At 45.4% G+C, this 72,089-nt stretch overlaps 1 protein-coding gene across 1 annotated transcript; it reads right to left on the bottom strand.

The window, feature by feature from the left end:
- Window positions 1-27,382: 27,382 nt before the first annotated feature.
- Window positions 27,383-57,817, bottom strand: ETS1 (ETS proto-oncogene 1, transcription factor). The gene is made up of 7 exons (XM_028500964.2): window positions 57,697-57,817; window positions 55,673-55,873; window positions 52,861-52,938; window positions 51,682-51,930; window positions 47,115-47,375; window positions 29,402-29,520; window positions 27,383-28,188 (listed from the first exon to the last, which is right to left on the bottom strand). Exons 1-7 carry the CDS (start codon window positions 57,812-57,814, stop codon window positions 27,973-27,975), a joined length of 1,242 nt encoding a protein of 413 aa, XP_028356765.1. The 5' UTR covers window positions 57,815-57,817; the 3' UTR covers window positions 27,383-27,972.
- Between the last annotated feature and the right edge of the window lie 14,272 nt (window positions 57,818-72,089).

The raw sequence follows: 72,089 nt of genomic DNA, 5'->3' as shown, positions 1-72,089 counted from the left end.
CTATAAATAGAATCAGGTAGGTCCCTCTTATGGGACTTTGCACTTTTGTTTGTAGTAGGGGGTGGGGTTTTCTGTTCTGTTCAGTTCAGACACTCGAACTCTCTCTCCATTGCCCTCAGGCTCTGATATGAGTCATGCACCTCTTAGTATGAATTCCACCAGACTATTGCCCCTCCCTCATGGTAGAAGCATTGAAAAAATTATTCTAGGGGTTAAATGGAAGTCTGTAGCAAACGTTGTAGAAAGCCAGAGGTTCTTCCTTGGAATCCTAAAAAATAAATTGGAAAGGCTCTGTGCAATGGGAACTTTTAGACCTAGGTTGACAGGAATGGTCTCAATGTCAAATCATCTTATCTGTTATTCTCATAAACCAGCCACATTTTTCTGGAAACTACATTTCCCAGGCTTTTTCTCACACTTGGATATGGTGCAGAAATCCTTTTTTATGCTTGTGAGGCTCAAATTTAGTCTGTTAAAGTGGGCCGAGTCATTCATGGGAAGAACCCTAGACAGAGAATCAGTTCTGCTGTCACTCTAGGCCTTTGATGGGCTGGCAAGTGGAGGAGACCACAGATAATACCAAACAAAGCACTGTACCACAAAGGCCCATTCCAGATCGTTTCAAGGTCTTCAGAAGGCTTGAAGTTCCAGTAAAACGACCCCCCATGAATGATGACGTTCATAATAGAGAACTATTATTAACACCATCCCTTGAGAATCTCAAAGCAAAATCTGGTTATTCCTAACACAGCATCACCTGAATTCTCCATGCTGATGAAACAAAGACCTGGAGGCTAAATGATCTATACAAAGTTTCCGTGTCTATGGGAGAGCTCAGACCGGAACCTGATAGTCCTAACAGGTTCATCTGATTTTCTTAGCCTGTGGAACCTTGTGCCCTAACCTGGCTCTCACCAAACGTGGATGTGAAACAGCTTAATTGTAGAAAGCAGCTTAAATTTTAAAGGCAACACTGTGATAGAGAAACGAAGTTTTACCGCCAGCCCTAAAGAGATTCCAGAAGAGGGCATTTCCTACTACTTACTTTTTATGGGCTCACAGTCTCCCCTCCCTCAGTCTGTTCCCATTTCACTACTACCACGTCATCTGGGCATGGTCTCCCTGCCCCCGTTTACTTTCCTGTGAAGTCTGTGGGCGGCAAGTGAAGAGCAGGAGCTTTGGCTCAGACCCAGGCTCTGCAGAGACTTTCTCATGGAAGGACACCCTTGTCCTTATCTGGATGGGGCCGGGAAGTGTAGACACGACTGCCAAGGTTCAACCACTTATTAGAGGCTTTGCCTACCGAGAACGGCAAGGAAGGGTCTGAACCATCCATGGATCTGCACGCTGCGCGCGTGCGCACACACACAGACACACACACACACGCACACGCACACACACACACCACAGTCTGCCCACTCACTCCCTACTCCCTGCTTGTGCAGAGAAGCAACAGGACCTGGAGATATCCCAGGCCACCTTTCTTTACCAGCCTTTGCCACCCTCCCCTGAATTTGGCTCTTTCTAGTGGAAAATGAGCCCCAAAGCCCTGGAGGCTTCTCGGTGATTTACCGAGAACTTTACCTCCACAAGGGCTTTCCGGCTGCAGCCAACTCCAAGAGTCAGAGGGAGAAAATCATAAATGGATAGTAAGATGAGAAACAGATGTTCGGAGCCTTCACTGGCCGGGAATTCTCCACCTCGACCCCTTCTCTTCATGGGATTAGAGGGGCTTAGTCCCTGAGAGCAGACTCTTACTCTTACCTGCATTTCACCTCCCACCCTCTGCCCCCCAGCAACTCCTACTCCAGCTCTCAAGGTTCATCCTGATGCCCTGCCACATGGGTACCTACCTTGTTGGATCATTTCTTCCTGATTTTACCCCAAATAAACAAATGCTAGGTGATCAGACCACAGACAGGTATAAACATGATCCTTTGCCATCAAGGAGCTCAAAAGGTAGAAAAGGAGACAGACAAATGAATAGGCGGTTCCGAGTGGGTAGTGTCTGTCCTGGGACAGAGGTCAGCGCTGGACACTGTGGAAGCAAACAGGAGGGGCTCTGAACCTTGGGCTCAGGTGAGTGGAGGAATGTCAGAGGATATGTGCGCTGAGTTTGGAAGATATTATTCAATTAAAGGTGGATGGAAGTTGCTTTGGAGGTATTAACTGAGCCTGTGTCAATAGTATTTATTCAATGTAACGCAGTGGTGAAGAGCAGCATCTCTGAAGCCTGAGCTCGAAACCCAGACGGACAATTTATTATCCCATCAGGCAAGTTAGTAAATCTCTCTGTGCCTCAGTTTCTTAATCTGTACAGTAAGGATAATAATACTTACCCTGGAGGGACTGTTACAAGGAGTATGTGAAATAATATTTGTAAAGCATTTAGAGTAGTACCTGGCACATAGGAAGCACTATATGTTTTTTTTTTTTTTTAATGAAAAATTCAGAAGTATTTTGAGCCCACTATAGAGCAGGCAATGTGCAAGGCTTTCTGGATACTTAAATAAAAGTCGTAGTCTCTCTTTTTCAGGAGATCACAAACTAGTGCGGCTGAATTATCAATGAATTATGAGGCAGTATTTTAGGTGGTCAGATAGAGGTATTGATTGGAGGCATCTCATATGCTCAAACCTGAAATCTAGTAGCCAGCATAGACCCTTATCTGTCACGTTCAACCACCATGTCCTACAGAGTCCACTTCTTTATGATCTGTTGAATCCCTCATCTTTGCTCCTTTCCCACTGTCATTGCTTACTCTGGTCCCTCATCACCTGTCACACGGACTCGTGCAAAGCCAGTGTCCATACCTCCGACCACCTCCTTACATCCACCAAGTCAGTTTCTTTTTTGTTTATTACAGTTGTATTGAGGTATGATTGATTCACAAAAAAACTGCACATATTTAATGCATACAATTTGATGAATTTGGAGACATGCATACACTCGTGACACCATCACCACAGTCAAGGTAAATAAGCATATGCATTACCTCCAAAAGTTGGTCTCTTTGCTTCTTTTTTCTTTTTGTAGTAAGAATGCAACATGAGATCTTCCCTAAGCTCACAACATCACATCGTTAACTATGGCACTGTGTGGTAAGCAGATCTCTAGAGCTTATTCCTCTTGTATAAATATAACTTCATACTCACCAACAGTAACGCCCCATTTCCCCCTCCCCCATCCCCTGGCAACCACCATCCTATTTTTGCCTTCTGTAAGTTCAGCTATTTCAGATGCGTCACATAAGTGGAATCATGCAGTATGTGTTCTCCTGGAAATGACTTATTTTACCTAGTATAATGTCTTCCAGATCCATCCACTTTGTCACAAATGGTAGGATTTCCTTATTTTTTAAGACTAATATTCCATCATATGTATATACCATATTTTTTAAAATCTATTTGCCCGTCAATGGACATTTGGGTTGTTTTCACATCTTGGTGTTGTAAACAATGCTACAATGAACATGAGATTGCAGATATCTCTTTGAGATACTGATTTCAATTCTTTTGAATACATACCTAGGAGTGAGATTGCTGGATCATATGATAGTTCTAATTTTAAGTTCTGAGGAACCTCCATACTGTTTTGCATAGTGCTTGCACCATTATAGAGTCCCACCAACAGTGCAGCAGGGTTCCAACTTCTTCGCATCCTCACCAACACTTGTTATCTTTTGGTTTATGGATAACAGCCATACTAACAGGCATGACGTGATATGTCATTGTGGTTTTGGTTTGCATTTCCCTGATGATTAGTGATATTGAGTACCTTTTCAAATTCCTGTTGGTCATTTGTATATCTTCTTTGGAGAAATGTCTATCCAAGTCCTTTGCCCATTTTTTAAATCATGTTATTTGGGTTATTTGCTATGGAGTTTTGGGAGTTCTTTCCATGTTTTGGAAATTAACCCCTTATCAGATATATGGTTTGCAAATATATTTCCCATTATGTGGGTTGACTTTTCGCTCTGTTGTTTCCCTTGCTGTGCAGAAGCTTTGTAGTTTGATGTTGTCCCACTTGTCTGTTTTTGCTTTTGTTACCTCTGCTCTTGTTGTCATATCCATGAAATCGTTGCCAAATCCAATGTCATGATGCTTTTCCCTTGTGTTTTCTTCTAGGGGTATTACAGTTTCAGATCTTGCTTTTAAATCTTTGATCCATTTTCCATTCATTTTTGTGCATGGGGTGAGATAGGGGGCTAGTTTCATCCTTTTGCATGTGGATATCCCATTTTCCCAACGCCATTTTTGAAGAGACTATCTCTTTCCCATTGCACATTCTTGGCACCCTATTTGAAGATCCATTGACCATAAATGCATGGGTTAATTTCTGGGCTCTCTATTTCATTCAGTTGGTCTACATTGTCTGTCTTAAGCCAATACCATACTGGTTTAATAACCAACCCTGCTTCTTACCGCTGCTAGAGTCATATTTTTGGCACCCAAATTCCCTAATACCATTCCTCAATTCAAAATTTCTTAATGGATCCTTCACTGTTATAGGAAAATAACCAGATTTCTTAACATAACAGAGCCTTTTGTGATATGATTCTTATTTTCCTATCGAGTCACATCTCTGGAAACTCTCAGCCCTTCAACTCAGATGACACATTCTTCTATGAAATCACTGTGCTAATTCTGTGGACATGTTGCCCAACGTATTAGGAATAGTTTCTCTGTCCTGTCCACCCAGCACACTCCTACTACTTTACTAGAGAGTTCAAGCATCACCTGCTCTGTAACAACTTACCTGATTCCTCTTTGAGGGATCAGAACATAGAACCCCTTTTTCCTATCTGAGCTCTGAAATAAAATTTTTAAAAGATCAAAAAAAAGAAAGCAGATGGAACAGGATACCAGAATATTACCTTTATTACTGATAAAGCTGACTTAATAGTGTGGAGCTTATACCTATGGGCAAGTGGACAAAGGAGCTTCCTAAAGACCCAGAATTTAGCTAACTTACCCTCTGAGGCACAGGCTCAGATGGACGGGGTCAGACTTCCCCACTGGAAGATTTATGGGATGGTCTAACAGAAGAGAATATGAGTCCGCTATGAGCAGGACTAATTTCTTCTTTCAAAATTTGCCAATCAGGGCTTCCCTGGTGGCGCAGTGGTTGGGAGTCCGCCTGCCGATGCAGGGGACACGGGTTCGTGCCCCTGTCCGGGAAGATCTCACATGCCGCGGAGCGGCTGGGCCCGTGAGCCGTGGCCGCTGAGCCTGCGCGTCCGGAGCCTGTGCTCCGCAACGGGAGGGGCCACAGCAGTGAGAGGCCCGCGTACCGCAAAAAAAAAAAAAAAAAAAAAAAAAAAAAAATTCGCCAATCAAACGCATCACTCCTTGGAGCAGAGACAGTGAGGGTCAGAGAAAGGCTCAGAGTGTTAGGCTAATGGACCTCCTTCCACATTTAAGGCAGCACCAAGAGCAGCACCAGGAACGGAGAAGATGATTGCCTATCCCTTGCCCTATACACACGTCATAACTCTCAATCATGTTATATGGTGTTTTTCTTTTTTGTCTCTCCATGAGATTAAATGATACTTGTAGTCAAGAAACATGCCTTTTCATCCTATATTTTCAATCTATACAAGTCAAAGACTCATACTTGGCACCAGATAGGTGTTCAACCTATTTGTTAAATGCTGCTGAAGAGAGAGGAGCCAGCGTATAGCAGGTTCACTGAAGAAGGAACAGCTACATCAGCAGAAGTGGAGGAGAAGGAAAAATGGGGGGTGGGGGAAGACTTCAAAGAACAGGAGATATTTGAGCTGGACTTTGGCAAACAAGTAAACTTTACCTACACAGAAAAGCCAAAGGTGACAGTTGCATAAACCCAGAGGCATGAGATGGTATAGCCAATCCCTGGATGAAAAAAAAAAATCGTTCATGAATGTAGTACAGAACGTGGGAGGTGAGGCCGTTCTCCACCCGGGAACACTTAATAGATATGCCTAAATACTGAACAGCCAAAAGGGTGACTCTCTCCTTGAGTTTATTCTTTTTTTCTTTGAGTTGAATTGTGGTGATTAGAGCAGTAGGGACAAGATTTTAAGCTGGAGGGAAGTGTCCTCTTCCTGTCTGCTTACACTTTCTTAGCTGAAAACAACACGACGTATTAAGGGTACTAAGAGTCTCTGGGCTCACAGCTGGGAAAACCCAGAATGCTGATGTCACCCCTGTGGCGTGGAGCAGCAGGGATTTGGAAGCCACAAACCTTGACATCAGGGGAATTACATACTGCATGTCTAGATGATGAAAAATGAGGGTCTGAAAAGGCCCCTGATGACTGGTGCTGTGATTTTTCTACTTAAATGAAAGCCAGGACGATGCCTTTCTTTGCACTTTTCAGGGTTTTTTTTTTTCATGAAATAGTTATATGAAAATTTCCAGCCTAATATTAAGCTTTATTTACTTAGGGAACCCATATTTGAAGCTGAAGTTCATCAGCAGTATGTAGACTATATCCCAAATTCTGACTTCAGACAACGCTTAAAGCCCTTTCCATGATGTTTCAATGACTCGTGTAAAGGCCAACTATAGAGTTTTCCTCCCAGACCCTCTTTTTGGGGAAAAACACTCCCCACCCACAGGGCTGATAACCTCTCATATTTCTGCTGCATGACCCTGACCCCCCGCTGCATGTAATTTGTTCAGAAATAGGAACGTGACCCACTCAGAGACTTTGGAATTGGGACTGAAAGATATAGTCTGTCTTCGTATGCGCCTTAAATCGTAAAATCTAAACTTGGGGGCTGAGGGTCTGCCATTCGTTGCCTTCACGTGGATTGAATAACAGAGATAGATGGTGGACAGATCAGAAAAAAAGATGCTTATGCATACGGCCAAAACCTTCGCAAAAGACTGGATACAGCGAAGGAGGGAAATGCAGAAGTCCAGGTTGATGTCTCAGTTCCTGGCCATAAATATTATAAGACTTCTGGTTCTAAGGATAGAATAGAAGAGCAGTTAGGAAGGGGCTGTAGATATTGAAGATCATTATTACAAAAGTACTAAATGACATCATGAAAGTTGGTGAGCTCCCTGAGAGGAGGCACGCCCAGAACGCTGAGCCCAGATCCTTGAGACCCCCCAGAATCAGGGGCAGAAGAAAAGGAGTCTCCAGTAAAGGAGTGCAGAAATGAGTTGAAGACACAGGAGACATGCTCCACGGTAGGTAAAAAGCATAACATGAGATTCTGTCTCTCCAATATTTCATTTACCTAAGCTGAACGTTACATTTGCAAAGCTTGGATGTAGTGGAACAGACAAGAGAGTTGTTCATTTATTTATTAACTTACTTTTATGGCCCACATTTAAAGATTTTATTTCATCGGAGTAGAGTTGTTTTACAATGTTGTGTTAGTTTCAGGCATACAGCAAAGTGATTCAGTTATATGTATGCATACAACCATTCTTCTTCAGATTCTTCACCCACACAGGTTATTACAGGATATTGAGTAGAGTTCCCTGTGCTATACACTAGGTCCTTGTTGGTTATCTATCTTATATATAATAGTGTGTGTATGTTCATCCCTAAGCTACTAATGTACCCCTCCCCTGCCCCATGTTTCCCCTTTGGTAACCATAAGTTTGTTTTTGAAATCTGTGAGTCTGTTTCTGTTTTATAAATAAGCTCATTTGTATCATTTTTTAAATTAGATTCCACATATGAGTGATATCATATGATATTCCTCTTTCTCTGACTGACTTACTTCTCTTAGCATGACAATCTCCAGGTCCATCCACGTTGCTGCAAATGGCATTATTTCGTTCTGTTAATTTGATTTAGAAAGTGTTGCACTTATATACCATTTGTGGAAATGTAGGCCATTTGAAGGAATTAAAATTGTCACATACATAAACTTTGACCCAGGAGAGTGGAAACACTGAGATGCCTGCCCAGACACTGCTCTCTGGACCCCCACTCACCCTACCGCAAGTGGAGCTCCCAGCAAGAGGGTGTCTTTCCCCACAGCCGGAGCTAATGGTCAGGGGTAAGCATGTGACCCATGAATCAGAGCCCTTTTCCTGGGATTTTTAAATTGTGACAGAGGAAGAGAGATTTGACCTCTTGCTGTGTGGCAGGGTCTATGCCACCTAAGCTCTGGAACTTTCCCAAAGTCGTGTTTCCGGTCAGGAGGAGAGAGAATGCTACAGAAGAAATACAGAGGGGAAAAGAAGAGATGGATAGGAGGTCGTGATGACTTTTCAGTCCCTGGTTCTGGAAACTTCACAGTTCCAGCTATCTTCCTGATGGTCACAGAGGCCCTTCACTGAGTCCATGAAATAGATGTTTTCCTTCAGAGAGCTCAAGATGCCTCCTGTTACTTGCAAATTAAATGAGTCTCAAAAGTAGTTCCACTTCTAAGAGTTTGGCCTTAAGGAATTAGGAAATAGTTGCAAAGTTATATAGGTTAAGATAAATATCAGTGTTGCATGTAACTGTGATAAAATGGTCAACAATTCCAATAACTATCAAGTCGATCGGGTAAAATAACACCTAGTAGTAGCAGTAGTAGATCAATATTATTAATTAATACTTAGTCACTTACTTAACATTCATTTTGTACCAGGAGTTGAATTTTGTTATTTGTTCGTTTGTTTGTTTTTTAAAGAACTGGTCACAGCGTTTTTTGTTTTGTTTTGTTTTGTTTTGTTGGCCTTGGCGCGTGACTTGTGGGATCATAGTTCCCGGACCAGGGGAACAGTGAAAGCGCCGAGTCCTAACCACTGGACCTTCGGGGAATTCCCTGTTTTTTACATATAGCATCTATTTTAATCTTCAGAGCAACCCTAGAAGATGGGTACTATTATTTTAAAATAAGCATGCAAAGTATTTAGCACATTGCTTTGCCTACAGCCAGAGTTTCTTCAAAATACTAACTACTACTATTCTGATTTTCTGGGGAAATAAGAGCTAAGTTTTATGACCCAAAATTCCAAAGATATTATTCAAATTAATGTAGTGTGGAAAATGGTATAATAGTTGGGAATGTGAGAAGGGTGGAACACTCAACAGGTACCCCTCCCTAACTATTGATCTTGACAGTGAGCTTCCGATAGGACCAACTTTGTCAAGTGGTAAGAGCTAGTACTTTTGTTCGTGATGTGTAAAAGCTAACTAAAAGAATTAGTTACCAAAAAAGTTACACTCAAGTTATGGAATTAACTACACAGAGACACAAAAACACCTTTCCAAATGACAACAGAGCCACAGATTGTTTTGTCAATTGTTAGCCAACTTTGCTTCCTGTCAAAGGGAAACCTCAGTTCCCTAACTCTGTTTCCCTTTTTTCACTGCCACTGAGCTGCTCTGTGTCCCATGATAATCATTACTAGTGAACGTCAGGATGGTCATTTCTTTGAATAAGTCCTTACTAACTGCAAAAGGTCTTTGGTAAGTGCCCCGAGGTACGGCTGACTATTTCTATATTTACAAGGTACCTCACAAATATGAGAAAATGCTGGAAATGTAACTCTTCTCTAGTAACTACAAGTATGCCTGCTGTGACTGCTTGTTTATGATATTTGCACTGCGACTCAGAGCTGGAAGTTTACAGTTTTGGGTGAATTTTCTAGACTAAGTTGGATCTTAAGATCTTCCTCATTACACAAGATGTTATCACTCAGTGGTTATTTCCCATTGCATGTTATGGAAACCTACACTGCCATCAGAAGCTGGATTTTTTTTTTTTTTTTTTTTTTTTTTTTTTGTGGTTTGCGGGCCTTCCTCTGCTGTGGCCTCTCCCGTTGCAGAGCACAGGCTCCGGACGTGCAGGCCCAGCGGCCATGGCTCACGGGCCCAGCCGCTCCGCGGCACGTGGGATCCTCCCAGACCGGGGCGCGAGCCCGGTTCCCCTGCATCGGCAGGCGGACGCGCAACCACTGCGCCACCAGGGAAGCCCAGAAGCTGGATTTTTAAAACACCAAACTTGTGACTTCCCTGGGATTTTTTTGTTTACTGTGTTTTGTTCACTTATGTGGAAGATACAAAAGTACCTTCAAATTCATAAAATAGCATGGAAATTATATCACATGCTATACACTCCATTACTATATTCTTGGCATACAGATGATATTTCTCCATCATGACATTAAATCTATTTCTAGGTATGAGAGATTAATTTGTATCACTGATTTGACTTATTTGATGGTATAGTGAATAAAAGTCCGGGGATGAAGGGATTTCAAAATATTAGTGAGAGCCCATCTCGCTCTTGATTATGCAAACTACATCCCAGAATCATCAATGACCCTAAATATTGCAATAAGGCAACAAAAAAAGAGGAAATAAAAGACATACTTATTGGAAAAGAAGTAAAACTATCCTTGTTTGCAAATGATATGATTTTTTTAATGAAAATAAAATCTGAGGGGATCTACAGAACAACTATTAGAACTAATAAATGGATTTAGCATGGTTATAAGATACAAAATTAACATATAAAATTCAATGTTATTCTTACACACTAGCAACATAAAATGGAAAATAAAAATGTATAAGTTCCGTTTGTAGTTTTGCCTCCAAATATAAAATACTTAATACTAAATCTAATAAAAGAGGCCCAGGACTTTACACTGAAAGAATAAAATATTCCTGAGAGATACTAAAGAAGACCAAATAAATGGTTAGGTATACCATGCGTATAAGTAGGAAGACTAAATATTGTAAAGATAGTAGCTCTTCCCAAATTGATCTATATATTCAATGCACTAGCAACCAAAATTCTATCAGGCTCTGTTGTAGAAATTGACAAGGTGATTCTAAAGTTTATATGGAAATACAAAGGATCAAAGTAACTTTTATTTTTTTAAAAAAACCCCAAAGTTGGAGGTCTTAGCTGTTTATTGGTACTTTCAAAGTTTATGATAAAACTACAAAAATCAAGATAGTTTGGTTTTGGTAGATAAAATAGACATATAGATCAATGGAATAGAATGGAGGGTTCATAAATAGGCCCATATGTATTTATTCAATTCATTTTTGACAAATATACTGGAATTGTTTGGATAAATCTTTTCAACAAATGTTAGTGGTAGTACAACAATTGCTTATGTGCCTGCTTGTTTGAACTATGTTCGACCATACACAGAAATTAACCCAGAGGAATCATAGACCTGAACAGAAAAGCTAACATAATAAATTTTGTAATAGCCAAAACTTGTAAACAACCTAATTATACATCAACAAATGAGTGGATAAGGAAGTTGTGGTACATCTATACAATGGAATACCACTCAGCAATGGAAAGGAATGAATTGCAACAGTGTAAGTGAATCTCAAAATTATTATACTGCTAGAAAGGAGCCAGACCCCCCCCCAACATATTACATAGTATGAGATTCCACTTATACAAAATTCTAGAAAATGTAAAGTAATCTACAGTGATGGAAAACAGATCAGTGGGTGCCTGAGGACAGGAGATGGGGTGAAGGATTGTGTAGGAGGAAGGTATTACATAGGGCTTGAGGAAACTTTGGGGTGATGGACATATTCATTAGCTTTAATGTGGTGATGGTTTCACAAACTGTCAAACTCTGTAAAATTGTACATTTTAATTTGTACAGTTTATTACATGCCAATTATACCTCCATGAATCTACTTACATTTTATTTTAAAAAATGAAAGAGGAGAACAGATATTTAGATGCAAAGATATGACATGAAAATATAAGTTTACACGTGTAAGTGACAATTATTTAGATCCTTAGTCTTAATGTTTAGATCTAGTGTTAAGGGATAAAGTAAAATTCAGAACTAAGTAGGATTAGTTAGAAACCATTTTTAGAAAAAAGAAAATGTAGCGCTCTTCATTATAAACCCAAAGGTTTGCTAAGACCCATTGCCTATACGTAAACAATTTACTTGGAGAAATTAGTTTTTCCCTTGTAGTGGTTGTGGGTTTCCCTGAGCCATCCATGCTCAGATTCAATGACCTTAAAATTTAGGAAAAAGAGGTACATTTTGCTGCTATTGGAAATAGAAGCTAACTGACCTATGACTGGACTCAAGCTTATGGTCTTGGCCTCATTGACACTAAACATCAACCAAATGAACTAACCAGCCTCTGACAGCATTACAAAGAAACTTTATTGAGATAAAATGACAGTGCATTAAACTGCACACATATAAAGTGTACAATTTGATGTACTTTGAAATATATATATATACACACACACGAAACCATCACCAGAATCAAAATAACAAATATTTAATCAACTCCAAAATTTCCTTTGTGGCCCCTTTGTAATCCATTCCTCCTTCCACCCTCATCCTGAGTAACTACTGAGCTGCTTTCTCTCAGTACTGAATAATTTTCCTTTTTCTGTAATTTCATATAAATGGAATCATACCATGTGTACTATTTTATCCCTTATTATATTTAATATCTTTAGAAACTAGTTATGCCACCTCTCTCATTCCCGATATTAGTAAATTGTGTCTTCTCTCTATTTTTTTCTCATCGGTCTAGCTAGTGGGTTACTGATTTTAATGATCACCTTTTGATTTCACTGATTTTCTCTATTGCTTTTCTGTTTTCTAATTTGTTGATTGTGGTTCTGTTCTTTCTGTGTCTTTTACTTTCTTTAGTTTTTATTTGCTTTTCTTTTTCTAGTTTATTAGGTGGGAAGTTGAATTCTTTGATTTAGACCTTTTTCCTTTTCTAATATAAGGCATTTGGGGCTATAGATGTCCCCGTAAGTACTACTTGAATCCACTTATTTCAGTGTTGTGTTTCCATTTTCTTTCAGTTTAACATACTTTACAATTTCTCTCTGGATTTATGTATGACCCATGAGTTATTTATGAAGATTAGCTTGAACTACTTAGAGGCTTTCCAGCTATCTTCCTGATACTAATTTATAATTTAATTCCATGTGGCTATAGAGCTGATTTTCTATGACTTGACTCCTTTTAAATTTATTAGGATTTGTTTTATTATAACGCATGGTCTCTCTTGGTAAATGTTTCATGGATTCTTGAGAATGTATTCTGCTGTTGTTGGGTGTAGTGTTCTAAAACTGTCAATTAAGTCAATTTGATTAACAGTGTTGTTCAAATCTTCTAGATACTTATCTTGCATCTACATTTTCTATCAATTATTAAAATCTCTGGCTTTAAGTGTGGATTTGTTTGTTTCTGCTCTCAGCTCGTCACTTTTTGTCTCATGTATAATGAAACTCAGTTATTTGTTACATAAACATTTAGGATTGTTATATCTTCTTGGTGAATTGACCACTATATCATTATTAAATGACCCTCTTTATCCCTGGTAGTATTTTTTGTTCTAAAATCTACTTTTTCTGATATTAATATAGCCATTCTGACTTAACTTTGACTAGTATTAACATTGTGTATCACTTTTCATTTTAATTTTAACCTATTTGTATCTTTATGTCTGATGTATATTCCTATAGGGAACATACAGATGGGGCTTTCTCTTTATCAGTCTGATGGCTCTGCCTTTTATTGGGGATAATTAAACTATTTCTACTTAGTGTGATTATATATTTGGTGAATATGGTGATTTAAAATTTACCAGCTGGCTTTTTTTTTTATTATTATTATTCATTCTGTTTTTTGTTGCCTTTCCCCTCTCTTTATGCTCTCTTTTGGATTAATTGCATATTTTTTATTATTCCATTTTATCTCTTTTTTTGTATTATTTTACTGGCTGATTTAGGGTTCATAAACTATGATTTAACTTATTGCAATCAGCCTTCAAGTAATATTATACCACTTTAGATATATTAAAAGAATTTTACAACAATGTACTTCCATTCTCTGACTCCTGAATTTTGACTACCGTTGTCACACATTTTATTTCTACACATGTAATAAGCCCCACATTACACTGCTCTTATGCTGCTTCAAACGATAAATTTTCTTAAGTAAATAAGTCAAAGAGATTTAAATAATAGGAAGAAAACGTATTTTCTATTTCTCCACATAATTATCATTTCTAGGCTCTTAATTCCATTGTGTAGACCCAGATTTCCACTTAGTATTATTTTCCTTCGGCTTGAAGAATATTCTTTATGATTTCTTATAGTGCAGTTCTGCTGGTGATTAAAAAATCCTTCAATATTTTATTTCTGAAAAAGTCATTGTTTTGCCTTTGTTTTCAAAAGATATTTTCACTAGGTATAGAGTTCTAGGTTGACTGACTTTTTTCTTTCAGTACATTAAAGATGTTGTACACTGTTCTTGCTTGCAGTGCTTTTGATGAGAAATCTGCTGCTATTCTTGCTTTTGTCTTCTGTATATAATGTGTCTTTCTTCACTAGTTACTTTTAAGTCTTCTTTTGTTTCTGGTTTTAAACAATTTGATTCTGACGTTTTGCTGTATTTTCTTTCAATTTTCTTGTGCTTGGAGTTTGTTGGACTTCTGTGTCTTACATCTGTGTGCTGATAGTTTTAATCAAATTTGGAACAATTTCAGCCATTAATCCTTCTTCATGTATTTTTCTCCATCACACTTCCCGCCCCTCTGAGGACTCCAATTACATGTTTATTCAGGCATTTAAATTTGTCCCACAGCTCACTGACATTCTGCTCATTTTCTTTTCAGTCTTTCTTTTCTATGAACTTAATTTCACATATTTTTTATTGCTATGACTTCAAGTTCCCAATTTTTTTCTTCTGCAGTGTTAAACCTGTCATCAGTCCCAGGCAGACCTTTCATCTCATACATTATAGGCTTCATCGCTAGAAGCTTGACTTGGGTCATTTTTTAATATGTTCCATATCTCTACATATCATGTTCTCGTAACTCTTTGAATATGTGAAATTGTTACTCTCTTTTAATATCTTTGTGTACTAATTCTAATACCTGTGTCATTTCTGGGAAATATTCAACCATCTGATTTTTTTCCCTCATTTTGGGTCATATTTTCTTGTGCCTTTGTATGCCTGGTAATTTTTATTGAATGCCAGACATTGTGGATTTGCTGGATATTTTTGTATTCCTAAAAATATTCTTGAGCTAAGTTACTTGGAAAGAGTTTGACCCTCTTGAGTCGTGCTTTTCAGCTTTATTAGGCAGGAGTACAACGGTATTTAGTCTAGGGCTAAATTTGTTCCAGGACTGATGCAAAACCTTTCTCAGTACTCCATCCAATGCCCCATGAATTATGAAGTTCAAAAACTGGCAAAACTAACTTATGGTAATAGAAATTAGAATAGCGAATGCCTACAGGGTGGGAACTTTCTGGATATGCTGCTTACACAGATTTGTCAAATGGAGCAATTAAGATCTGTGCACGTCACTGTATGTAAATTTTACCTGAGTAAAAAAGCATATTTAGTATCAAATACATGCATATCTATAAATTCTGAGAGAATTTATACCAAAATTTCAATAGGGAAGACTAAAGGTGTTTTTTAAATTACCTCCTGAATATTTTTCAGTGTTCTCTAAATTTTCAATAAATATACAACCTTTTAGAAAATATGTAAAATTAATATTTAAAAAGAATGAAAGTATTTTCAGGGGATTCTCTACCTTATAGAATGGATGACTGAGAGGAAACTAACACTTATTGGGCATTTGCTATATATCAGATCCTTTAAAAGCCACTTTATTACATTATTCCATTTGATCATATTATCCTATTTGCAAAAGAAGAAATGGTGCTTCAAACAGGTTGTTATGTGTCAAAGGTCCCCCAAGTTGATCTTAGGGCTGCATACTTCTGAAGTCCATGTTTTGATTTTAAGAGAATTAAGCCCCTAGATGGATTTTTGGAATTCAGAGAGTAAAGAGTACTGGGCAGGATGGAAAAGTCCCAGAAATTTATCACTGTCTACAGGCTTAGGAATTGCCACACTGGGCTCTGGGAGTTCACTCTTAAAAAGGCAAAGCAAATTATTTGTGAAGGCAGAGTCACAAATCAAGCATAGTTCATCTGAAACTCAAGGAAGTCTGGCCTGAGAAAAAAAGAGAAGTGGGTGGCTCAGAGAATATCCATGAGCTCTAGACCCTACATGGCTGGTGGAAGGAGAGGGAAGGAAGCTCTGTTCCCTCCTTACAACCTGTGGGCAGCTTATAAGGACAAAGGCTGCTTTGTCCCCAGATGGAGTAACCCCTCAGAGGCCAAGGGGTCAAGGCTGTGAGGTTACAGGAATAGGTGTATTCTCTGTACCAGCCGCCTCCTGCCCAGGCAAGTCTGACTCACAGGTTGGTCACCTGTCTGGAATGGACTGCAGGAGAGCTCACCGGTGAGGTCACCCAGAGAGCAACGGGCCAGAGCAGTTTCCGTGTCAACCCCTCAGGTCACACCAGCTCCCTCCACTTTTTGCTGGAGTCTGTTGCTTTGTGAAGTGAATCTCTTCCAATACCTATCGATACAACATACTTTGAATGCTAGGCTTCAACAACCTCATTTGCTTTTTCTTGCATCTCCCAGCTTAGAATTGTGAACGAAACATTCACGGATCGTTCTGGTAGACTCTGAAATGGAGTTTCTGACTCCCCACAAAGCTCTTCCAGGTCCAATTACAACGGGGTGGAGGACCTGAGATTCAGACTTGAGCCTGAAGCTCTGTTTAGAATGGGGGTCTGAGGGGTAAAGGGCGTCCATGTGTACACGTCGGTCGATGTGCTCTCCAAGCTGGCACGTGGCTTTTACGAGATCATCCAAATCCTAGTTTGAGCAACAGTCACGGGTGACAGTTGGTAGAGAGGACGATTATGGCTCTCACACTCGGATGGCTTCACCAATCCTTCATCTTGAATCCTCACGTGCAAACTGGGAGCCGGGGAGAAGGACCAGAAGGACCGATCCCCGCTACCCATGCCAGCCCCTCCCCCTGCTTCTTCCGTAACACAGCTGGGCGGCGCCAGACCCTCTGCCAAAGGCCGGGCCCCAGGCTCGGTGTGGGCTGCCTCGCTTCCCCCCATGAATGAGTGAAGGCTCGTTCGCGTCTGAGATCTTTGGCTGATCTGCGTCATGGTGGGGGCTAATTACTGCCAATTGTAGCACTGCTGGGTTCTACCTTCTGACGTGGAAAAATGGTCTGCTGGGAAGCCAGCTAAAACCAGCACAGGGCCATTTATTGTACACTTGTTAGAAAGCCACCAGGAAGGCCTACCCAGGCTGGTTTTAAAACACATACACACTCAAATCTTCTTCCCTCTTACAGCCAGGAACAGCCAGCCATGTGCTGAAAAGCACAGGCTCACCTTCTCAGTCACGAGGGAATACGCTCCCTGAGGGTCAGAGGGGGATTGTGGAGAGAGTGAGCTCCATTCCATTTTGAACTGTCTGACCTTCCCCCGTCCTAGCAGAAGCAAGAGGAGAACGAGAAAGGGGAAAGGAGCGCTTCCTGTATGTTAAGTACTGTTCTATGCACTTAACATGAATTATTATATTGATCCTCAAGATGGACCTATGAGGTAACTGTTATTATTGTGATTTTGTGGAAACTGAGATGCAAAGATATTGAGTAGTTTATTGAGTGATGGAGTCGGGATTTAAACTGTGATTTCAACTGATTGCAAATGAGCTTTTTTCATCATAAGCAGAAAAACTGCTGGCTCACAGCAAATGTTCTTTTAGGGCAGTCATCTCAAAATTTTTCTGGCCCTATACCCCCATCAGTAAATATCTTCAAGCACCACCTCCAATAGATGCATATTTATTCGTAGATTAGATGCACTAGCTAATATCTATTAGCATTGATTGGTAATAATACTAGTGCCCGGGGCACTGATGCTTATTGACGACAATGAATGGAAGTCTATATTTAATATAGTGTTGGTAATTTGGAAACTTTTTTGGGCCAAATGTAATTAAATCATTGCTGTCTTAACCTCCCTATGTGGATGACAAGTAATTTGTTCCACGGGTTGAAGAAGTAATCCGGCTTTTTTTTCTTGTCTTCGTGTGCCTGAATTGTTCCTATTTTCTACAATCCAGTTTCATTGCAGGAAACATTTTAAGCCCCTTGTCCATTTTGTGAGGATCGTTTGGTTAAAATTAGATATTCTGGGTTGTAAATCTAGTTGTTGCGTACATGTAAACCTTAAAACACCATAATTTGCTGAAACAAGGGCAGCAGTGTAGAGCCCCTTGTATGTTGCATGATCCCACCTAGGCCTGCAGAGCTGTGAGTGCATGCAGAGAAGCCAAAGAAGGCTGACCAAAGGCACCGAGGTGGATAAGCATATTCCTTAGCAGGAAATAAAAGTGTGTCTCCTATTTCCAGAGTGAAAATAAATAGGAATCAAAGTCCTCCCATAGTCCATGTCTTATTTTGTGTGATCCCTGGAGGGCGCACTCCCCCGCGGGACCCCTGCTCCAGAAGAAGTGGACATGATAGTCCTGAGTTGCCCCTCACTGAAGGCTGAGGGCCTGGGTGAGAGAAGCAGCCTGTGAAGAGCTGGGCGGGTCGGTGGGGTGCGGGCGCAAGAAGGAGGGGCAACGTCAGTGCCGAAGCACCGGCAGGGGCAGAGCTCAAGGGCTTGGAGGCCACACCAGCCATAGGTTTTGGGCCAAGCCCAGCAGACCCCCATCCTGGGAGGGTCACGTGGGCCCCGACGGCCTGGTGTTCTCGATTTCATCCTTTCTGAGCCCCGCTCTTTCAAAAGCCTCCCTGGCAAATGCTTGAATCCCAGGGCAAATGGAGATGCTCTCTGCAGCACAGTGATCCCTTAAGGTTTGTTTTCCAAGATGGAAAATAAAGGCATTTCAGCCCTTCCGTGGATAAAAATAACTTGCCATTGATTTTGAAATTTCAAAATCATTTGTCTCCCGCAGACCAACCCGTACAATGGCACTTTGTGAGCGAGAGAGCCCTGTGCAGGGGCCACCAGGCCCGGGGTCCTCCGCCTGCCGACGGGAGGAGACGGGGCGGGCTTGGAGCCGGCCCAGCGTTGCTGTTGGACGTCATTCAGAAGCCCCCGCTGGGCGGGGGGAGCCCAAAGAGGAACACAAACAGAGAGGAGAGTAGTGGAAAACGCTGAGTCCTGGAGCTGGCCAGAACAGCGTCCGCCTTTCCAAGCCTGGAGCCAGTGCTCTGCCCACCTGCAGCTGCGACAGCAAGCTGGCCGTGCCAGGCAGGGGAGCCTTGGCACTAGAACCTTCCATCCTGAGGCCTGGGAGGGCAGAGCAGACACACCCGACTCTGCAGACAGCCCCTTCAGAGCCCTTACCCTGAATGCCGAAGTCTTCTCCTTGTCCCAGGAATCCAGGGGAGAAAACCGTTCTCCCAAAAGGGAGACAAAGGCTTTCTCGAGCTGTAGTTTCTCATTGACTACTGGGTCCCCTTACGTAACACTTACTATGTGTCAAGCGTCAGAATATATTAAATGGCAATCACCGTACCGATCCTGTGCCGTTGGTACTATTATCCTTATTTCATGGATGAAGAAATCGAGACACAGAGAGGTTCATTAACTTGCCCAAAGTCACACAGCCCCAAAGCAGCAGGGCTAGGACTTAAAGCCATGCAGTTTCGCATCAGAGTCCCTACTCTTAGAAGTCACTGCCTTTTCTCTCCAGCCTATGACACTTCCTCTCTAGATATATAAGATAAGAGAGACAAAGAGAGGAAACTCAGGTGGAGAATAAAGGGAATGGGTGAGAAAAAGAAGAGGAGTCACCAAGAACTGGCATAATAGAGAGATTAAAAAAAAAAAAAAAAAAAAGCAGGAGCCTGTCAGTCTCAGGGAAGCGGTGTGAGATGGTAAGATGGCCTGGTAGTGAAAGGAAGCTGTCACAGAGCTGGTCAGACCCCTGCCCTTTCTCCCACGCCAAACGGGATTCTGGGAATAATGCTCAGCGATTGCGAAGCAAGGGGGGCTGAGACAGCTCCCAGCGGGCGGAGGAGTGACCACCGGAGCAGAGAAACCAACACCTCCTCTTTCTCTTCAATTTCAGCCTGGGGTGGAAGCGGGTGCCCAGGGCTCCATGGAGATCAGCACCCTGATGAGAGGAGACAGCCTATGTCATCACCCGGGGAGGCCTGTCACACCCATTTGTAAGCTAAATAGCTCTTGTTCTCAGAAGGAAGGGAGGGTAGGAAGGAAAGAAGGAAGGGAGGGAAGGAAGGAAGGAAAGAAGGGAGGGAGGGAGGGAGGGAGGAAAGGAAGAGGGGGACTCTTTCTTGCCTGTGTTGGAGGGACAAGCCCTCAACCTTCACTGGATACATAGGATTGGCCTTGGAGTCAGCAGAGCTAAGACCTAATTGTGCCTCTGTCACCAGTTAGCTATGGGACCTCAGACAAGTAACCGAAACCCCCTTCATCTACGCGATGAGGGGACTGGATTTATCTCTAAAGTTCTTTCCAGATCTAACATCCATGCACTGGGGACGTGGGGACCCAGCACAAGGGCTGGAACAGTCATCTCTGGGTGCCACCCAAATCCCAGGGCAGCCCGCCACCCGCCCAGTCCCGGGGATTCCATCACCCGAGCACCTTGCTCATCTGCTCACGGCTGGCGCTCTGACAAGCTTCTCTTCCGAACCAATGAAATCGTTTTCCAGCTGGTCTCTCTTCCTCCGTTCTTGCCCCCTCTGATCTGTTCTTGCTCTACCGGCAGAATAGTCCTTCTAAGCACAGGTCGGGTCATGTGACTTAGCCTGTGGGAAGATCCTCAGGGCCCCACCTTAGTCTCACCTGGCTCACAAGGCCTTGAATGACCTCCTCCCCATTCTCCCCCCCTCACCTGTCACCATGACTCCGTCGCACCCTGTGCTGTTTCCACAGAACCACTTCCAGCCTGAGAAATGGAATCTTTCCTGCCAGGTCAGTAAACAAAGGACGTTGCAGTCATCAGCAATTGCGGCCACAGACTAGGTGAGCTGGTGAGCCCTGAGGGAACTCAGGAAGGAAAGAATACCTGCCCTCTAGCAGCCATCGGGCTGCAGCCACTCCCCACGGTGAGCCCTGAGGAGACTCGGGATGGGAAAGCACAGGATGCTGGCCCCAGATAGCTGAGGTGCAGATCAAAGGAACGATTTCAGTGATATAAGCCTTCCACCACCCCAGGATCCAGCCTGAACACTGGCATTTAGCAGACTGTTGGAATCCATCAGAACTAATAGAAATTACTGTCATGATCAATTCTGAATCAATCAATTTTATGCCAGGATGTGGTTTTTTTTTGCCTGGAAAGTGGATGAGATTTAATGAGTAGAGGAAGCAGTTTGGGGCTGGGAGGAAAGGGCATTAGAGTCAAGACTGAAATTTCAGGATGGGCCTGCACAAAGGTGAAAACTAGCCTGTTCCTGCCCAGGGCCAGTGTGTTGAGCTGACAGTGTGGAACGGGCAGGGAGAAGGTGGTGGCGTTCTCTTGACCCCCGGTAGCTCTCACAAGTGGCTACTGAAAACCTCCTTGCTCCTCCACATGCTGTCATGTGGAGAGACCAGAGCCAACCTGACATCAAAGTTCTGCAAGATGCTACAGCTGAGAGCCCACTAGAGCCTGGATGGCAGGTCAAGAGATTAGGCACAGGACTAGCAACTCCCAAAGGCTTTGGGGACCGCCCAGCAGGTGGGGCGAGCCGGCCACTGTCGAGTCCCCGTCACTGCCATGACCTGGGGCATCAGCACATTGAGGTACCCCAGGCAATCGAATGCAACTGGCTTTCCCAGGATAGGAATATTTTCCAGGAAAATGGAAAAAAAACGAAAGGGACTGGGACATTCAGTAAAACAGGAAATGGCAATGACCAAGGGGCAGAGAGGCCGGAGCCACCTTTCCCAGCTAATTTGAAGTTCTCAAGTCCCAATAAATGGGATTTTTTTCCCCCTCAATTTCAAGCCTTTCAAAATTTTCACTGGTCAATCAACACTTGCTTTTATCAGGCTTTCTTAAATCCCTGCCTCATTGCAAGAGAAGCCAAGAAAGCACTTTTCTCTCCTGATATTTGTGGTTCTTTGGAGAGGATTCCTGAAACTGGGAGGAATCCCAAAGAGCAGTGGACAACCAGCAGTATGCTGAGTGGTCAGCCCATCAGACAGCACAGGCCGGTCCTTGGAGGGTCAAGTAGCCCTACATCTGAGCTAGAGAAAGTCCTCTGTACAACTGAAATTGCACCACAAACCACCACCCCGAGCAGCGCTGGGGAGAAGCAGAGGTTGGAAAGGGCTGTGGGAGTGGAAAACTTCCTTACTGAAAGAAGACTGTCCTTGTTCCACACTCGGTGTATGAAGCATCCCTCTTCGTAACCAGGGCTGTGGCTTCCATGGCGGGTGAGCCATCAGCCAGCATCATCAAAGGAGACCTTTCAGAGTTCCTGGGTGGCAACACGGCGTCATGGAGACAACAAGGGTTTAGAAGTCAGATGGTTCTGATGAACCTGATGACCTCTTGTGCTCTCTTCCACTGCTGGTTTCCAGAATAAAATAAGTTTCATGCCAAGTAAACGTGGGAGGTGGAGAGATACCTTCATGGGGTTGACAAACTCACGTTCTACAGCAATGAGGCAGGGATGTCAATGTGTGGGGCTGAGCCGTGGAGACAAAACAGGAGATTCATGTGCATCTCGAAGGGGGCAGCCTCCACTCAGCGCCCATGGGGGTTTGCTTTACAGGAATGACAGGATTCCAAGACCACCCCGTGGCCTTACTGCCGGACACTGTTCACTTGAGTTGCAGAAGTGAGTCCCAACACTCTGAAGGACACACTGAACATCTCTGTGGCATAGACTCAGTCCTCAGTCAACCTGTGTGTGCCCTGTAGTCTCCACTGCCTGGCTTATTTCACTCAAAGTACAGATCACAATCCTCTTCCTTTTGCAGGTTAAAATAGTTATACTTCATTATACAGGTAAGCTCTTTTTGGTCAATTTTTGGTCATGATTTGTTAATTTATTTTTAGCATGGGTGCTATAGCTTGCTCCAAAGCCATAGCAGTCTGGAGCCAGACTAGGCTTGGGCAATTACTTTATCCTACAGCCGCCCAAAAGCCTGTCAAAATCCGTAGATTTTTGACCACCAGCTTCTTTTGAATGATTCCTCTTTTCCCTGCATCTCCTTCTCACCTTATCCCGTTCCCCCAAATCTGGAGGGAGTTTTAGAAGATACTGTCTCTCCACCACCCCAACTGGTGGTCCCAGCAGTGTCATTAAGAGAGTGCACCAAAGCCCAGGTGTCTGAGAGTTCCCCAGCTAAACTCTAGCTCCTCTAGCTCTGTTTAGAGAAACAGAGACCTAAGCTGTTTTCGTTCCAGCGTATCTTGTATCTTTTAACCTGGTCAGCATGAAATCACATACTTTGGGGGAGTAAACAGCAACTTGCCACTGAAGGAAAGTTCTCTGACCAAATCCTAGACTGAGGCAGAAACCTATTCTCTGTGTTCTGTGGATTCAGGGGGAGAAGAGCTTAGATGTGGCCTCGGGTTGGCTCCGGAGTTGTGGCTGTGCCCAGGTTGGCAGCTGAAGACTGAAAAATATAAGGACCTCCAGCCGTCTCCCCACAGTGCCCCAGTGAGTGGTGGTGGCTTGACTGGGTTGTAGACCGGAGCCCTCCTCCCGGCCAGGCCAGCTCCCTGACCACTGGACCACACAGTCGGTGTTTAACGTGCACCCAGCAAACCTCAAGCTCCAGGCCTGAAGAAACCGATTTTCCAAAAACAGAGCTCTCTTTGTGAACAATTCAGCAAAAATTCTCTTTCCAGCTGTGAGTTGGGATTTGTGTTGCAAATGTTGGTGTTAATTTAAAGACGTACACTTTCCACAGTTCCAACAACAAGAGAAAAGCACCACACAGGATGTATCCTAAACCCTCCTCCCCAGAGCACCTATAAATACGATCGGATTGATGACACTGGCTGCTGGGGGCTCGGACGGATATTATCATTCCCAGTTTTCAGCCCCAGTGAAAGAGTTGGGGGCCAAGGAGATGGATGCGATGGGTCCACATTGGCACAGGACAAAAGGAATGTCAGAGGAGGGAGAAGAATGCTGCTCCTGAGCATGGACCAAAGATGTTCAACTTCCTGTGTTAGTACCAGAAACTTTACCTAGTTGAAATCAAATGTTTATCTGTTGAGTCATTAAAAATTTTCTTCACGTGCCTCTTGGTCCTCCAGACACGATCAAAATGCGGTATGATGAGGCCGGGGACATTCCACAAAGGATGATACCACCTATTTCTAATTGGGATGTCACATTACACTTCCCCCTATTCCTATTATAGTCCTCACTTTATTAGGAAATCTTTATCTGAAATGGTGTAGAGCAAGTGAGATCAGCAAGACAGAGTTGCATTCCTTCCTGTGCTTGTCTCTGGTTGGTTAATCTGTCCTGCTTTCACGCATGAACCAGACAGGAAAGACTGAAGCCAAACCCACATCATTATGAATGAATTTCTTTGCTTTTAATCTCACACAGTTTAAAATACAATATGAAATCAGGCTACAGTATATAAAAAATTCTCCAGCAAAATGATGTGCCAGCATCAGCTACTAAAATAAACAAACAAAAAACTCCCCCATAAGAAATTTTTTTGCATTTAAAAAAAAACACATAGAAACTTACATCGCTACATCTCTAAGCTACCTCAGTTCTGATTTTTAAAAAGCACCTGCTTTTCCTTTTTTTCATCTTGCTTTTAAATTTTCAGCTTTTAAAAAATATAAATTATATGAAAATACAAGTTGGAAAATAGTCAAACACAATATAACATCTTTTTCACCCCTATACTTCCGAGCTTAAAAAAAAAAGTATTCTAAAAAAAGTTCAATAACTGAGGCAGTATTCCTGATAGAGATAATTTCCTTTTAATATATATATTTTATATATGTATATGTATACATATATTTATGGTTCCTCGAAACTTCTTTGGAATGTAGATAAGAGTTCAACACATTTATATAGACCCCAACAGAGAAAGCAGCATGCACAGCATGACTAGGATAGAGAAGGTGTCATTTTCACCATGAAGATTAGGCAGGTTAATGCTCTAAAACCCAGAGTGTTCGTCTCCAAAGTGAGGAAAAGCATATCTGATCTTTGAATGCTACCTCCAATCCCCAAAGCCACAAAACCAGGGCTCTGTGTAGGGAAGTCCCTCCCCTGAACGCAGAAGGGAACAAAAGTGACCCTGAACCCTACAGCCAAAACCAACACAGGTTAAGGCATCTCCAGGAAAATAAGAGTTTCACCCAGCTCAACCAGATTTGCCCATCCTTCCTCTGAAGTTAACGTGTTTTTTTTTTTTTTTTAAAAGCAGAACTCCAACAATTCTGCTACATTTCCAGTGTATAAACCACCCACCACTCTTCCTGGGATGGTCTCTGGCCTTTGGACAGAAGGAGAAAAAGCATCTGGCCAGATCAACAAAGCTGTCTGAACTCATACACTATCTACAAATACTGAAAACGGTGCACTGAGAGAGAAAGGGCATCTGAGCAAACAAGCAGCTGAAGAGCACGAGGAAGCACTTGCTTACATCTCATCTGCTAGGGAATTATGGCAGGACTCACACAGGGGAGTTCTCAGCATCAGTTTACAAGGAAAGGTTATTGATGAGTTGAGAAAGTGATTTTATGCCCGGTGGCAAACAAGCAGTGACCGATGCCCGGCCTTGGTCCTACTCTCACCCACCACTGACATGTGGAAAGACTTCACAAGAAAGCCCTGGGATTATCTCAGCTGCAGTTTTGCATGTCTGCAAACACACACACACACACACGCGCGCGCGCACACACGCATGCACACACACGCGCGCACGCACACACGCGCGCACGCACACGCACGCACGCGCGCACACACACGCATGCACACGCACGCAGGCGCACACACATCTTTGCCAGTGCCCAACAAAGATCACATAATCTAAGAGAAAACAATGTAGTCCAAACAGTTCTGCCTAACACTCCCTGAGCAGCTCCTAAAATATTTCGAGAGCTTCATTAAGGCACCTGCATCCGGAAGAAGATCAAAATACACAGCTGGGCTAAATTCAGCCTTTGCTTTCCAAGCAGACGCTCCGATTTCTCAGTATGAGGAAACGCGTGAATCACAGAGCTAAGTTCCTGATAATTCGGGGTCTGCCAGAGGACCTGGGAGAAAACAATCCAATTTCTTGAAGCTACGCTAGAAGGTAGTTAGTACTTCCAGTTTCTCAGCTGGAGCCCGTCCTAAATGTTTCTTCCCCTTCCTCACTGAAGCCCGAAAAGCCATCCTTCTGTCACCTTCCTTTGAATCAGGCGCCTGTATAGCTGGGGAAGCGAGGGATCCTAGTTGTATGAGGCACTTTTCCTTAGTGGTCAGATGTTGGTCCTCCCTCCCCAAACTCCATTTTCAGATGACCCTTTACAACACCACAGTTGATTATGTTTGTAGTTCAACTTTGGGAGAACTAAAAATAGATGTGAATCCCATGGACCACCTTATTCCTACACCCTAGCTCCTTTCCTAATAGCTCCTATCCCTTCAAGTCTTCCTTCCTCTGCAATTACTAACCTCCACTTACCCTGTGCCAGAATAACAGATCCAAAGCACGGGGCCCTCATGGCATCTGCACTATGCACCTTGCTTGCCCACCCAGTCTCACCTGACACCCGACTCAGCTGCCTTAAACGCTTCAAAGGAAAGCCTTGCGCTTCTCCCAAAGACAGCCAAGCCCCATTGTATTCATAGGCTCCCTTCATCTCCATGGCTCCTAAAACTCAGGACATCTAAATGGCTTTATCAGACGCTCTCCAACTCATGTCATGTCTGTAGTTACTCTTTCACTCACCCATCAGAAAGCTGTACATCTCCCTCTACTGAACAACAGAGTGGGGGAAAGCAATAAATGTGGGATGCTGGGAAAATAATACACAAAGGAGAAAGTACAGAGTGTTAGCGGGGAATGACATGCGTTCAGGACTTATTTCTTAAGGCCTGAGGGGTAATGCCCATGCATACAGATTTTATTCCAAGTCATGTACGTTACAGGTCTAAAACCAGTAAAGAACCAGGTCAATCTTCCCCCTTCGATCCCCTTTCCATGACTTCTACAGTGCTCCTACATTTACTGTGGTCCAAAACCAGGGCTGCAAAATACATTCAGTTCGAAGACTTAATGCTTAGCTCAACGTTAAGTCCAAACTCTGAGAATCCACTAATGACAAGTAAGTAGAGGGGTGTGATCACAATTTTTAAAAAATTATAGGTGAAATTCACATGCATAGTTCCCTTGTACCCAAATCAGCCTTATTTTTTCCTCCATACATCAGTCACATGAATTTGGACTCCCCGATCTCAGTGACAGCGCTTTGCCTTTCCAGTGGGGTCTATATAAACAGTTTCCTTTCACTGTGACAGAATCCTCAGCCAGCAAATAAAAACAAAATTGCATGGTACAGCAATACTGAGACCACTTTAGAGCTTAAGACGATTTTTAAGAAAAAAAAAAAAATACTGGCACAAAATTTAATAGAATAAATTTTAACACAAAAACAAGTTTTGGTCCCTCCCCACTGAAGTCCATCTTTGTTTGGAAAGTAGAATAACAGGTAAATAGTCCTTGATTTTTAGTGCATCCCCCCAAAAAAGGCTTTACCCCACCTCCCTCTTTTTCACCCTCCCAGACCTAACAACAAAAGGAAATTAATTGCCTTTTATTAGTCTCATGACTCCTGATGCATCAATTTCTTTTGCTAATAGGTCCGTAACTCAAGACACATTTTGTTTTTAATGGATGATTTTTAAAAAAATGATTGGACACGTTAGTCTCTTCCTCCCTTAAGCCAGATCCTTCAAGCTTCTAAGAAGGCCCTTGTCTCTCTCCTGAAAATCCGCTCAAGAATTTCCTGTCCCACCCACCCCACAAGTCCTGGTTCTCCTCCTCCAACGGCACACAATTGATTATAGCTGCAGCTTACTTAGCTCCCACCCCTGAATGTAAAAAAATGAGTTCTGGAAAATTAAAAATAGAATAACAATTAAAAATTAAGAGTCCGACCAACGTGGTTGTTCTTTGAAATGTCGCAGCAGAGTTTCTCCGGCCCCTTGGTGTCCATCACTCGTCGGCGTCGGGCTTGACGTCCAGCATGGCGTGGAGCTCCTCGGGCGTGTACCCCAGGAGGCTCTGCAGGTCACACACAAAACGGTACACATAGCGTTTACCCGCCGTCTTGTGGATGATGTTTTTGTCATAATAGTAGCGAAGGCCACGGCTCAGTTTCTCATAATTCATCTTAGGTTTGTTTTTCCTTTTTCCCCATCTCCTGGCCACCTGAAATTTAATTTTAAAAAAGGAAGAGGGGTAAACATCTACAGGATAATCCAAATATACATGTTTATTTGCCTGCACCCATCCATGGTGACCCATGATGTTCAAGAGAGGGTTAGAGATTCATGTACATAGAAGTTACTTTTCTGACCAATCTTTTCTGAATTCCGAATTTCAAGGGTTGGGCAACGATGACAGTCAAGTCGATTCTTTGAGTTGATGAAAACACAGTCACCCTGAACTCCTAGGGAATGGAGTTAAAGCATCTGATATTAAAAAATAAAAAAAGAAAAGCAACACTATAGTGTCTCCTCTTACCCTGTATTACTAATAGAATGTCCTTGCTTTGAAAGCATGAAATCTAATGCAAGGGATGGACGGCTGAGCTGCCATCACACCTGCCTTTCATCAACAGGAAGCATTTTTTTTTTGTACTGGGCACAGGGCTCCTCATGTCTGCCGGAACAGAGAGGTTGTCTCTCTTGTTCATTGTTCTTTTTCCTCAGAATTGGGCGTGGTACAGAGCAACCACTCGCCAAGCGTTTTTGTTTTGTCTTGTCTTTGCTTTTGTATTGAAGTATAATTGAGTACAATGTTGTGTTAGTTTCAGGTGTACAGCAAAATGATTCACATATATATAAAACATATATATTATATATATATATATATATATTCTTTTTCAGATTCTCTTCCCTTAAAGGTTATTACAAAATATTGAGTACAGTTGCCTGTACTATACAGTAGGTCTTTGTTGGTTACCTGTTTTATAAATAGTAGCGTGTATATGTTAATCCCAAACTCAACTTATTCCTCCTTCCCTCACTAAGGCATTTGTTAATGAAAACACAAGTTAACGTGCAAATTGTACCAATCTTCCAAGGCCTCTCACATTGTCAGACCCCTTCCATATTCACAGAGCCACAAGACCAGGGAGGGTGCAAAGTCAGAGAAAGCACCTCGTGTCTACAAAGGGCCTACTAGGTGCCAGGCACTTTACGGGCATCATATCAATTAATCCTGGAAAACCAATGGCCAGTGTAGATATTTTCACTATTTTCCAAATAAGGAAACCAAGGCTCAGACGAGGCCACCCAAGTAGCAGGTGGCAGAGCTGAGCTTCGAACCCTAGAAAATGTCATCAACCCCACAGAACCCATCTCCAGAGCTCTCTCTCATCCTCCCTCAGCAGGAGACTCTGAAGTCACTCCCTTCTTACCTCATCTGGGTCAGAAAGCTTGAATTCCCAGCCATCTCCTGTCCAGCTGATAAAAGACTGACAGGATTTATCGGTGAGTAATTCCAGAAGAAACTGCCACAGCTGGATTGGTCCACTGCCTGGAGACACAAGCCATGGTGAATCATTACACCAGACGCTCCACACTCCACACTCGCAGCAACTAATCCCATCACAGGGCCCTCCCCACCCCTCCTCTCTCAGCCCATCGGCCAGGGGAAAATGAAGGCAACACAGAGCACAAGCCGTACAGGAGGTGCTAGGAGCTTGACGAGACTGAACGGGTGAAGAATTCCTACCAAAACAGCCTTTAAGACAGAATAGCAATTGCCTTATTTGCATCGACTTAAGGGTCAGTCCATTTTTATTGCTAAGCAAACTCCAGAAAGAAAACACTGTATCGCTCCTCTGAGATATTCTAAGGCAGCATAATCTTTTTTTGCCTTCAAAAACGAAATCATTATTTTTGCCTTACAAAGCACTCAAGGGACGAACCAAGAAATGCCTTTGCCAGTTCCAATCAGAAGTCAAAGCCCATCAGCACCCTCTAGATTAGGGAACCTTTGGCCCCTGATTTTCGAGGGAGAAGGATCACTACCCTAGGGTAGTGATCTAACAAGGGAACAGAAGTTAGATGTTCTTTTGGTCGTAATATTCCTCTCTACCAGCATCCCATCCCCCAGGCCACCTACCAGCAAGCACCCAAACCAAGAAAGGGAAGATAAGCACTTTGGGAGGAACTAACTTGAAATCTTCAGAGGTCAGGTGAGGACTGTCGCCGAAATTCTCCATGGGTTCGGTATACTCTAATTTACGCACACACACACACACACACACACACACACCACACACACCATACACCACACACACCACACACACACACACCACACACACCACACACACACACACACATCCCCCAAACACACACCCCACACACACACACCCCCCACACACCCCATACACACCATACACCACACACACACACCACACACACACACACCACACACACCACACACACACACACACCACACACACACCACACACACACCACACACACACACGTCTCTTGTCTTAGTCATCAACACCGCCAAGATCTTAGTTCTAGAAGGCCTGACATACTCCGATTATCAATTTATCTTATGCTAAAAGCTTTATGCTACATAGATTTCCTTCCAGGACAGCTTTCTACCCAGAAATGACAATGCCACCAGTGATTCCTACCTAGTTTATGCGTGTAGCTAGAGAGACAGATAGGGCTTCAATAGTCCATGACGCTTGTTACAAGTCTACGCTGTGCTTTATAACACCATCTCAGAAGCAATCTGGACACAGTGTGGCTAGGAAAGACCCAGTCCATGTAGATGAAGAAAGCCTGGCACGCTCTAACTCATACAGGAAAACTTGACTTTTTTTAGACTCTAATCCTCAACCTGAGTTTCAAATTTGTCTGATCCAAAGTAAACTGAAATTCAATAGGAAACAAGCTCTACGTTGCCTCTCAGTCTAAAAAAGAAATGTCCTTTATGACCTCTAAGGGCAAACTTTTGTTATGTCTTACACGTCTATAAGGCATGTTCACATGTACCATTTTGCTTACTCCTAAAAGCCACTCTCTACTCTCCTTATAGGCAAGGCACACTGGGCTGACTGTTTCCATTCTACCGGTGCAGAAAAAGGTGCTCAGAAAAGTGATGTGATGTTGGTCCGGGGCACAATTAGAAAATGGTGGGCCTACTGCCCGGGCCTTGACTCCCAGGCACCAGTGTAACCTTGATGGGCGCCTATGAGCAAACAGCAGCTGGTTTGGGAGCTTCCTTTGAGCTTTGGGACAGCCAAAGGAAGCAACTGCTATAGCAACAGCTTCCTAGTGGTCCTTCCTCAGCACAGCCCAAGCTCAACAGGGAAAGTGAAATATCTCTACCTCATCCTCACTCTGAGTACTTTAAACCCATCTGGCAAGAAATACCTTACACAAATTCTAGAATTAAATGATTCAGCAAGTGCCTACAAAATATATTAACGTTTGAGGAAACAGTCCCAGGAACTACGCTGGTAAAGCCTACCCTTCTCTGTTTCTACCCCTCGCTGAAAAACAATTTCATGGACAGCTCAGACACATTTGCAGGTTTCTCAGCAGTTGATAGTCACCAGCTACCACCGTCTGCCTGGAGTAATGTCCTGAAGTGACTTCCTATGAGGAATCACTGAGAAGTCATCCGGATGGACAGGAGTAAGAAAAGAGATTTCTATTAAGAAATGCTATGGAATTTTTGGTGGCAAAATAATAAGAAAAAAAGCAGCTATAATAGCCCTTGTGACATAATAGGTTCCCTGAAGAAGTGGAGAATGAGTATAGATACCCACAGGATCCCGGAAATGAGACATGTAAGGAAAAATCAACTACTACCGTCCAAAACTATGTAAATAAGCCAGGGAGTTCACGGTCCTCTCCTGGGTCAGTACCACATACCACAGACATGAGAGAGAGCGGGGTGCTGCTTTCAGACACCTGGCAAAGGAAAATATGAACAGCAGCTATGATTTATCGTGTACCTACTAGGTACCGTAGTAACATGGGGTGCTTTATAGCATCTTACTTATCCCTCACGATAAGTCCGTGTGTGTGTTGTTAGTATTCGTTTCTGCCACTTTACAGCAGAGAAAACTGACCCGCTGTGAGGCTATATAACCTGCCCAAGGCCACGCAGGTCCGAAGTGGTGTGGCTGGAACCCAGGCAGCCTGACCCCCAAATTCTTCATCTCGACACTCCACTGCCCCTAGGCAAGACCAACCCAGAAGCTGGCATCTCAACTGCCCGCTGGCTGCGGTGGTCCCAGGGATCAAAAGACCCGGCTTTTTAAAAACATCTTCTCTTCCCCGCCTCTCCCAGCAAGCGGCCCAGGACACTGGGCGGCCAGTGGTTCCCCTGACAGCCGTCACTCGTGACCTTGGTGCCCACTGCCACAGGTGGCGCTTCCGGCCCAGTCAGGTCCCCTCGTGGTCGCCGTTAGTCTATGTAACCTCATTATTTCTCCCCCCACCAGTTACCTTAAAACCTCTCTCACACTACTTGTCTTGAAATCCCTTTGGGGAGACAAGGGGGGCTAAATTATACCCAGCTGAGGAAAGGGAAAGAAATATGGGGATTCTTGTCCCCAGGCAAGACCTGGCCATTGGCTGGGAACAGCAAGCACATCCCGAGTCCGGGGAGGGAGGTCCAAGGGCCACCTCCGCCCTCCACCCTCGAGACGTGCGGCCATCAAGCGGGGAAGGGGCTTTGATTAGCATCGCTGGGACCTGCCGCCACTTCCCGAACTGAGGTGTCCCGGCCACAGGCCCTGAGCTCCAGACCGTTCTCTGTGTGCATCTGACCCCTGGTGTCTATGGATGTGGCCGAGGGCGGGGTGAGCCCTTGCATGTGGGTGTTTTCGCTTTTCCCTCATCGTGAGTCTTCCTTTGCTCGTAAGGAACACAAAGCTGAAATCTGGGAACTGGGCGCCCAGGTCCTAGGTGTGGTGTGTCCTCTAAGTCTTTTTTTTTTTCCTATTTACAGAGGAGAAGAGGGAAGATAAACACGAAACCAGATGCCTAAAGGAAGCACAGGGCGGGATGGGGAGTCTCTGCTGGGCTGCACAACAGCAAAGTCAAAACAGCAGTGATGTCAGCTCAAGGCTCCTTCCTCAGTTCTTGAGGAAAAATCCAGCCAGCCCACTCAGGCCAACCACGCACAGGGCTCCCACCCAGGGCTTTCTGGAAGTTGCTGTTAACCCTTCAGAAAGCCCTCACGGTGGCCCCAAATGAAAGGGATCCGTGATGCCTCCCAGAGATTCCTCTCCTGTCCACTTCTGCTGACACCCCGACCCGCCTTTTGGCTGTGGAGACAACAGAAATGGGAAGGACACGGGGTTCTTTTGCCGGCCAGAAACGCTGGGTCAGGGCAGGAATGCGGGCACCGGGACGGCTCGTCCGCCGGCTGGGCCAGTGGACAGTCCAACGCGGGAGCCCGTTTCCACAACAACGGGGTTGTGGGAGGGCCTGGGAGGGGAAATCAGGGCCACCTGACAGGCCAGCACCTGGAGGTGGCTCTGGGGTCCCCGGTGACACCGACCTCCTGGCCAGCACCCGAGTCCAGGCCCAAGGGAAGTGCTCAAGCCCCAGACTTGTGCAAACAATGGCTGAGGCTGGCCCTCCCGGTCCGAGCTCTCGCAGGGGCTGTCTCTGCAGCGCTTGGAGTTGGTCTGCTCCAATCCTCAGGGCCGGGCTCCATCCAGCGCCCTCCCTCCGACACGCCCTCAAGTGGTAAAGGCTTTTCCTCTACTTTCCCGGCACCTCCTCTCCGCTCTGGGCCCAGGCCCACCCACCCACCCAACTGGACTGTGGTCCCAGCTACCTTTGTCCCGGGCAGCAGAGAACGGTACTAAGAATAGTGCCAGTCATGGGAAGGAGGAGCTCAGACACCAAATGTGACTCACAATGGTGTCCCTGTCCAGGGGCCCGAGGCAGTCAACGGCTGCCTTCACCAGGCTGCCCTGGGGTGTCACACTTCAGGAATCCAGTGGCATCACTGGGAAACTATGCTTCAGAGCTCTGCACCGCAACAACAGAGGGGTCCCTGTTAGAAAGAAGTCTCTCCCCGAGGCGGTGCGGGGGGGGGGGGGCCCTGCCCCACTCACACACACCCCTACCCCGCCGTCGGCCCCCTCCCTGGCCGCAGTGGGGAATTTCCTCTGACTGCTTTGTTCTTCTCGGCTTCTGGGGGGAAGAGGAAAATTCTTAGCACAACACTGACAGCCCTGATCTGAAGACTCTGACACAATCTCAGAAGAGATAATATCAGGTGGTTACCTGGAGGGACCCCAGGCCAGCAGAGCAAGTCACACGAGGATGCTTCCCTCCACAGGGGACCCTCAAAGCACTTCAAATCCAAGGCTACAATCTCTTTTTTTGTTAAGGCAAAGCTTCAAGTAAAGTCTTACTCATTTGGTTGTCTATGTCCCTTCTCGTTGTCTAGGGACTGGGAGATCCCCATCGATCCCAATGAGACAGGGATGGTTATTTAAAAGCCCCTGCTTTTTTACTCCCTTGCTCCGAGGCTAAGAAGTGAGCAAGTTAGGTAAAAGGAAAGCAACAGGCTAGGATGGGATGTTAGTAAGGCGCCCCAGATGCTCAGGACCATAATTCTTTCCATGGGGCCATGTATAGGTATCTTCTCAGTTTCTAGGCTTGCGGGGGCGCCTGCCATGGCAGTGAGCTCACTGCCCATGAACCGGGGTCAGGGTGGGACTTCAGTTTTTCCTTTCCAGTTCAGCTGCAAGTTCTCACTCTGTCACCTGTGCCCAGCGCGAGGCTAACACACAAGAGTGGAGCCCGGGGCAGCAGCCTCCCATCATGCTTTGCTTGCACCAAGACCAGCTCTGACAGCTTTGTTCTCCCTGCATCGCTCTCACCACGAGAACACATGCTCCAAGGGCGGGGACTGTGTGTTTTCACTGCTGTAACCCAAAGCCTGGGATGGTGTCTCACCAACAAACACCAGCTATCAAAAAGCTATTTGTTGTTAAGTGACTCCAGCTGTCGGCTCCCTGCAAGCCTGGGCTGCGTCTGATTGACCCTTCTGTGTTCAGTGCCAGGCCTGGGACCTCGACTCGGACAGGTGCTCGGTAAACATTTACTGAACTGCATGATTCAAAACAACCCTCCTCTGCAGAAAGGTGTCAGGGTTTAAAAAAGCGACCCAAACTGCTTCTCTCTATTACCTATATTTGGGGCCAAACAATATGGGTGACTCCCAGGCCACGTTTCATCAACATGGGCCCCAAAATAAAAACGACCACACCTCCTGTCCTTTGGGGAATTCATTTGCTACTTTGAGAATCTAATCTCTGTAGCTCGACTCTCAAAGTCAAATACCTCGGTGTGGGCAGGACACCACATTTATTTTAACCTATGAAACTCTCATGGTTGGTCACCCTTGCAACAGGGTTCACTCTGCCCCAATAGCACACATCTGACAGGTGGTTCTAAAACAGAGGAACGGGACCGACTGGCCCCTCCCTTTCACCCAGGTGTCTCTACCCACAGCCAAACGATGATGGCAAAAACAGAACACTCAAATCCAGAAATGACCCATCTGTTCCCAAGTGTATCTGTCTTTCAAATTACTGCAGGAGGGCCCACCTCTGGGGGTGGTGGGTCACCCCGGAGTCGACGCATCACCCCCTTCTTGTCAACCCCCTTCTAAATTATCATTCACAAAAGATCGCCAAGTCCCTCTGTTTCCATATGAAATGACGTTTAATGACAAACTGAACAGAAAGCTTCCGCTGGGCCAAACTCAACATGAAGCTGCACCGTCTTCTGCCTGAGGATGAATGAGCCAAGAGATGTACTGCTGGATGATTTGGCATCCAGAGCACTGAGATTTTCAAAAGAAGGAAGAGCAGAGACTGCTTCACACTCTGGCTTGGCTTTATGCCTGTAGGTGCCTTTTCCCACTTCTTCTGAGCCACGTCCCTCCTTTGCCCTCAACTCAACCCAATTTCACCTCATCCCCGACACGATCTGTATATGTACGATACGTTCTGTAACTGGCCGAGGTGCCTTGGTTCAGTGAATCACTGTAGATCAATATGTTCTATACACATGTTCCTCTATCAATGGCTAGTGACACAAGGGCGGCAATCAGGGATATGAGTTCCAATAATTCAACTCATAACCACAAACAACATTCTAACAGGCACTTGAAAAACACACCTCGTGAACGTCACGAGGGACAACGTGTTCATGCCCTTGTGTTTATGTATCGCTGGTACAGCCAGGATCTAACAATGGAAACAAGTTAGAAAATAATTAAAACCAGCTTTTAATGTCAAGTCCATGTCTCTGACACGTTAGACCAAAAGAAAGGAGGAAGCATTTCAAAAAATTTAAACAAACAAACAAAGATGTCAGGCATTGGACATACTGACAGAGAGATAACAGCAGATAGCATCCTATAAAATGAAAATATACACAGGATGGTGGGAAATGCCCAAAACAGGGAGTCAAGTGTCTAGAGCTTTGATCTCAATTCTTCCCTGATTCACTGAGCGATTTCATGCAGCTGGTTAACCTCTCTGGGCCTTAGTTTATCTATCCCTAAAATGAAAATAGTTATCCCTGCTCCTCTCTACTTTATAGAGATGTAGATTAAGTCCCTATTATTAAAAATAAACATAAATATAAATATATGCGTATATATAAAGAGCTGACCACAGCGCAGAGCAGTTTGGGAACGATATAAAACACGACAATGGAGGGAATCCCCTGGCGGTCCAGTGGTTAAGAATCTGCGCTTCCACTGCAGGGGGCACGGGTTCAATCCCTGGTTAGGGAACTAGGATCCCACATGCTGTGCGGCGCAGCCAAAAAAATAAAATAAAATAATAAAACACAACGATGGAAGAATTAAACAACAGAAAAAAAATATTTTTAAAAGCAGACTTTTCAAAAGGAACACAAGAGGAAAAAAAAGATGGAGTTGAAAAAAAAATAGCAAAAGCACTAGGTCAAATTCAATTATTCTTCCAAGAATTCAACTGGCCTTTTATACGGCAACTTTGAAAACGGAGAAAGTTAGAAGCTAAGACAAAATGGTTAAAGCGTGTGAGTGTAAAATGTTTTTAAACACTGTCGATGAGAATAACCAGTTAAGGTCTTTTAAAGTGATTCAGGGATAACTCTGAAGTTCTTGCTCTAATTCAAAGTAGGCAGGCACAAAAAGATACAGCAGATGCAAACTGCTTTGCAAGTGAAAGTATCACCGACATTTTATGGTTTGGGGAAATCTTGGCCACAGACAGACTTAGAACCTCTTTCCCCCAATGCACGTTTTTCCCCTCCTAATCATTTTATACTCATCACCAAAGCACACTCCACCTAATAATGATGTAGGGCTGAGCTAGAGTGGGTCCAGCATTCCCCACAAATGTCTGTAGCTTGGCCCTAGAGACAGAGCCCATCAGTATTAACTGAAGGAAGAGCAGAAAGTCTCGCGCAGCCATCAATGTCCAGGACAGTCTGGGCAGCGAGTCTGGCTGGCTGGCAATGGGTCGGCCGGGCTGCCCCACCTGGAAAGACGAAAGTGAGGCTCACTTGCGGTCTGCCTGGGGCCTGAGAACAAGACAGCTACGCACTTAAGCGTCTGGAGGAAAGACCCTTGTTTTTGCCTGGGCTCCTTACACCTGCGTGTGTTCAAGTACACATGTGTGGGAGCGGCCGCAGGGAAAGGAGACCGTTCCTCTCTTAAAGGGGCAGCCTGTACTCAAATGCAGGCACCTTTCCTCCAAACCCAAGAACTCTGCCTAACCATGTTCAATCTGCCACTCAGACACACACTTGAACAGTGAGCCAGCAAAGCTCAAGCCAGGAAGTGGGTTTCTTTACAGCTTTTCCTCCTGATGTCTTCGAGGTAACTGATTGTTTTAAGAAGTCACCAGAAATGGGTAAGGTTTGGATTTGAGGGTACGGAGTGAAAATTTTGTTTACAAGCCAAAAAAAAAAAAAAAGAAAAAAAAAAAAGCTTTATGTCACTAATGTAAATGTCAAAAGAAAATGCCCTTCCTAAGTATGTAGGTGACAGGAAGAAAGGAGGATGTCTTCACTGATTAGAACTAGAAAACAGGACTTGAGAGTTCTGAAGCCTGGACCTTTTCTAGTAGGTTCTCAAATGCAATCTGAGCTTTATTTTATCCTAGGGGGTAAAGTTTCCCCCTCGAGAAATGACTAGTTAACGTATTCAAATTCTTGGGGAGGTGACTAGATCCTAAGCCATCATTTGAGCATATAACTTTTCAAGCCTTTATCTAGCAAATAATTTCTGAACACCCCTCAAATGTAAAGCATGGTAGCCAGATTGGGTGGAATAACAGAAGAGGGTATTAAAAGCAGCGTAGAGGCAGCAGAAGAAACGCTTCTGTTCCACCATGATGGGATGAGCTGAAAAGGCGCTACCCACGCCTTTAAAGAACAAAGGAGCGAGAACCCAGCCTTGAGGGGCCTTCACGAGAAACTGCACCCATCTCAGCTCTGAAGGTCAAACACCTCCACGGAGCCCCGCCCTAAGAGCACCTCTCCCGCCAAGCAAGTCCCAGCCTCCTCACCGAGTTCAGACTTTCACAGTCACCCACCTTAGGACAACTTTCACTCTCATTATCTCTCAGGGAGAGGTGAGTCACACAGCGAACAATGCAGTTGGGTAAGTTCAAGTCAACAATAGGCACTGAATCCAGAAGCCTGTCATGGGCCACCAAGAGCGTCGGGACCCCGGTCTAGAGTCCTGCTGTACGACCAGCCAGACATCACGCTGATCGGTCAGGGATGATGGGGCCATGACCACATGCTGCTGGGCCCTCCGGCCACAGGGAGCATATGTGACCCCATCTACCCTGTCCCCGCCAAGGTCAGGCCTCCTGGGGCTGCTCCAGCCAGGGATGGCAGAGAGGGCACATGAGGCCATTCCTGCAAGACAGAGAGCTCCCCGACTGGGCAGCTTTGACCGAGGATTCCCATCAGCCTGGCCACACCTCTCCTGGAATTGAGCTGCAGTTGGAGGCTCTTCCTACAAATCTCCTTCCTACCTGCGGCACAGCTTGAAGGCTCCCCTGCCTTCTCTTCCTCTTCCCACTGCGTCCTTCAGATGTTCTCCCCCGAGTCTCATCATGCCTTGGCATCTGCAGACCCAAACTAACATGCTACTAACGTTGGATATTTTCCTACAAGTTGTCTGGCATTGTGAAAACCTGTGAAAGGCCTCTCCTTTGTTGTTTGCTGTGTGGCTTTGGGCTAGACTTCCTCCCCCTCTGAACCTCAATTCCCTCCTTTGTACAAAGAGGATAACAGATTTTTCCTCATGTGGTCATCGGAGACAGTTAAAAAAAAAGAATGCGTATGAAAGAGTCTAGCACAGAGTAGGAGCTCAACACACATGTGGGTTGAGCTTGAATAGCTGAAGTGACCTAGTCTGATATGAAATATTGGCTGTGCCCCCAAGATACTGCCCGGAATTACTGGAATTCTGTAAAGTCAAATCCATCATCCCCTGACCTCGAAGAATGTAGAACTGTATTGAAGGACAGAAGGTCTGGAGAATCATACAAAACAGTGGTAACAACTAGCACCTAGAGGGTGCTTCCTGTGGACCTAGCACTGTGCTGGGTGCTTTCCATAAGCTATTCATGTAATTCCCACAATAATCCTAGGAGACAGGAACTCCTATTATGACCATTTTGCAGATGAGAAAACTGAGGCACAGAGATGTCAGCTTGCCCACAGTCACGCAGCTGGTCAGTGGCAAAGCCAGGACACACTCAGGCTGCCTGGCTCCAGAGTTCGTGCTCTTAACCCCACCACGATGAAGCCTCTGCAACATACCCAGTGGTCAAACAGCCTGGATGGTCTCCTCTCATGTGCTTAACCTGGATTTAAGTCTGAAGGCATAAAAGTGACAGACGGGGTGCTGATAACCATCCCGTCTGTAAGCATCACATGAAAGTCACTTTAGGGAGAAGAGGGGGGGATATACAGAGGCCCTTGAACAACAGGGGTTTGAGCTTCATGGGTCCATTTATACGTGGATTTTTTCTTTAGAAATACATTGGAAAAATTTTTTGTCGATTTGCAACAATTTGAAAAGAACTCAGACAAACCACATAGCCTAGAAATATGGAAAAACTAAGAAAAAAGTGAGGTATGCCATGAATGCATAAAATATACGTAGATGTACATAGAACAGGCAAAATATGCGTAAATCGACTGCTTATGTTAGCAGGTCAACAGTAGGCTAGTAGTTAAGTTTGGGGATTATACTGGGATTTCTGACTGCGTGGGAGTCAGCGCCCCTCACCCCCGTGGTGTTCAAGGGTCAATTGTAGCACCTCTTGGATGGAGTCTCCATGCCGAGGAACCATTGGCCAATCAGTGTCCAGAGCAGCAAAGGCATACCGGGAACCAGGAGATGCCAAGGGGCGAAATCGGGGCCACCTGACAGAGCCCTTCCCAGCAGAGGCTGCGGGAGTCTCCAGGCCAGCTGCTCAAGGCCGACAGGACCTGTGTGGATGCCTGGGCAACACACTGGCTGAATTTTGTTCAGTGGAAACATCTGACTTCAAAGACAAAAAGGTGGAGCTTCAAAGTGGAGACAGAGTGGAATTCCAGAACCGTCACCACCCAGTTCCACCACTTGGAGTTAGATTTTGTTAAAGAAACAGTGACCCAAAAAATGGGAGACTCAGAGACCCCTTTAGAGCTGGGGGACTGGGTCCCCAGAAAAGATGGGTCATCGTGTAAGTTTCCTGCCTCTTAATCCAGGCACCCACAGGCCTCAGGGAGTTGGAACACCAGGGTCTGAGATCTGTTTTGTAAAGTATGAAGGGGCCTCTCTGCCCCAAAGGCAGCTCGCCGGAGCTACCGTAGCTGCGTCCAGACCCCGGGGTGGTTCAGCCAGCTGCGGTCTTCAAGGGCAACTGACGGAAACGGGGAACCTCCCTGTCCATATTTTCGAAGCCAGTTAGAAGAAAAAAATGAATAGTGAGGCCAAATCCTCCCACCGTGTGATCTTTTCCACGGGTGGCAGATGATTAAGAAAAACGGTCCCAAGGCGAACCAGTCAGGAGGCGGAAGCAGTGGAACGTCCATGCAGGCAACACCAAGGGGCTTCTGCCCCCCCTCCCCCCGCCGCTCCAGCCCAGAGCCGCCAGGGAGTTCTCCTTCCCCGGGCTCCAAAGTATTTCCCCAGCAGCCTCGTAACTGAGCAGCAGGTTAACCCGTTACTCCAGTGAGATCCCAAATGCACTCCACACACAACCCCTTAGGACCCAGCGCCAAACACAGCACGGAGAAGCAGAGTCCCCCCCGGCTTCTGGCAGCAAGCCTCCATTTAGGCTCAGGGGGTCTGTCTGGCTTCCTACAGCCTGCTCCTCACAGCGGCCTGCGAGGAGGAAAGGGAAGATGCTCTGTCTCTGCCTTTCTCACTGCCAAGCTCTTTACTTCCCAGCCACCCAGGTGCTGCCCAAGGATGGTCTACACCAAGACTGTGATGCTTCCTGTAAGCCTGAGGCCAGGCCCAGCCTTGCCTGGGCTGAGAACCTCAGGGCCCCTGTAATAGGCAGTACAGCACAAAGCAGGCACCAGAGCTCTACACTCATGTCAGCAAGCTGGTTCTTCTTCACTTTAGTCAATTCACACCCTTATCGCAACAGCAGGGACGTGGAAAGACTATATCCCAGAGCTTGGCTCAGGGAATAACCACCCTCCCCCAATTATAAAACTCCAAGCTGCTCCTAATAACATACCCACCTGTAGATTAGAATTAGAATCTTCTGCACAAATTCACACAGCACTACTCCTCTGCTCTGGTGATGCACCACCCCCCTTCGTCATCAGTGACTTAGGCTCACACCAGAAGCTTCCTCGGTGGTTGTTTGTACCTGAGGACGCTGGGGTGATTTTGCAATCCAGCTTTCTGTCAGAAAACTGTGATTTCAGGAAATGCCATCCAATCTCAGGTTTCATTCTGAACTGAAGGGCTTTGAAGCACTTCTTTTTGCAGGAAAGTTGTTTATTTTCAAATACATGTTTTAGCAGTAGCTTTAGGTTCCTGAACCCTAAAACTCAGTGACCAGTCAGATCCCCCAGGTTCTGGGCATGGCCCAGGGACTCTGTTATTGTGTGACGGTAGACGGGCTCTAATTTATCTACAAAATAGCAAGAAGAAGATTTATCTCAGGCCAAAAGCAACAGGGGAACACCTAGGGCTTCTATTCCTACAAGGCTGGTATGGCTTCGTGTGATGTCTCAACGCAAAAATATTTGCAAGTTCAATTCCTGATATAGTCCCATAATGAGCCTTTAGGAGACTGAGGGATCAGCTATTCACCAATCTGCCCAGCATGGTAAGACATAATTTCGTTATGGTTACTGACTAGCTTTGGGCTTAGCTTTTCTCAGGCTCCTGGATAAAGAAGAGACCCTCACCACTTCATCAACAATTACAACACAAAGATGGGGCTTCTCCTAGACAATGACAACACGACAGTTACCAGCAGGCCTGCTCCATACCAACTGCAGAAGTGATAGGAAAGGATTCCTTATTTGTAGCAACAAAAGTCTGGCAATCTGGAGTGAAGGTCTATAAAGCTGATTTACAGACCAATGGCTCCACTCCCTCCTGCCCCCAACACCCACCCGCCTCAATACACAGTGTGAATTAGTGACAAGCAAGAGACAAGACTCTTAATCTACTCTATGGGAGCAACTGAGATAACCAATGAGTGTTCTCATTCTTTAAGAGGGAGAAAGATTTCGTACTCAGGTGAGACATCTGGCACTTAAGGTTCAATTCAAGAGCTACCTTCCTGAAGAAGGCCTGGAATAAGTCCTTTTTGGTGCCTCAGTTTCATCATTGATAAAAGGGGCCTGGAGGGACAGAGAGGAAGGGAAAATACTCTTTGACAATCCAGCATATTATTCTATACCTGCTGAAATGGGAAAAAAAAAAAAATCAGAGATGCCCATGTTTGTCAAGGATCTAGAAAGCTTTTTGTTTAGGTCCATCAAATACATAGAAAACACCAGGCCACGTCTCTCAGTTTGTTGTAATCAGATGGGGTTCATAATGTATCTCCGAACAAAAGAAAATGGAGCTCTCTGATCGTATCAGTTTGATAACCATAAGCGGTCCCAGTAAGGTAAGAAGGTGCATTCTTGGCGGAAGCCTGCACTGCATTTGATGTATTCTTAAACTCAGCTAACTGGCAGGCTTTCAAGCCATGTTATCTGCCCACACATCTTGACCTAATTTAACAAGTTGCCATGGGAGCCCAGTGAAGGTTGATGCAATTTTCTTATCTTGGGAGGAAGAATGCAACTGTGCAAGAGAATGTGAAAATTCAGTTTCTAACCGATTTCCACACTTACAGTGCAGTAACTAAGACAGCATCGGAAGAAGTAAAATGTATTCCTTTGAGAGTGAGATGAACAGAGACCTAGGCTCCTAGTGCACTGGCAGGAAAATGGATTCACACCCCAGCACAGGGAATCTATACATACAGCCTTCAGTTCAAGCCAAGTAATAGTGATGTAAAAGGTACACGTGCTCCTACTGTGTGGCCACATGCTCTGGAGTTAGTCGAATTTTAAGGAAGCAGATTAAAAGAAAAAAAAAAAAAAAAAAAAAAAGAGCTCAGAACTTGAGATAGAAAATAGGTGTGACATTTATGAGCAATGAAAAGTTTTGCCAACACTTATACAATGATTCCCACTTTCCAAAGTACTTTTCCACACTTCAGCTCATCTTAGCATGTCTGCATAGACCCAGAGATCCATTTATAAAAACTCCAGTCACTACACGCTCCCCGCGTGGTGGAGGGGGTTGAGTAAGCATGTTCCATCCCCCTTCCCCGTTCCCTAGGATGTATGTGAAATGATAAGGGGTCACAATGAGGGGCAAGATATAGTTTGCACTGCGGACAGGAGAAGTCCACCAGGCACTGAACACAGGAAGAAAAGCCACCCAAATCTGGACCACTCCCGACATGCCTAACAAATTCCTGACCTTCATCAAACCACAGCAATAAGAAAATCCAGTTCAAGTCTAAGGACAATGACAATGTCTTGAATTCGTCAAGGTAGTGAACCTTCCAAGGCTACGAACACTTGTCTGCACTCAACACGTGCTCAGATTTGCTGAAATAATTGATTTGTTACGAGTGAGCTCTCTCCCCTGCGTCTAGCACCATGTCTAGCACTCATTTGTCTCGTTAATTGAGTTAGTTCAATTACATTTTCACAGATCTCCTACCACCAAGAGAGGGAGGGACACTTCCATTTCACTAAAAGTAGAAGAGGGTACAAGGTAAATTTGCCTAAAATCACACAGTGTGTTAGGGCTGGGAGGAGCACAGAGGACTTCTGTTTTCTGGGCTATTGTTTGCACCTCCATTTGAGATGGTTTGAAAAGTTAAATCCCCAGTTATAAAGAAGAAACAACTGAATGGTAAGATACTTAAAAAAATGTTTTTTAGTTCAAATGACTACTTGAATTTTTGAGATCTTTAACTGATAATCATCCTCTCTTTTCTTCCATTCACTGAATGTTTTATTCCCCTAGAAAGAAAGAGATAGAGATAGAGACAGAGATAGAGAGACAGAGAAAGAGAGAGGAAAAGAGAGAGAGGGAGGGAGGGAGGGAGGGGCACCCATTAAAAATAATCTATCCAAATAAGGGATGACATCAAACATAACTCAGGGCTCCAGGACATTCCTGTATTTGTCCTGAAAAGAGCTTTTGATGTTCTCATCTGTTTGGCTCTGGGTTAGGATTGCCAGAGAAGCCTCACAGGCGGCATTCTGGTGTTGGCCCTCTTGATGGCAGTTCATGTCCCTAATTTGTACTTCACATTCATTCCTAGTTCTTAAAATTTCCAATTCATCCTTTTCCTTCTCTTCTTGAAACTGGGACATGTGGAGAGATGCCCAACTCTCAGATAATTCTTGCCAAGGTACTGAGATCATCTTAGTCAAAACCCTTTAAATCATTCTTGTAGACTATGAGCTCTGCAAGCTTCTCCCATCTAGGAAATCCAATAACTAATATATATATATATACCCCTTTCAGAGGAGTTTCTATTTGAGGTGGAGATGAGGCTTTCACCATTTCTAGAAACTTCTAGACTTCCTGTAGTGTAGCCATGAATCCTTAACAGATTCTTTTCCCATAAAGGCTGACCTAAATCATAAGACTCTCTTTGGCCATAACCCAAACTTTAGAACTTAAAGTCAGTTTATTTAATATCATCATCCACAAAACCTCCTTAACTAGCAAAATTTTCAGAATTGTACACCAAGCTAAGAGAGAATGAGGAAAATTGTCATGGGAGAAGAATTACAATCGTGCCTGGTAATAGTGGTTATGGTGGAGATTATGCCAGAGGGAATAAGGCAAGACCTTTAATAAGGAGAAACTAAGTTGAGGATTTGGTCCTGGAAGCTACTAGGGCAGGAGGAGAAGAGGTGGCCTTTACACCTGGGCAAATGACAGAGCTGAGTGTTCCCTGCGCCATAAAAACAGAAGCAAACACAGCCATTTAGAGATGTCTGCCACCTCCGCAGCCCAGAGTCATTTCAGAGCTACCCCGGCCTCTCCTCCTCCTAATTAAGCAGCACTTCTCTCCTCCTCCATCAGTGTATCCAACTGGAGTCCAGTTCTTACAATACCTAAGAGTTATCACAGGAGCCAGCACTCCTGTGCATATTGAAAGAGACTTTATATACTTTCCTTATTCCAGGTGTCATTAATGGAAAAGGGCAAACTTTCATTGTCTGCTGCCCAAGATGGGAAGGAACTCCCTGGCAAAGCAGCAAGTTCCCACCTACTCGTGATGTTCCAGCAAGGACTTGGGGAATACTGCAGAAAGAAAAAAGTAGGGAACCTTTAAGCTCCTTTCTGGCCCATGACTCTCTATATAGACCTTGTCGCTACCTCAGAATCCAGACATAACTCCTGAGCACCTATCCGTGCACTGAACTGCATGAGGAGCTGGAAGAATGCAACGTAAAAGACACACCTCCTCCTTGAAGGAGGAGGAACTTTTCTAAGCATGTGAGTTGTTCTCAAAGGTCAGCTGGCTTTCCTAGTAAAGACCTGAGATTTCCCTCACACAAGAACAGGGATCCAGCACACTCTTCAGATCAGACAGACATGTCACTAGAAACGCAGATTTTGCTGTCTGTCTTCATCCGTACAAAGGGTCCCCCCACCAGTGACCTGTCCAGGGTGGATAAACTGTAAGAGAAGAGAGGGCAAGATCACAGCTGTGTCAGCCAAGCTTAAAATAAGCTCTGCTCGCGACACAATTTCGAATTTTTACAAAACACTACAATCTTACAGAAAGGGTCCGACCATTAACATGCGCCTGCTCCTTGGATATTTCTCAGATATACTCTTCAAACCCTTCCAAAGTTAGACAGCCTACGGGCCACACCTGGCTTGGACAATGAGTCGTTTTGCTCTATTACCAGATTCTCAATCAAAGCCCAGACTCTCAACATACATCTTCCTTTCTCTATGATCTTTCTTCGTTCACCACTACTACAACTTTCACTCCTGGAAAAAAATCAACAATAAAGCTAAGTGACAAGAAAGGTTTCCTATATAGGGCAGGATCCGGCCAGAGTGTCGGGTGACTGAGGGCACTCTTCCCATTGGAGAGACCAGCCTAATAATGAGGATTCTACTGCAGATGAGTCCAGGGTGTAGGCCATTCCGTGATGGCTCTGAGAGAGGCCACTGCTGGTTTGGGGTCTAGAGAGACCTCCCAAGAGCAGGCGAGAAGTCCCTTGATGTTAGACCACAAGGCAGAGTTTCCAGAAACACCAAATCAACAGAGTTCCCTTCTCCCAGTTAGGGGTAAATATCCAAAATATCAGTTTTCCCTACCAATCTTGGAAAGGATCCCTTGGGAGAGAATGACACTGCTTGCTTCCAAAACCCAATGGCTATTCACAGAGAGGCTTGAGAGGCTAACCCAACCTCTCGGAGTCTACTGCTCCCCACCCCGCCCCCGAAAGAAAGAGGCTGGGGCTTCAGGGGCTGGGAATGTGCACAGAAGCTTCCAGGGAGCCCACCCTCAGCGACCAGGAGGCAGGGCAGGTGCCTACCTGTGTAGCCAGCCAGGGCCGCAGCAGGGATGACAGGCTTGTCCTTGTTGAGGTCGGCACGGTCACGCACATAGTCCTTGAAGGTGCCCTTGGGCTTGTGGTTGGGCAGGGCGGCTGGATAGTCCTCTGAGTCGAAGCTGTCGTAGGACGGGACGCGCTGCAGGCTGTTGAAGGATGACTGGCTGCTCCAGGACTGCGTGAGGCGGTCGCAGCTATCGTAGCTCTCTATGCTCTCAAAGGAGTCCTGGCCCCCGAGCTTGCCTGGAGGAGGAGGAGGAGGAGGAGGAGGAGGAGGAGGAGGAGCAGGAGGAGGGCAGGGAGGAGGGATGGGAAGAGACACTGTGAAACCCTCTCGGTGAGGAAGCGCAGGAGGGATGGAGGGCGTGGCCGGTGGGGATGGAGGCGTGTGGGTTTGCTCTGGGGAGGAGGGGCTGCCTGGGCCCAGTCTCTGAGCCCCCTGCATGGTCTCGTCTTGCTCCAGAGACCCTAGGGCAGAGATTCAGAGTCGGGCGCAGCTTACATCTGCCAGAGGGAGACAGCAGTGTTTGGGACCGCAAGAATTCCAGAGCCAGAAATCTACAGGCTGAGAATCATGTCTGCTATGACGGGATTTCTGGCTGATGCATTAGACCCAATGAGTAGATGAAGAAATCTGAGCAGTGTCAGGCTCAATTCATTCCCTATCCTAACTCAAGCCAGGGAGACGATTTCAAAAGGCCCCATTTGGCAAAATATTCTGGTCATAAGAAAAAAAAATTCCATTAGACTAAGAGCAGATTGACCTTCCTTGACCTTGGAACTAAAATATTATTTTTTAGCCTTTTTTCCAAACACTCTTTTAAAATGAAATAAATGCAGTACTGCCTCTATGCCTTCTCAAACAGAGAAAGAAGTTATGAGATGCTTTTTCCAGGAGGTTAAAAAAAGAAAACACTATCACTCTTCTAAATAGAAATCCATATTCTTTATCCTCTCCAAGTGCAACTTTGTACTTGAAACTTGTACTTTATTAGGGAAATGTAGGCAATAAAAAACAAAGAAGTTGATTAAAGAGTTAAGGTCCATTGCAATGTTAGAAATCCTTTACTCTATGAGTTGCTTAAGGCATTCTTAACTGACCACAAGATCATGCAAGTTCATTAATTTCCCAAACCAGGTTATAAACAGCTGCTATGATTGTGTAATAGCTGTTAGAGAAATTTCCATTGGCAAAAATGCCATTAAAAAGGAGCCTTAAAAAATGGGGCGGGGGGGGACAAAAATAAATGCATCTAACTACTGAAAAGGCTGACAGGAATATTTTTTTATGTTTTATTTCCAGATACTTTCCAGGCAACCTAAATTAAATCATGGGAGATTAAATGGCCACTTCAGCAAATTCAAGAAGCCAAAGGATGTGACAAATGTGTATGCAGAAATACCTGTGAGTCAGGGCTGGCTGGTCTACCATGAAATTTCAATCCCAGAATAAGGCTGGCATACACAACGTAATACTAACGTGTTTCTGGTGTATTCTGCCCTTCTTAACAGAGGGAATTCGTTAAACCAATGAAATTCAAATATTGAATTTTGGTGTCCAAACCAAAATTAAATATACAGTAATTAAGAAGGAAGATACATTGCTTCCAAAAAAAAAATTTTTTTTTAACCCTAGATAAAAGATACTCAGTTAAATATGTAATTTTTGCATAATCTCCCCTTGTAGATTTCCTGAACCTCTTAACCCCTCCAATGAAGGTAAATGGAAGAGCTTCATGGAATTATCAGCCCCGCCTACCCAGTCCACTGTCATATTTGCAACTTTTTATTATTATTATCTACTCAGTACTCTGTAATGACCTACATGGGAAAAGAATCTGAAAGAGAGTGTATATAGGTATACGTATAACTGATTCACTTTGCTGTACACCTGAAACTAACACAACATTGTAAATCAACTCTACTCTAATACAAATATTTAAAAAATAAAAAAAGAAGGGCTTGCCCCTTCCAGAAATGCACATTGAAAGACCCAAGAAAACAGCCCCCAACCAAGAATGCAACAGCTTCTTTTCAACAGAACAGGAAATTTTGTGGTCTCTCATGAAAAGGTATTTGCTCATCCCAGCTAGCTATCCATCTTACACATACCAAACACCTAAGAAAGAAAGTTTCTATTTTCATGAAGAATACTGCCACGAAGTCACCAATGTTAAGGCTGAACTTATACTCAAATGTCCCTGAGATGATTCTCTCAGTCCTTTTTATATTTGGAGGGCACAGAGACTGGAATTTTCACATGCAAGACAGCGGAGCTTCCAAGGATTTCCAATAAGCAAGGGCACTAAATGAGGCCAGAGCCACGCTCTGGCAGCCTCTCAAACATGAGCCAAATGCAAGTCTGTTGAGAGTTGCAGTTTATAGCAGTAGGCTGCTTTCATTTTAGCTCTCTTTCACAATCCTGGAGCTGGGAACCATCATTTACGGGTATTTTCTCCCAAAATGGGTTGACTCCAACTGGATTAGACACTCCGTTAGGCTACTGTGCTCACGCAGGGAAGCGCATGTCCTCCACGCCACCACCCATCAGCTGGCTTTCCTGAGAAATGTCTCGGCGAGGTCCTTCCAAAGCTATTCCACCACACAGACCTCGGAGCACTCAGAACAGGAGACTGGGGAGGACAACGGCAGCCCACTGAACAGACCAGCACAAAGAAGACAGCTCTCCGAGTCCAAAGGAGTGGAACATAGAAGCACTCTGTATACCCTAATGCGGTACACGAACACTACGATGATCGCTGATAATAAGCAGCTCCCAGTGATGCTCTCAGTCTAGACCGATCCTACCACGTCAGAGCCAATCAGCCCCTGGAATACATCCTGTTGGCGGCACTTCCAACTCGCAAGAAGCAACCGTGAACAGACCGGTCTCCCCTTCAGGTCTGTGCGGTGCGAAGCTTGGTGCGAGTGAGGGAGAAGGAGGCCAGAGAGAAAGCCCTCCTGTCCCTTTGTACAGGTCACCGTCTGGTCCATCGGGATTCATCTGGGGTCGCGGGGCGGGTGGGGACCAAAACCAAAAACCAGGAGAAGGGGAGAGAGAAGGGGGAATTACACAAATGCGAAGCCAGACGCAACTGGAAAACGACCTGGCAGCAGATCTGCCCAAAGTGACACCGCGGCTGAGCCCCCACGCACACTCAGCCTCATCACACGCGCACAGGAAGCCCCGTGAGAAAGCAAGGCGTTCTGTTGCTGTGACCCGCCTGAGAAAAAAGGTACACATATGTGTAAGTATTTAAATAGACCTGCGTCCAAAAATAAAGATAAAAGGGGAAGGCAAAGCTGGTCCCACCCATCCCCTGTGTTTGTCTGAAACACAAACACCCCGGGGGCTGCAAGAAGGCAGATTACAGGTTCCGATTTTGCTGGGGACTTTCCCTCTGCAGGCCTGCTGGTCATCTTGAGGCCTGCTAGGAGGAAGTAGGAGCCTGAACACTCGAAGGAGATGACAATGTGTACGGCCCACGAGGCCTCTGGGGCCTTAGGAGAGGGAGCAGGCTCATCACTGAGCAGAGATCACCACGAGGCGGCCAGGCCCGACTTCTGTGACCAAAGGCCTCGCAAGCATCACTTGGAAGGGCTTTCTCCTGTCCTCTTCCTGTCTGTAATTCTCTCCCATTTATCCATCAGAATAGTCAACTTTTTCAACTTGTTAGAAATCAGCTAGTTCTTCCTGGATGAACAAGTCCCTCTTTACGACGGACTGCACTTTTGTCAGAAACAAAACAATCTGGACACTTCACTAGGTGAGCCGTGCCTCTGAATGTTTATGTCCTGATCTTAAAAACTGGGAGTATTTAACCTTTTCTGCTTTATAAAGTCAGCCAGCTCTATTTTGAACCATTTATTTCACTGTCAGTGAATATTTTATCATTGTCCTAACAGTCATGGCAACAAGAGTACCTTCTTCTGGAAGCCTCTGGCCGCCTCTTTCCCTGGTCCTCTAGCTAAATACACACTTTCACCACACTGCTGAAGACTGGCTCCAAATAAGCTGTTGGTTAACCATCTTCTATCTTCCCAAACCAAAGAAGTCACAGGAGGCTAGGAAGCCCAGGCTGAGAAGCAGAGGTCATTCAGATACCAAGCCAGGATGTGCAGTCTGACCGGGAATATTCGGAACACCAGGACGATGCAGAGATAAGGGCTCTCCAGGAGAGGCTCTGAATCATTTTTATGTGATTGTGTCCTCCTTAAGCAAAACCCTCTCCAAGAAAATAACGCATACCTTAAAAAACAGCCACAAGCACCTAAAGTTATCACATGGCGAAATGTTTTACCCAAATAAGAAAGGTGACTGTTCTTCCTGCCAGATTTCAGTTCCACCATGGACCCAGAGCCTCTGTCATCATGAAGGACTTGGCTAAAGTTCCATGATACAAAGTTCTTAATATCTAGACATTCTAAGATGGAAAGGCTAAAACTCAGGAATGCCCGGGGCTAAGAGCAAGGGGGAAAAAGTAGGACCCGGAGAGCTCACAAACTCAGGTAATTCTTAAGAATTTTCTGGAGCAGAAATCCGACCTACCGCGACTGGTCCTCCCCATGCACATGTTGTCTGGGGTCACCACTTCTTGTTTGATGGCAAAGTAGTCAGTCTGCAAGGTGTCCGTCTGCAGAGGGTCCCGGAGGATGACCGAGGGGTAGTCGTTCTCATACTTGAGGGAGAGGAGCTCCTCCGAGCTGATGGGATGGAGGGTCTGGTAGGACTCCGTAATGAAGCTGGGCTCGGAGAACTCCGACGGAGGGACACACTGGGCATGCTCGATACCGTAGCCTGGAAACACAGAGCATGTGCAATTGGAGAGAGAAGAGATGAATACGGCGGGAAACAGGCCGTCCCTCCCCATTTACAAGGGCCCCGCAAGGTCAAACAAGCTGACCACCTTTGGGAATGCAAGAAAACTATTTTAAGTGAAAAGGGCCTGGGTTTGCAACCTTGCTCCACTACTCAAGAGCCGTGGCCCTTGACGAGACACTTCCCTTTTCTGACTTGATTTTCTCATCTCGAAAATAGGAATGGTGGCAACCTTCCTCAGGGTGCTGTGATGAAGATCCAATGACAGCCTACATGGAAAAAGCCTACCAACATTTCTAGCACACCATAAGCTCGTTGTTGTTGTTGTTAGGATAAAAATCATAACAGTAAAAAGATAAAATGAAAATAAACCTGCTTCAGACGCCCTTTGAAAGCAAAGCCATCAGATAAGCACAGCCCCAGGCTGATTCTCTCCCTCCGGCCACCCCTGCAGCCTGGTGAGGGATAAGGTACTAGGAGGAGAAGGCTTTATGCTCCTGAGGCTGCAGGGCATGCTCTGGAGGAAGGATTTCAGAGGAAGTGCTGTCACATCTACCAGTAAAAAGGAAAGAACAAGGTCCAGGGCAAAATCCCTAACCAGAACCTCTGATGGCCACCACAGGGCACATAGGAGTTTGAAGGCAAGTCATTGTCTCTCTGTGTGACCTTCACGCTGAAGACACGGCAAAGATCCCAGTGCAGGAGCGTGCAGCTGAATAAAACGTGCAGATAGGCTGAAGCCTTGTGCTTCGTGGGGAGAACAAAACCACCAAGAGTCTGCATTTAAGAAAATATTATTTTCTGTAGAATTAGCAGGCAGGGGCCTGACATGGCCTAGGCCAGGGATCCTTTCCTAAGTTCCCGTGACAATCGGCAGGAAGAGGGGAGAAGAGCAGGAGGCGTACTTACTGATGAAGTAATCCGAGGTATAGCGGGACTCTGGGTAGGGAGGGTTGACTCCATTAACTTGGTACGGCTTCACATCCTCTGCAACAGACAGGGGAGACATGAAACAAAGAGGTCAGCATGCAAGCAACGCTCAGCCGAAGAGGACCTTGGACAAAAGGACCACAGTGATCTCAGCCCCTCTTCGCAGAAATCTGCACGTCCACTAACTGAGCTGGCGTGAGTCTCCCCCGACTGGGGCCTTGTCTAGAGACGAGCTCACTAAAGTATGGCTAAATTTATGATTCCAGTAGCTGCAGAATGGGATTTACTATCTTAGAAAGCGCATTCTGTGAGTAACCTCTAAGGGGTGGGAAGGCATTCTCACCCTCTTTCTGACGCATGCATGTGCCGCCAGCAGCCGAGGCTTGAAGGCATCTTGGGAGGTTACCAAAATCAGTCGCCAACACTCAAACTGATCAGGTCCAAAGCTTTTCAGAAATATAGGACAATCTCCAGGCAGGTAGATTTTAGAGCCTCCATTTCTTCCAACAGATGTCTGGTTTTTTGTTTTGTGTTTTTTCTGTTGCCCTCAAATGTCAAGTTCAGGCCCAGAGAAGATGCTAGTAAGGTGACTCTACTTCGTGAAATATGACAGGGCTCATACAAAGAGAGAGAAGAGCCACATAACCAAGCTCCTGTCCAGGTGCCAACCTCCGTAGGAATGAGAATGGAACACAGATGAAGGTAACCAAGCAGAGGGAGGCTTTCTCCATGGAACTAAGGTGAGCTTGTGGATCCTCTAATGACCCTGGAACCTGGTGGTGGCCCCTGACCATTGTATGGAACAGTGTGATTACGTTTCACTGTAAGAATCAGACATAAAGACAGAGGGTTGGTTTGGGTTTCTCCTCAGGTATTTGACAGCTTGTTGGGAGCAGAGACTGCTGGGAAAACAAGTTTATGCCTGCACAGAAAAACAGTTCCCAGCTGAGATAAAATGATTAAACTCTGCTTTAGCAGCTTATCAGATTGAAACATCCCCTGTACCTTTGGCCTGCCACCCCACCCAGAAAAGCTATGTTTTTTCGGCGCTGGGTTGCCTTAGTTTAATCACAGAACAAAAGCTGTAGCCTCAACACAAACATCATGTTCAGCTGTTCAAGGACCTGAAGAAGGACGATTCTCCTGCCTCTCTCCCTTGAAAATGGGTGAGATGTTCTCAAACCCACTCCATTACTTCCTAATTCTCCTAAATTCGCTTGTGTTATTCCTTTGCAGGAAGGTAGGCCAGAAGCTACCCCGTGAGTCCACATCATTACACAAAGAACACGGGACAGAAAGTTCGACTGAAAAGACCTAGGTTTAAGGAAACAAGTGATGTTGAGGAAACCACCTAACCTGTCCTCATTTCACAGACAAGGACACCGAGAGAACATGCCCTTCCCACGTCCCAGGGTTGTTTTGAGAATCCAATGAGAAAAACGTAGTTTCAAGCACTTTGGAAACAAGGAGGTGCTGTACAGATGAGTTATAACTGATCAGAGGCAGGTTTAGACACTCCAGGACAGCTGGCTGCCCCAGGGTGAAGACTGGAGGGAAACAGGGAATTAGCAGCATATATTGGGGCGACACGGTCTGGTACACCCCGCTGCTGTGTTTATCAGCCAGTGCTTGCGTCAGGTCTGTTCTGAGCCTGCTGTATCTTTTCCCTCTATACACAGGTGCTCACGTCAAAACGAGCGAGTGGTTTGTGTGCAGTTACACCGAGATCACGGCGTTGCTTCGGGGAAGGCCAGATTCACCTAGTTCTCGACTCTGCTTATTTATTTCTTTTTCAGCAGAAGCTGAGAAGAGAAGGGGAAAAAAGAAAAAGATAACACTTCTGTGCTCAGAGGAGTCTAATTTGGGTCTCTCCCGGGCATTGCAGAGTGGAAAATATCCTTCAACAAAGGAAGGTATTATATGGAATAAAAGCGCCAAGCCTGAGTTCTGCTCCTGGCCCCCCTCCCCCCCGTCACCGCGTCTGCGCCAGGGCTTGGAGCTGGTGACCACAGGGAAAGGGTGGGCCTGGGTCAGAGAGGGCAACAGGCTTCTAGGCTTACAGTCAGCTGGAGGGCACTGCTGACTGCTGGTAACTGCAATTTATTTTAAGAAGAAATTCAGAAAAATAAGCGCAAAAACACCCAAGTTTGCCGCCTGCTGCTGTTTCTATACTCAGCCAGGACTGTGGTACATGAGTCACTTGGTCCAAAAAGGTTGGAAGAGGCTGGCAGGAGAGGCCATGTCATTACAAGGTTGCAACACGGCGTCCTGACATAACCCCGGTTTCTGCTCCAGATGGAAAAGGTGTACCTCGCGACGGCGATTCCAATCCAGTTAGTGGGCAGAGAAGCCTGCTTATTAAGAAGCGCTGAGAAACGAAGCTTGGATGTGGCCATGGATCAAGAGAGTGTGTCTTAAGATTACCAACAAAAAAGAGAGAGAGAGAAAGAAAGAAAAACTCTCTTGTTGCTGGCTGTGGGCACTGCTTGTTCAAACAGTACAGGCATGAGTCTAAGATAAGGATTCGGATCAGAACTTTGCATAACAAGAAGCTTCAGGAGTATAGTCTGGCTAGAGATTAAAATTGGAACCTCCGGTACACAGAAGAAAAAGAAACTAACATTTAGGGAACACTTGCTATTTACCAGGCACTGTCTACGCCGTAGACCACACGTGCTGTGATTGGATGCCCAGGTGATGGCATCGACGTTGCACCACTGGGCACGCTCCCGGACCTACTCTCGAAGCCACCCCCCGCGGCTCCCACCTCACCCTGCCCCCATGCATTTACCTTTCTGCAGGATCTCCAGATGCTCCCACAAGATGTCCCCGACGAAGTCTGGGGCCAGCTCGAGAAAGCAGTCTTTCCCCAGCGCGCAGAGGGCCGCCCCGTTCATACAGAACTTCTGGAAGTCCACACCCTTTAGGCTGAACTCATTGACAGCCCACATCACCCAGTCCCGAACATGGGTCTCTGTCCACTGCCGGGGGTCTGCGGGGAGAGACCAAATCACGTTCCAGCAGGTCGGGCTCTTAACTCTTCCCCGAGCCTCAGAGACAACACGAAAGCATCTGACCTCCACTGAGGATGTTCTCAGAGTCACAGAAGTAGGAATGCCTGATGGGGGCATCTTCCATGGCCCTCCCCCCACCCCCACCCCCCGCGTCCAGCAGCCCCATCTTCTCTCTATCTTGCCAGCTAGAAGGTCACAGTCATCAGCTAAAAAGTAGCAGAGTATTCTCCACCCTTAGAACCTTCAGACCAAGATTCCAGGGATCTCCTCTTTCACTGCCTTATTTCCATCAGACTTTTTTAAAGCCTGAGACAAGGGAACAAATGACTTCTTTGACAGCGATAATAACAAAGTCAGGTGTGCTCTGGACGTTGCACTCACCTCTCCCTGCTCTTAACTCTTATAATTTACTTGAGACCATTATGCTTAATTATTTTTATCTTAGTTAATCATGGTTAGCCCAGTTGTCCCTGGGTATCCAAGGAGGATTGGTTTCAGAACCCCCTCGGATACCAAAATCTATGGATGCTCATCTCCCTTATATAAAAGGGCGGGGTACAGTCAGCCCTCTGTATCCGCGGGTTCCCGCATCCGCAGATTCAGCCAACCGAATCCGACCTGTGGTCGGTCGAATCTGCCAATGCGGAACCCTCAGAGGGCTGACTGTAGTAATCACAGCAATTAGTAATAGTAAGCCATTCAAATGATACTTGGTAATAACGACATTATGAGGTACCTGTATCATACCAGATACCCTTCAAAATATATACACATCACAGGCCCTGCGTTGAGTTTATAAGTGTAGGACAGACAGACGATATATAATCTTCACGCATGACCCCTGGTTGAACGTGTAGTCATGTTAATGACAGCTAATGACACTTAAAGAGCTCAGATGATGGCAGGCTGTGATGCCTACAGCATGCCTGCTCTCAAAGTTACCCCCTTCAATCTAGACGATGACTTTAGGAGATGCTGGAAAACCCAGTGGTCAGAATTCACTGGATTCTGCCTTGTGATTGGGCACTGCTGTCAGCTGAGGTTTGTGGGAAAGTAGAATACATGGAAAGGTAGACAGCTACATTCACGGAATCTACCAAAGGCTTGCGTCTGGCAGGGTGGAAGCCTCTCCTGCAGCAGTGGCACTGGCCTGGTCTAAAGACAGCTTTTGTTTCTCTTACTCAATAGAAAAGTGTTCTTTCTGCTCTCAACTGTTCCGGAAATGCTGCTCGGTCAAGGCTTAAGTCTTCCCCCATCATTTTTCCTTTCTGACAACTCAGGTCACTTCCCCTTACGTTCCCGAATAAACCCTTTTGGATGAGAACACCCACAGGTGAACACATTTCACCGAAGGACATGGAAAAGAAAGGAGTAAAATCCCAGAAATGCAGCTCATTGAGTTCATCCAATGGTGGTCCAGAATGACTCCAAGACCATGCCTTCCAAACTCGTCTGTACTACGGAGTCACTTGAGAAGCTTCAGAATTACTGATGCAACCAGCAAGTGTGACTTAATTGGCCTGGGACCTGACCTGGACTGTGGAATTTTTTGACAATCCCCTGTCTAATGTGCAAACAAGTTTGGGCACCACTGCCCTAAAACCAAGATGGCAGGGGCAAGCCTGGGAGATGAAGGTGCATCAGCATGTGTCTACGCTTGTTCCAACAGATGTCTGCAACGATCTGTGGCTGCTGACTGAAGCGTGGTGAGTAATAATGTCTATCTCACCCAACAGGCGAGAAAACTAACCATACCTCAAAATCTGGTCCCATCCTCTCTCTATCCAACTACAAAACCTACCTTTTGGAATTCCCAGGCGTTGCTGCTCTTTAGAGAAACCACTGAAAGTAGCTTTCAAGGCTTGAGACATCATTTCTTTGCTGCTTGGAGTTAAGAGTGGAACATCTGCACATTCCATATCTGTAAGGAAAAAATATCACATGAATCCTAACAAAAACGAAATAGGCGATGGACGTTAGCTAGACTGATGGTGGTGATTGTTGTGCAATCGACACAAATATCAAATCATTATGCTGTATACCTGAAACTAACATAAGTTTACATGTCAGTTATACCTCAATTTTAAAGATAAAACTAAATAGGTAATTAACCACCCATAAAATATAATAGAGCATGAATGGTCTGAAGAAGACAAGCTGAGAAATAACTGTAGTAGCATCCTCACCAGGGCAGGTAAAATCTGGGGGGCTTTCCACAGTGTGGTAGGGCCCATAAAAAAAAAAAAAAACCAAAAAAAAAAAACCTGACTCTTGCCTCGTATGCCCTGCCTCTCTGACAAAATACGTTTATTCTTTCTGTATAGCTCTACTAATTCCCCTATAGCCCCTACCCATCCTTCACACTCACTGAGAATAGTAATGTTTCTACGCACTTGCTGCTACCTACGAAAGGAAGTAACAACATTCGTTCAATAAATAATTATTTAGCATTTGTTACATGCAAGGGATTAGAGAAAGAACAGTGAACAAGACAGTAATGATCCCTACCCTGATGGAGCTGGATATCAGATGCTGGCAGGGAAATCAGTCATTAAAAAAACTATTTACACAATTAAACATTCAAATACAACGTCAGTAAGGGCTTCATAGGAGGAGTAGATGATGCAGTGTTAACACATAACAGGGAGTCCTGCAGGTCTGGAGGAATCAGAGAAGGCCTCCTTTAGAAGTGAGATGTTTGACCTGAGACCTGAAGGATACACAGGAGTTTTTAAAAAACTACTCCAGACCAGTGGTTCTCAAAGTGTGGCCCCCAGACCAGCCATATCAGCATCACCGGGGAGAACTCAGCCCCACCCAGGCCTCCTGAATCAGAACCTCTGAAGGGGCGGAGCCCGGGAATCCCTTTGTAACACAGAATCCAGGTAATCCTGATGAGCCCTCAAATTAGAGGGCTGTGATCCGAGATAAGAGAATAGCACAAATGAAGGTCCTGAGATGGGGGAAGAGGGGAACCTTGGCCTGTTTTAGTATCAAAAAGATCAATGCAACTGGAGGAGAGTGATCAAGGGGACAGCAGCTTGAGAGGAGGCTGAAAACGTAAGTAAGGAGTGTGTTAAGGAATTTATAATTGTATCCTGAGCAAAATAGGCATTGAGAGTGTTATGCAGAGGAATGACATGACTACATTTTGTTTGAAGAATATCATCTTACGGTAAGTCCATTTTTATTTTATTTATTTATTTTTGGCTGCGTTGGGTCTTCATTGCTGCACGCGGGCTTTCTCTAGTCGCGGCGAGCGGGGGCTACTCTTGGTTGCGGTGCGCGGGCTTCTCATTGCGGTGGCTTCTCTTGTTGCGGAGCACGGGCTCTAGGCGCGCGGGCTTCAGTAGCTGTGGCTCACGGCTCTAGAGCGCAGGCTCAGTAGTTGTGGCGCACGGGCTTCGTTGCTCCGCGGCATGTGGGATCTTCCCGGACCAGGGATCGAACCCGTGCCCCCTGCATTGGCAGGCGGACTCTTAACCACTGCGCCACCAGGGAAGCCCCCGGTAATTCTATTTTTAAATTTTCAAGGAACTGCCATCCTGTTTTCTCACAGTGGCTGCATGATTTTACAGCCCCACCACAGTGCACAAGGGTTCCACCTCCTTGCCAACACTTATTTTCTGCATTTTTTATAGTAGCCATCCTAATAGATGTGAAGTGGTATCACATTGTAGTTTTGATCTGCATTTCCCTAATTATTAGTGATGTTGAGCATCTTTCCATGGGCTTATTGGTCATTTGTGTATCTTCTTTGGAGAAATGTCTATTCAAGCATTTTGATCATTTCTAATAGAGTGATTTGCCTTTTTCTGTTGAGTTTTAGGAGTTCTCTATATACCCAGAAGAGCTGATAGCAGGGTCTTGAAGAGATATTTGTACACTCATGTTAATAGCAGCATTATTCACAGTAGCTAAAATGTGGAGGCAACCAAGTGTCCATCGACAGATGAGTGGATAAGCAAAAGGTTGTATATACATACACAGTACAATATCATTCAGTCTTACCAAGGAAGGGAATTCTGACATATACTGCAACATGGATGAGCCTTCACATTATGGTAAATGAAATAAGCCAGTCATGAAAAGACAAATTATAAGGGACTTAGAATTGTCAAATTCATAGAGACAGCAAGTAGAATGGCAGCTTCCAGGGCCTGGAGGAAGGAGGGGATGGGGGGTTGTGTCCTGGGGACAGAGTTTCAGTTTTACAGGATGAAAAGAGTTCTGGAGGTGGATGGTGGCAATGGTTGTGCAACATTATGGGTGTATTTAATCCCACTAAACTGTAACTTAAAAATAGTGAACTGGTAAATTTTAGGTTCTGCTCACTTTACCACAATTTTGAAAAATGGGTTAAAAAAAAAAAAGATCGCCTTAGCTGCCGGTAAAGAATGGTTTAGGAAGTAACTCCAAATGGATGCAAGAAGACTTGTTAAAAAGCTCTTGCATCAGTTGTGGTGAGGGATGATGGTGGCTTTGGCCAGGAAGATGGCTCTGCAGAAAACGTAAGTGGTCAGATGTGACATGCATATAGGAGGTATCACCTATAAAACTTGATTTACGTAGGTGGTGAAGAAGAATGAAGAATCAAAATCTGCAGATTCACCAATGTGTCCTCCTTTGCTATTGCCACGTGCATCTTTATCTCTGCTGTGCCCCTCTGGTACTTGCAGACCATGTTCAAAGCCAAGATACACAGATATGGTTCAAGTTAAAAATCCTCCAAATTCACCTCAGGCACAATTTCCAACAAAAAGCAAATAAGCAAAGAAATGACTTGGGAATTCCTATTAGCTGTCCTGTGACCTTTAGACAGCAATGCACCTTACTGCAGTAATTTCCAGAAGCCCTCTTGCTCACCCTGAATCTTCAGTGTATCCTATGAAACTGACAGAAAATGGCGGGGCCACTGGAGAAGTTCCTCCACCAGCCATCTCTAAACCCCGGCTAGTTAAAAAGTTTCCTGGATGTAAGTAATGTGTTATTGGCTGGATAAAATGGAAACATAGGAGGGAAAAAAATGATAATTGGTGACCTCTGAAAAAAGAAGCAAATATATTGCCTCTGAACATCAAAATGAATGGAAATTACGTGGCGAGAAAGAAGGGCAGGCAGCTCTTTCCCTCAGTTTGCTTTGAGCGGTGCTATCAGGAAACTGCCCAGAGTCTGCCCTGTGCCCTAGAAGAACAGAAGGGTTCACTGCTGTGGCTCTCCCAGGCCCTGCACCGAGGGGGATCTGAAGTTATAGGGAGTGGAGAGTTTGGGTTGCCCTGGGACACGCCCAAAAAAGCCTAGTGGAAAAATCAACACACCTCCAGGAAGGTTGACAAAATGCTGGAAAATCCCAGATTGTTAGGGGGGAAAAGTAGGGGGATGGGATAACATGTTGATTACATAACATCCAGCCCTTTGAACAATGGAATAATCATCACATGAGTCACTAAGAAAGACATCAGTGCTCCTCCTTCGTCCCCACTCTCCTTGCCCAAGAACAGCTAAGGGACAGGTCCGGGAGATCTTCCCTTAGAGTGGAAGTCAGTTTGACTTTAGAGAAAAGGGCTCTCTATTTAACCAAGAGTATCGCTTCTGAAAGAAGGAACAAATGCAGCAACCCCAGCTCCCAGCACGGGAGTCAATCAGCAAACGCTGGATGAATTCAATGTCTTCCAAATTTGAATCAACTTTCCTCCCCTTCGCTCCCATCCAACACCAGTTCATGAACTTGAACTGTGTGGGTTTTGCTGTGTGTGTGTTTGTTCCCTCCACTGGATTTATGACTCGATGAAAAGGACTCTACTGATGACAGAAGTGGGCCAGGAAAGTGCATGTGGAAAATGTGGGCCAGGCCAAAATGGACGAGCAGTGGTTCTGCTGCAAACCGGAACTGAAGGATGAGGCTAGGAGGCCCCAGACATCTTGTGAACAGGAAAGCCTGGGCAGTTGGATGCTAGGGTGATGTGAAGGCTGGGGATGACAGCTGAGAGCCCGGAGTCTGCTTCCTATCTCACAGCAGTGCCCCAGCAGTCCGGCCAGGACAGGGCCTCTGGGCTGACAACTCCCCATGCAGGTTTCCATTTCCTGTCAGGGAGCCGGCACTTCCAGGCTCTGGCTCGTTCTCTCCAAGGGAAGCAGCTGGAATTAACTTATGCCTGTCCACCTCAATGCCATTCTCAAAAGCCTGGTCCACATGCCAGGCTTTAGGTGCTGCACGGCACCCAAAGGCTGTGTCCCTGACTGCGGACTCAGAGCGCTGTGTCTCTGGAAAGGGTGCTCCCAGCCCAGCTGGGGACAGCCAGCACCACACACTTGGGACACCTGGACTTGATGAGCTCAGGAGATGGTGTGTCCGTGCCTTTGGACCCAAAGGATTCAGACAGGAAAGTCAGAGCTTTATCTATTTTCATGAAGTGTGGAATTGAAGGTTTAAAAACAAAATAATCAGGACTCCTCTATAAGTGAATGAACCATCAGCCAGGACTGTCTTTTTTAGTAGCACAGGCACTGCATGTAAATGATGATGAATAACCACTTTCAAAAGTGGTATTAACATAAAACGTTAAACTCTCATCATGCAGAATATGAATGCAAAAATGCCCTCTGTGTTGCTCGTCCGTGTTTGTGGCAGTTCTGTCAATTACCCTGACCAATAAAAATAATGAAATCATTACACAGGTGGAGGAGCTGACATGGTTTGGCCCAAGCAGGCATCTCTGTTATTCTGACCACACCTTATCTCATTACCTATTAAGATACTTTTCTGTTAGGTACCAAAAATATTTCTAATTTTAGCAACAGCATCTATAAATTAAGCAATGCTCCACAGAAGTTAACTAATTGTATTTTACGGACAAGAACTAAAATTGCCTTTGGGCTAATGATCGTACTTGCGATATCTTGAATTGCAATAACACATTTGTTTCAAAATGCTGAGCACGTGACCTGGAAATATACTATGCTGATACGGTGGAGGCTCTACGTATATTTAAGACACATAAACATATTACAAGTATATGCGATTTCTGACCCAGGGGTTATGCCGCAGGACCCTAAATCTGAGTTAATATTTATAGGAATCACCCAGATTTCTGAGAGGAGAGTTGTACAGAAGCTAGTGAGCAAATAACGGTCCCAAACTCTGTCCAATCAAGACTGCACAGTATCAGAGTAGAAATTAGCAGATAGTCTTTCTTGACTCAGTAGGAACACAATGAATCGTGGCCTTTTCAATGCAGGGAAACATCTGCTTCTTTTTCGCTGTGACCTAATCCTGAACAAAAGCTTATACAGCCCAAGGATGTTTTAAGTCAAATGTGGAACAAGGGTTTCAATTCACTCATAATGGAACTCAAAGTTAAGGACTGCTCAGTGTCCAAGAAGCCATCAAGGACATGTCACGTGACTTTTCATACCACTGTATTAAGTCGTTTGAAACCAAACGGCTCATATCAGCAATGTTACCTAGAATCTACGCCTGAAGTGGCGTTGGTTCCAGGAGAGGTTCAAGACCTATGGCCTTGCTGAACTGAGATGTTCCTCCTCTCAGCATCCTCAAATAAATGGCAGGAAGACTGGAGCATCTGGGACCCGAGGGTTAGGCGATGGACTAGAAATCCAAGGTGCACATTCCAATCTTGTGCAGCCACGGGATTGACCAAAGCCTGGTGGGTTACCATGACGACACCAGCCACGAGCGGTGGGTATTGCCCCCATCAATAGCAGCAGGAAAGAAACACCAGGAATGAATGATACACCTTACATCTGAAAACCACTACGGTCCACCGAGACCCTTCCCGTATACTGTTCCCCAGTATCCTCACAACGTAAAGCTTCCGGGGGGCCTGGGAAAGTATTACAGGACCCCCACTTCACAGATCAGAAAACCAAGACTGCAAGAGATCAAGAGCCTGCCTTAAACTCCATTTTTCAACTCTCACATCCAAGGTCTTTCCATTCAATTCCACTGCTGCTGCAAATAGGAATGGCTCAGAAATCCAAGAACACTAAAATTTCTACAGCTGAGACACAGAAAACGGGACTTTTATTTCTCAGTTTGAAAATGAGATACACTTGAGTCAGTAAATTAAAAACTTAGGGCTCCCCTGGTGGCGCAGTGGTTGAGAGTCCGCCTGCCGATGCAGGGGACGCGGGTTCGCGCCCCGGTCCGGGAAGATCCCACATGCCGCGGAGCGGCTGGGCCCGTGAGCCATGGCCGCTGAGCCTGCGCGTCCGGAGCCCGTGCTCCGCAACGGGAGAGGCCACAGCGGTGAGAGGCCCGCGTACCGCAAAAAAAAAACAAAAAAAAAACTTAAACAAAACCATTTCTGGATCGAAGAAATCCAGGATTTCATATAGCTCGCCCCATAAAGACATAATTAAAAGCCATTTACAGAACCGACTGTAATCTTTTCCTTTCTTGGAACTAAGGGTCTTGAGGCTTCCTTCCTTCCATACAAAGTAACACACGGTAAATGACAACCTGGCCTCCTTCCCTGTCTGTGTTCAGCCCTGAGTCACCCTGATGGGCAATTGTGCACATAATATAAGGTTAATTAGTTACATAAAGTCTGGCTGAAATAGGTTTCTTAAAGTGAAAGGACCAAGAAGAAACCTTCTCACTCATACAGAGAAGAAAAAAAGGACACTTGTCCCAAATGGAAAGAGAGGATTCTGAAGACAGGGGGAAAAGACACAGTGGGACAATGCACCGGGCTTGCTGCCTTAGCTTGTTGGTCAAAACCCACTGGTTCTCAGTTTTGCCACTTATGTAATCACGCTGGGTTAAGTCACTCCATCAGTGCATTGTTAAAAAGAGGTCTGTTGATAGGTAGTGTCTATATCCCTCATAGGGTTTTAAATTTTTCATTACACCAATTTTTAAACACACACCAAGGGAGACAGACTAGTATAATAAATCCCTATTCAAAATCCATCAACACTACCAGTTTTTATTTCGTCTCCTCCCCACCAACACAGAAGAACTGTTAAGGCTAATCCCAGGCAACATGCCATTTCACCCACAAATGTTTTATTGTCACGAGGATATTTTTGAGATAAAGGAGGATCATGCTATGAAAGCTTACAAGAAACAGATAAGCTCATAGAAAAAGAAAATAAGGCTTCAGATTACTTTCCACGGTGCTTAAATCTAGGTCTCCATTTCATTCATTGGTCCACTCGAACCACAGAACTTCTTTTACAGCAACATTATCATGGTCTGGAGAGTGATGAAACTGGATCAGAGAGAGTGATGATTTCAAATCAGGGCAGCCAGCCATTCCTTTGACCACCGTGTCCTACAAGCAGAAGGCTGCAGAGGTAATTCCTCCTGACTGCTAAGGTCCTCAGGAACTTACAACTGTAACTAGGAGTGGGCAGAAAAAGCTGAGGATTTTGGCCAGCACCCAAAGGACAGATGTCAAACTGCCTAGAATAAGAGAGGAGGCACCTTTACTCCTTCAGATCAATAGAGATAGCAAAATGGGCTGTGGTCAGTGACTGATTCTGAACAATCAACATTGTCCTTAGAAAGTTGTTACTGGTCCCTAAGAGAATTTACCCAGTGAAGACACTAATATCTCAGAAGGCTGTGAAAAGGAATCTCATTCAACCTTTCTCTCATTCCTGCAAGGATGGACTGGAACTAGGAAGGAAGGGTCCTCTTTGTCCTACACTTCTGATTCCAAATCCCGTTACAGGCGCTAGAAACTTGGCAAGGCAGGGCTTCCTGTTGAGGAAGTCAGTATAATCCACAAAGCTTCTGGCTGAGGCTAATGCAAAGAAGGGAAATGTGTCCCTCCTCAGCCCCTCGACCCCATTTTCGCAAACCTAATGAAGTGACAAAGCGATGAGAGACAAGCAGGATCCTTGGCTCCAGCAAGAGCTAAGCAAGAATAGCTCAGTGCCGTGGTTGGACCACCCATCCCAACCAAGCAGTCCGTCGCTGCCCCAAATGACGGGACACCCTGACCCCAAAACAGAGTTTTCTTATCAGTTAGGGAAACACAACTGGGCTTCGGTCCTTCTCTTGATACCAATGCCCTTGAAGTCACCAGCGCATTAAAAAAAAAAAAAAAAAAAAAAAAAAAAACTCTGAGGGATGGAGAAAGAAGCTGCACAGAAAATCCCCAATTCACCCTCCAGTGATCTGACTGACCAAAAATTCGAGCCAGTCTCCAATTACTGCCTCAGGGAAATAAAGTATGCTGCTGGGGTACAGCGCACCAACTCAAAGGTAGATGCCTCTTCTCAGAGGGAACTTGTCCCAGGACAAAAGAGATGGTCCTCTGAGAGGCAAAGCAGGCTGCAAACTGCCCAGGGAAGCCTGCCTCAGGCCCAGCAGCTGGGCCTGGGAACCAAGGCTGCAGAGACAGCCGAGGACCCTGCACATCTGTAGGAAGTGACTTCAGTCCTCTCCCTTCTCCCCTCACCCACCCCCGTCCCATCCCCCAAAAGGAGTTTTAACACATTATTACCACTGAAGTCCTGAGGATCTGGTGACTCACCAGGCTCACACATGGTTCCAATGAGCCCTTGACCATTACATGGTAGGGGAGCAGGAAAAACAAATGAAAGCGGTTGTAATTCGGCAGCAAGGAGCTTAGACCTGCCAGACAAAAGGGACTGTGGGCGTGTTCCCCAATTCGTTCAGGCACCTGACATGCACAAGCTATTTTTAATCACTGGATTTATTTCTTTCCTCCCCAACCCCTCCTCCAACCTCCACCTCAGCAAATGTTTCCAAGTCAGAGCAAAACCCAAATCAATCCCAGGTGTTCAGGGAAACCCAGAGAGGCTCTTCCGTTCCAGGAGCTGCGCCAGAAAGCAGAACTGCCCCCTGGGTCCTGCAGCTACGTTTTCTTGCTCTTTCCTTACTTAGAACAGTTCAGATCTCCCACCCCAAACATTGGGCACATGGCCTCAAAGAGGAAATATCTGAATGAATGGGCCCTGCTGGAAGGGCTCCTAATTCTGTGTTTTCTCCAGCAGCTCTGGCAAAAGTGAGGGTGTGTGGGAGAGTCCTCGGGCACCACTGAGAGCTCAGGAGTATCCTTCACTCGCTGGGATTCTCTACCTACCTGGCAGTGAGGATTAAATTAAATATGTGTGAAAATACCAAAGCCTAGTAGGTGTTCAATAAATTATTGGTGACTTGAACTGAACTGCAAAGTGTCTTGTAAAATAGAAAGACTAAAAAAAAATATACGATTTTATTTCCCAAAGCTTAGAGAGACAGCAAGGAGAAGGAACCTGGCGATTTCCCCAGGTACGTACGACCAAGCAACTGAGAAAATGAGAAAATGAATGTAAAAATCAGACTCTGAGATATAAATGGAAATTGACATCCCCTGCTCTTTGTTTTGGCAGACAGACTGACTCCTTACCTATTCTGTATCCTCCAATCCGCTATGGGGGAAATCTTTTTTGTAGCAGTAATCATCCAGAGTATGCGTTTTGCCATGACAACACCTCACAGCTCCAGGATCCAGGGGACCTAAGATGCCTTTTGGTTTTAAAAACTTCCTCAGAGTGCCAGCTTAGAGTCTATATGGCACAAAACAAAACCGTAATTTTGTGCTCAAAACTCTTTTCTTCATGTTTGGTATTTACCAGAACCCAAGCTGCATTTTCCCCAAGCCATACATAGGCCCTTCAATGAATGACATGCTCACAGTTTAAAAGAATGTTTTAGCTATTAAGATTAGGATTCCTGCATAGAAGGCCCGCCTCAATAGGGTACTTTAAAGAATAAAGTTCTTTAATGGTCATTCAAAGCCATTTACAGAACGTATCACATGTTTCAAATCATTTCCTACATAGACAGTTACACTTGACTCCACACAGGGCATTTTACAAGTCCTGGATGTCCCAGAACAGTGTCACTTCTTTTGTCACGGAAAACACAGAGGCAGGGTCTCTATGTTACTCTGGAGGAAAGTACACATTGGGCCCTTTCAGCTCCAAGGTTTGCAGAGAGCCATGGTGCATCTCCCTGGTTCCTCCCCATCCTTAAGACTTCTGAGCCAGGGCCAACTCCTGCCCTGTCCTGCCTTCAAGTAAAATACTCATGACAGGGTCAGAAGGCTTTTGGCAACAACATGGCAAAGGATAACTCCACTCAAGAAGACTATGGAAAATATGACAGCCTACATCTTGCTATTATCCCAGCTTCCGCGATTTCAGTTTCCGTGTTACTCTTTGATGCTTCACTCTCTGAGGCCCCGGAGGTGCTGCTTAATCAGGCTGACCAATTCATTTCCATGTCACTTGATTCCCACCTATAATTTTCAGTGCTGCTTTCTGAGTAGAAGTTTACATTTTAGAAAATGTTTTCTCCCCTATCCCACTATGAGCCTGAGAAGAACCAAGGGTTTAGTATTCTCTCTGTCACACAGGTGAGGGTATGGAGGCTCACAAAGGGTACTTCAGTGATTGAACCAAGATAATCAGGCCAGTTGAGTGATCTTACCAGCACTCAAACCCAGATCACTGGGCACGAAAGCCGGCTTATTTCCCACCCGTACCTGTTAACAGAGTTAAAAGCAGGGGAGGCAGAAATGGACACAAAAACATTTCCTTTCATTTTTCTCCATCATTTTCATTACCGAGAAAGTAATGACAAAGGAAGCGCCTCCATCCCTGAGAGTCTCTTCGCAGACGGCAGCTGCAACACCAGAGCTTGTGGCTCCCACCCAGAACCCTGAGTCAGAGGCTCCCTGCAGGGCCCCCTCCGCACTTGGCCTGGGGGGCAAGACGGGCATGGAGGGGGCGTCCGAACATCACTAGGAAGACCGGGCTGGTCAAGGTGGAGGATGAGGAGTTTTCTCGGTGGGCACAGGAAAAATCTGGGCAAACAAATGGACCGGAGCCCGTTTATTTAGGCTGGAAGAGGTGGAGTTTTTCTGCACTTTTGAACTGTTTTCTCAAGGCCTGCCTCTCCCTCCCACGCAGGAAACAAACACAGAGACAGGCCTCTTGCAGTGAGGGCTCCAGTTGCTGAGGGCCGCCGGGGAAAGCAGGAAGGAAGAGGGGCTTAGGAGCAAGGCAGGAGGAGTGGGGGGCGGGCAAGGAGCACACAGGGAGGAGCTGGGAGAGGAGACAGAGGCAGAGCGCGCAGTGAAGATGGGGGAGGACGGATGGACCGCAGAGAAGGGGACAGAGGGAAAGAAAGGGAAAAGCAGAGGAAGCCAATATTGGAAAAATTTAAACCAGAATAAAGGGACAGATGGCAGAGAGCAAGTGGGCTGGGAAGGGCCAGCAACTTACTCCCAATTAATGACGTTCAGAAAGCAGCATTTTTCCATAAATTTTGAAAGGAAATTCTCTCTCGTCTTTCTTATTTATTTATACATTATATAAATATATTTTCAAACCAAAAAAATGGGCTGTTTTTTCCAATGGGAAAAAGCCTTGTTTGAGATGAAAGCCAGTCTTCAAAAACCCCTTGGAGGAAGCTGAAACCCCACATGTCTCGGTGCTACAGAAAGAAAAACAAAGTGGACATTCTTCCTGTGTTCTAAGGCTTTTTTATGCAGATGTGTTTTTCTTTTAATAAATAAATCTGGACAGAGAGGGCAAAAGCATACTCATAGACATTCACACAGTGCAACTGTCTGTTTTCAACCCAGGGAAACCGCAGTGAAAAATAAGAATATCTATGCCCATTTTCCCAGCACAGAGACAAATGATCTCAAAACGCCAACCGTTTTCCAAGTGCCAACCGCAGGCACTGAAGCAATACGCTCTATGTGCATGACCCCCCCTCCGCCCCCCCCTCCAAGCTTCCCAGACCCACAAAGGTTTATCTGCAAAAGTAATGACAATAATCAGAGGCGGGGCAGGGTCTGGGACTGGATGGCTACACTCCCCAGAAAGGCCTGGAGGGGTCCTTTAGTATAACTCCTCACTTAAGACATTCAGCCACTCTCTACTTTTTGAGCCACTCAATTTCACTTAAGGACTGCAATAATTATTTTAAAACAACTGCACACACTGAGTTAACGGCTGCCTTCTTATGAGTTCCAACCATTGGCTCCAGTGCTGTTGGCTGAAATCACACGGTACAATTTTACTCTTTCGTCATCTATCAGCTTTTCAGTATTTTTACTCATCCCTTTATCATCACTTCCGTCCGGGTATTAAAATTCCTTGGTTCCTGCAACCATTCGCAATGGCCTGGTTTGGCCAGGCCTCCACCCAGGGTCATCCCTGTATGTCCGTGTCCCTAAACAGTGTCATGAACATTCACAGGGGGACCAGACTTCTCAGGAGACAAATGAGAACACGGAGATGACCAGCCTACTCCCGCATTTCTGTTGGTGCAGACCAGCCCCGATCTTTCTAACAGCCATACTGCAAAAGCCACTCACACAAAGTGCTCCGCCAGACCTTCTCCATAGGCGCTGCAATTGAGCCAGCTCTGCACTTATTGACTGAGTCTTATTAACCCCAAGCAGAGGCTGCATCTATCCATACTAAACTTCACCTTGTTTGGATCCATGTTTCCATGCGTAGAGATCTTTTTTGTATCATGAGTCTGTCCTCACCCTATTAGCTCTGCACCGTTTGAAATCTACTAAGTATACTTTCTGCATCCTTCTCTGACCTGAGCCCCCGATAAAAACGTTGAAACGTCAACGGCCAAGTACTGTGACCCATAACATAACACCAGAGACGAGGCATCATTCCGATACCGACACATTAATCAAGACCCTTTGGGTTTAGTTGCTCAACCAGTTACAAATGCTCTTGCCTTTACTGTCATTGGATCCACAGGTCCACATCTTGGCCACAAATCATGGAAAGACTTGGACAAAATCTTCAGTGGGGTCTGTTGATCTACCCGTTGGGGAGCTCCAGACAAGTGCAAAGGCGGCTGAGGGAAATGGGGGAGCCGGGACTCAGATCCCTGCACAATGAAAGACGGAAAGAGGGGAGGGGGGGAAGGGGGAGGGGAGGGGGGAGGGAGAGGGGGAGAGAGAGAGAGAGAGAGAGAGAGAGAGAGAGAGCACAGAGCTTAAAGCTCTAGAGCCACAGCCACTTTGCTTCCAGGAACAATGGGCACTTAGAGAACAATGGCTGCAGACAAAGTCTTGGTCTATTTTTATCTGCCACTGTGAGTCCCAGACAGGAGGAACTGGATTTCTGCCCTGTACGCACAGCTCCAACTGGATCTGGGCTGGGAGGAAGATGAGGTCACCCAGAACACTGCCTGCTTAGAAATAGGCTCCTTTTTCACTCACGGAGTAGTTTCTTCTTAGCCTAAAGGATCTCTTTGGCCAAGTGAAGAAGTGTGCGTGCCTACTGCTAAAATACAGCCACCATGGAGAAGGGGTAGGTCCAGACGGCAACTGCTGCTCAGCCCAGCCCAGAGCAATGAAGTCAGGGGTGCACGGAAAGCCTGACCACTAGACGGAGGTCAACTCTATTGTTCCCGAGACGACAGTCCCGTCGGGTCTGTTAATGACACATGGTTGGAGTCCCTCTCAGAGTGTTTCTTCATGGGAACGTTCCCTCCTCATTTCTCTGGCGCATAAAGAGGCTGAGGGCTGATCTTCACATGCATGTGTGCCCCACGTCTCAATAAAGGCCTCTGACTCCCCTTTAGTTCATCCTCTTTGGACAGTTTCTCTATTTTCTGGAAATGCCACCTTTTGCTCTGACATAACTTTGGAGTGACAATTTTAATCCTTCCCGGCTGTGTTACTTACAGTCTTAATCCTCCTGGAGGCTTACTAACAAGGGCCAGCAATGGTTGCATAAGCCTGTGATAGACACCAAACCGAAAATGAGCAGAGCCTGGGCCTGGGCTGGGGAAGGAGGCACAGGGACCCTGGCGCAGGCCCTGAAAGCAGCCCTCCTGCCGCAGGGTTTCACTGTGAGTTTCCACCGACAGCCCGGCACTGACGGGCAACTGACAGAGTCAGTTACTGCACCCCCTGGATGCAGTCCAAGCTTACAGACTTCAGAATCCTAACTGCGAAGCTGAAATCTCCCAAAGGCAAGACATCCAGAGATTCATACAGACGCCCCCACTAAGGAAAACCTTAAGCTCCCGACTCATGCCTACGAGTCCCTGCCATCCACCCCCTTGCTCCTGGAAAACCAACACCAAGTAGGTAGAAAGGAACCTGAAAAAGATTGTTTTTGCCCCTTCCATTGAAATAGCTTCGGGTGTTTCACTGAGAACAT

This window comes from Physeter macrocephalus, chromosome 16 (assembly GCF_002837175.3).
Source record: "Physeter macrocephalus isolate SW-GA chromosome 16, ASM283717v5, whole genome shotgun sequence".
NCBI lineage: Eukaryota > Metazoa > Chordata > Mammalia > Artiodactyla > Physeteridae > Physeter > Physeter macrocephalus.
This window is presented reverse-complemented; position numbering and strand designations above follow the sequence as displayed.

Bases quoted from the DNA above. Each gene is read 5' to 3' on its own strand.
- ETS1 (XM_028500964.2), bottom strand. From the start codon at position 57,814: ATGGAATGTGCAGATGTTCCACTCTTAACTCCAAGCAGCAAAGAAATG. The intron at 55,874-57,696 runs GTAGGTTTTGTA...CTCTCCCCGCAG, and splicing joins ACGCCTGGGAATTCCAAAAG to ACCCCCGGCAGTGGACAGAG. The intron at 51,931-52,860 runs GTAAGTACGCCT...CTGTGTTTCCAG, and splicing joins TACCTCGGATTACTTCATCA to GCTACGGTATCGAGCATGCC.